Below are 72,089 nucleotides of genomic sequence, written 5' to 3' on the forward strand. Positions count from 1 at the left end.
CAAGAGGCGGCTAGTGTAGCACATATTGAAATTAATACAGATTTGTTTACATCTGATATGTATTTTGTTGATAATGATGATATTCAACAGGAAAGAGAGAAAGTGGTAGAAGATGTTGAAAGTGACGATGTTGATAAAGACACTACTAGTTCTTCTAGTGTGTCTGATTTTGAAGTAGTTGATGCGAAAGAACGTGAAAGGCGAATGAGAGAGGAGGTAGAAAAGGAGAAGTTACTTAGAAAGAGGAAGAGAGAAGAGAAAGAAGATGCACCTTATGAACCTTCTCCGGAGCATGTTTCAGCGTCACAATCTACTCCGAAGGGTAAAAAGAAAGCTGGTGGTCGAAAGAAGGATACTCCAAAGATTAAAGTGTCAAAGCGCCCTCAGAAGATCAAGCAAACGCAATCTACACCTCCACGTCAACCCACACCTCCACGTCAACCAACACCTCCACAATCTCCAATACATCAATCTCCTCTCAGACAACCAACACCACAACAATCATCAAAACAACCTACTCCTCCATCACATTCAACACCACCCAGACAACCTACTCCACAACGACAACCTCTCCTCTGTTCCCATCATCACCACCTCCACATCAAACATATTATTCTTCACAAGATCTTTTTGGCACACCTCCACTCACCCAAGCACAACCTGGTTCTTCAAGTAGAGGCCTTGCGATACCACATGATAATCTGCTAGACGTTGATTTTGATTTTGCAAACAATTCTCAAGTATTGAAGTTGGAAAAGAGAATTGATGAGGTGATAGCAGAAAATAAAAAGTTGGCAGATGAATGCAAAAAGATTGCTGAAAGAGAAAAGTCTCTTGTTGGTAAGGTGCAGAGGTTAGAAGGTGAAAACAAAGTGTTGACACTGAAAATTGAAGTTGATCAGACGGAAATTGATGTTTTGAAAGTTCGAGTGTCTGAATTAGAAGAGGAGAAGAATCGTCGAGAAAGTGAAAACGAGTACTATAAGTTGAAGAATAAAGAGCTTATGGCTGCTAAAGCGTTGCATGAACACAAGTTCTACATGCTGAATAGAGTTGTGGAAAGCATGTTAGAAACAACAGTGGATCAAAAGTATGAAGAGTTGAAGTTAGAGGACCTTCGTGCAGAACGTAAAGCAGAAATAGAAAGGCAGATGAAAGATAATGGTAAAGGGGTTGAAGGAAGTTCTATAATGTCTATTGTGCCTTCAATGGTGATAGATAATCCTGTGCCTATATCTTCAGTTCCTGGTATAGTTGAAGAAGAATCACCAACGCCCAAGTTAATTGGTGGTGAAGATGAAGAGGATGATGAAGATGATGATGAGGAAGAGTTTGTTTATTCTGCGAGCAGTCACAGTTCTAAAGGTGATGATGATGATGACGCTGCAGGAGGTTCAGGTGTTAGAATAACTGAAGCTTCAAAAGAAAAAGTCGTTGAAGATCTGCTAAACGATACAGTCAATGAAGAAAGTGGTGAAGCTGAGAGAAAGGGGGAGTCGAGTAAGACTCAGATTGTAGAACATCATGAACCCTTGTTCCTATGTCTAGATGTGTATAGGGAGATGTTAAAAGATGTAAATCCTGAGATTCCAATTGATCTTGAAGCAGATCTGGAATCTTTTGATATCAATAAACAGAAAGATTACAAGTATAACTATGTTGAGGATGCCGATCAGTATGATAGGGTTGAAGTAGAGGATGGTTCGGATAATGAAGATGTTCCTGAAGACACTTCAAAACTTCCGACGTTAATGGAATTCTTTGCTGCTGAAAACAGAGATGAGTTGCGTCAGAAAGTGACTGAAGCGGTGAATGATAATGTGTTCGAGTGTTTGAGAAAAGAAGCTGAACAGGAAGGCCAATCTAATGTTGAAAAAGAAGGTCAATCGAGTGTTGAAGAGATTGATCGTTCTAAATGGTTCAAAGATTCTCATGAAAGAAAGTTCAAAAGGCCGTTGAAATACTTCCAACGAGATCGAAATGTTTCGCTTGGCGATATTATTAGTTGGGGTTTTCTTCCGCAAGTTAACGCCTATGCAGTTCGAAGAGAATATGGTGTACAATACTTTAAACGTTTATATGACATTATGTCATTACCATGGTGGGATGTCGATGAGTTATCTCAGGTGAGAACGTTGGATTATCAGGTGAGGCAGAATGATAAGGCGATGTGGGGATATATTAAGTACGAGACTCTGAGAGGATATCGGAAATGGAAGCCTCATCGTCCAAGACGTATTCAAAGAGTAGATCCAGTGACTGGTGTGACAGAAACTATTCTGAATGTAAAGCCTCCAAGAACCATGACAACAATTCCTATACCAGAAATAGAGCAAGATTTTTATAAAGGGTTCATTGATTGGGTTTACAGCTGTCTGACAACTGAAGCAATCATAACGTACAGAGCTGGTGGTGAACTGAGATATATTCGTGTTTATGATCCGATGTGGCTGGTGAATTGTTCGGCAAAAGACATCGAATGCTTGTTTATTCACACGATTCGTTATAAAGCAGAAGATAAAGATCAAGCTCAACAGTTCCAACGTGTTGTATCACTGTGCTTTCAAAAAGGAATTAATTCCGAAAGCAAGTGGAAATCGTCATGGTGGGAGTTAGATGAAAAGATGAAGAAGAAAGCAAAACGTGAACGTGAACGTGAAAATCGTAGGATGGAAGCAAACAGAGGAAAGTTTATGAAGAAACAACAGGAAGAAGAGAAGGCAGAGAAGCGAAAGAATTAAAAGATAAGAATTGCTTTGAGCAGGAAGCCTAAAGGGCGTGAAGAACTCTACAAAGCTGCTATCTGAAGACCAACTTTCTAGACAAAGACTACGGCTTCATCCAAGGGGGAGTTTGTTGGTGCACAATGTCTAAAGCCTGCGTCTTTGTAATGCTAGTTTAATGTATATGGTCTAGATAGGTTATTTTGTAAAAGTTCAGGGGGTTTATATGTAATTTTATGAAAGTTAGTATGTTGGACCGCTTTTGTGACATATGTCCACAAAAGCGGACCAGGTTTGTAGTCTGGACCGCTCTTGTGGACATGTCACATGAGCGGGACAAGACATCTATAAATACCCCTGATGTTCACTTCATTTGTAACGTTGTCTTGTACTCTACGTCGAACTGCTGACCGTGTGGCAATCGTTATCAAGTGAAGAAAAAGTGTTTAAAGTGTGAATTCATCTGTTTCTACACCTTTCTGTTACTTTTATCTTTGTATCATGCTGAAAATGTGTTTCCGCCACATTTTCAGTAAGCACTAGCTCTGATTGACTCATTCCTGTGGTCAAAACTGATCCTACAATCCTCTTCATGCACACGAAGTTGATGATACCCAGAACGAAGGTCGATCTTCGAGAAGCATGTAGCACCCTGCAACTGGTCAAAGAGATCATCAATGCGAGGTAGGGGATATCGATTCTTGATGGTAAGCTTATTCAGCTCACGATAATCGATACACATTCTGAAGGATCCATCCTTCTTCTTGACAAAAAGAACGGGAGCACCCCAAGGTGAAAAGCTAGGACGAATGAAACCTTTGTCAGAAAGCTCTTGAAGCTGCTTAGACAACTCCTGCATCTCAGACGGTGCAAGACGATATGGAGCTCTGGCAATAGGATTTGCACCAGGTACAAGATCAATACGGAACTCGACTTGGCGTGCAGGAGGTAGACCAGGTAACTCTTCGGGGAACAACTCCGGATAATCCCGAACAACAGGGATATCTTGAATAGACTTACCTTGGCCCTTATCTGCTATAACATGTGCCAAGAAGGCCACATAGTTCTTTCGCAGATACTTTCGAGCTTGAAAACAGGACATAAGCTTGAGGCTACTAACAGGTTTCTCACCACGAACCTGTAGAATCTCACCAGACGAAAGCGGAACTCGAACAATTTTCTCAAAACAAACTACCTCTGCGCGATGCTTGGCACCAATCCATACCCACAATAATGTCGAAGCTTCCAAGTTGCATAGGCGTGAGGTCAATGGGAAAAAGATGGTTGTTAAGGTTCAACTGGCAGTTGCGAAGAACCGAATCAAGAATAATGGGTTCTCCATTAGCAGCTTCTACTGTCAAAGGCTTACCTAGTTTCGTTCTAGACACGCGAAGCAATGGCTCAAAAGATAACGACACGAAACTCTTATCGACCCCTGAATCAAAAAGAACAGACGCAGGTTGATTATTAACAAAGAACGTACCGTTCACCACCTCATTGTCTGCTTGCGCTTCAATAGCATTCATATTAAAAGCTCGTCCACGAGCCTGAGCCTGAACTGGATTTGCATTAACCAGCCTTGGACACTGGTTTCGATAATGGGTCAGGTCTCCGCAATTAAAGCACGAGCCAGGAGGATAGTGAGGTCGTGCGGCCTGTGCTTGCTGTTGAACAGGTAGCTGAGCTACCTGCTGAGTTGGATTTCGAGCAACCTGATTTCGAGCAGAACGACAAACCTCTGCAAGATGACCTGATTTTCCACAGTTGGTACAGAAACGGCACGGGAGTTGCTGTAGATGGTGACTATTGCACCTATTGCACAAAGGTGCATTCCCTTCATACCGTTTCTTTGCTGGAGGCTGCGCTGGCTGATTAGGAGCTGCCTGGTTCTGTTGGGCAGTGATGGCAAATTCTGGGAAGCCTTTCGCTTCCTAGAGCCCTTTGAGGAACCAGAATCCTTCCCCTTCTTGTTTTTACCTTCCTTGCTATCCCCTTTGTCAGACTCCTGTTTCTTACCCTTCTTGTCACCCATTCTATGCAACTTACCCTTTCGAATCTGTGACTCAGTCAACGTTGCAGCTAACTCGATTGCCTGACGGACAGTGGTAGGATTATTACCAGTAACGATGTCTTGTACGGGGTCAGGTACACCATCGATGTATCTCTCGATAGCCTTGTCGAGTGGGGTGACCATTATTGGGCATAATAAGCTCAGCTCTTCATATCTATCAGTATACGCCCGGTGCTCACCACTAACCTGTTTCAGATCATCAAACTCCCTCTCCAATTTTCGTAGCTCATGACGAGGACAAAACTCCCTCATCATAAGAGTTCTCAGTTCAGCCCATGTTTGTGCTAAAGCAACTTCAGCACCACGATCTCTCATAACCCCGTTCCACCATGTAAGCGCCCTCTTCTGAAATACACTAGAGGCGAACTCGACCTTCCTATTATCTGGACACGGAACGTGACGGAATGTACTCTCAATGCTCTCAAACCATTGAAGGAGCCCAGTTGCCCCCTCAGTACCACTGAACTTGAGTGGTTTAGCCGAATTAAAGCTCTTGAAGTTACAAGGAGCGTTCTGATTGTTGTTGGCTTGGTTTATCTGAGCGATAATGTTTGGGAGTGCGGCAGCCGTGTGCTGTGCCAGAATGTCTGCCATTTTGGCATTAGACAATGGGTTTTCACGTCGAGGAGGCATGCTAAAAAGAGGAAAACATGAGAGGAAACGAGTGAGATGATTAGATGAAAAGAATGAGATGAAACAAAGTCAACAAAGCAGGGATGGTGGTCATTTGTCCGTATCACAAAGCAAACAAACGACACACAGTGACTAATCAAAGTAAATGGGCTCATAAATAATGCTTAGCGAAGACATGCTCGCCTATAAGTGAACACTCACCCAAGGAGTTCCCAGGTAAGAGTGACTGGTCCGATTATGTGGATTTGTACGAACACTCTAGCCTTAGACAGAAAACCCAGGGTACAGGCATTCACCCTTCCAGTTTGCACGTGTTCACACTATTTAGAACCCAAAACTTTGACGAGATTTTGAAAACTTGGAAGGCACAAGGCCCAAAAGGATCATTCAAAAACAAATGATAAAGTTTCAAAATCAAATTGAAAAATCAAAAGGGTTCAAAACCATATAAGAAATCTTTTAAAAACAGAAGATTGTTTTTCAAAAATCGTTTTAGAAAACTGGGTTCTTGTTTTGGTGATCACCTAAGGATAGGTGAAGTGCATGTTTTAAGATCTAAACACAAGACAACTTGTATTGGGGTCCTAAAAAGGTTATAGTCTAGGTCAAAGCATTACTAATAACCTAATTCCCTATAACCATTGGCTCTGATACCAACTCTTCTGTCACACCCCGACCACGTAAAACATCAAGTCGTGGTGGAAAACGTCGGGGAGTGTTGTAACAGAATTATTATTCCACAACCAAGGTAATTAAAATAATATTTTATTCATCACCCAAGGGTGGAATACATGGTTCAAAACAGGAACCAACGTATTACATTGTCTTAAGATAGAAGAAAACAAAAGTATATCACATAAATTAAACTAAGTCTAGCTCCATTTTATATAACTAAGGCCCAAGTCCACCCTAGCGTGTCACGATCGTCCTATGCATTAGCTCCTGAAACACATGTGAAAATAGGTACGTCAGCATAAAAATGCCTGTGAGATACATAGGTTTTGTGAAAATAGGATTCATGACTTATGTTTAAGAAAATGTTTAAGAAAAGTTAGTCATGAACCTTGTAAATTTGTTTTGTTTTGTAAATCGTTTAAAAAGTGATAAATCAGATGATATGTATAAGTAAAAGAATAATGTATGGTTAAATAAATAACCAAGTAAAATAAGTTGTAAAATAAATTGTTTTCTAAAATAATGTCTTGTAAAAAAAATACGTTATTTGTAAAAATGTATAAATCCAAATTGAATGATTTAAATAACGCTGCGACATGTAATACAATACAAGCACTTATATATAGGAAGTACCAGTGGCGTATCCACCATGCTTGTATCACATTACATATGTTTCGTTACTTAAACCACTTACCCAAACAAACCACCAATGTAAATTTGCCCATGTCTAAACCAAATTGTCAAATGTCATTGTGAAAACCATGTCAAAATGTCTATGTCAAATGTCAATCATGTAGTGTGTAAACAAAATGTCATGTATGGCAAGTGAAATATGTATCTACTAAACCATAGGTGAAAATGCACAAAACAAGGTATTGAAGTAAAACTCAGTTTAAATCAACGTTATGTTTTGTGGAAATGCATGCTACACTGAATACAAACATTTATATGGTATTGTAAAAATGCATACATTCAAGCCTTGTGACTGTGGTGATAAACCTTTAAACAAATTAAAGGTCTATCGGTTTTTATGTTTAAATCGAATTCGGTCATTCCTTCCATCCAAACATACCCAGGATGTCAGGAACGGGAGTTGTCAATTCCTATGGTACCATTACCTACTAACAAGCGGCGTGATCAAAGTTAATGAATGTATATGGTCCCACTTAAACAATCCAAATGTCATACCCAATATGTAACCATGTGATGAAAAACAAATGCACCAAGTATGATGAACATACATAGCGTGAAAAGGTAATGTAAACAATGTACTAAGTATGCGCTAAACGAACATACGTAGCATAAAATGTCATGTAAAACGATGTACTAAGTATGCACACAATGGACATACATAGCAAAAACACAATGAAAAGCATGTACTATATGTGTACTATTGAACATAACAAGCATATGATATGAAAACATGGAAAGCATGAAAGTAACAAGTAGGCACATGTGTTTCACCCCAAAATGTTTGAAAAACAGTAAAAGAGGGGTACTATGTACTCACTTGAGATTGCTTAGAAGTCGTAGGATAACCACCAAGCAATGCTAGAAGATCACGGAAATCAAACGGCACCTATATAGGTATCTACATTAATAAACGGACCTATCGGAGGATCGGGTAGTACGAGGGTTCGTAAACCAAATAAGTAGGGGAACTTATGTAATATGGTTTAACAAAGCCTACGTACTAAAGCGAAACCTATCCTAAGTGCTTTTGACCAGTTACGACCCGCTTAGGTAGCTTATGCTACTTTAACGCGTCGTTCGCGTAAAACGCGTTCGGAATGCCTAACTAGTCCTATGACAAGCAAGATATGCCTTAACATGTTTAATATTGTTGTTAAATCAGTTTAGATATCAAAATTTATGTTATATAGGCTTAAAATGAATTTTGGCGCAAAAGGGTATTTTGGTAATTTACCTAAGGCATAAGAACTACTTATCATACAACTACTTAAACGTTGTGACCATAAGGTATAACCTCGGAGGGTTATTCCCTATACACTATGGTCACCTAAAGTGTTTGGTCGGATCCCAATGATCGACCAAATGGGTCGGGTTCGAAAGCATAAGCGATTGATTAGATCGCTTACCTTTACGACCCTAAACAAGCACAAATCTAAAAGTGACGAGCTAAACATGCTAGAATATGTTTAGTAAAGTTAGAAAACAGGATTGGTATTAAAACAAACGGTTTTAATACCCTAGAGTAGTTTGGTTACAAAATACGTGAGAAAATGCATTTTGGCCGAAACTACGACTCGTCACTGAGCCTAGATAACGTGGTAATCAGTAGGTATAGTCACTAGGGACTATAACCATCGTGATTACGCTCACGTTATGAAGTTCAAACGAACTTCGCGTTGACCATAAACTGGTCAATGCAGAAAGTCAAACACAGTTTGACTTTAACGCTAAAATGAACGAAAAACGCGAAAGAATACTTACAGAAGGTCCCCGCAAGATTTAACCCGATTCGCTTTCAGGTAGGAAGTATAAACTTCCACTTAGAAGGCTTTGAATCAGATTAAATGTGAGGAAGATGGGCAAATAGGTTGGGTATTTATAGGAAAGGCACAACCGTTAGGATCGTTTCTCGATAATCGAGCTTTAATCTTGGCCCTCCACTTGTGCCCATTGTTTTGCAATACAAGGGGCAGCTAAAAACCATCAAAATTTGCCCCTAGATTGATCAAAAACATGTCCACGTTCAACGAATACCAGCTGCTGTTTTAGAAATTAGTTTTTCTGTTACTGGGCATCTCAGGCGGCCCGCTTAAGATATGCACAGGGGCTCACGCGGGCCGCATGGCTAAGTATTCAGAAATTGCATTTTAGTCCCTGCACTTCAGAAACATGTATTTTGGCCCATTTTGGCACGTTTAAGCCCCGTTAACCTCATTTCAAGGCTCTAAAATGAAGTTAAAGTGTAGGGAACTCAAAACATGCTCAAAAATATCTCGGATGTCGGTTCGTTTGGTCGTACGATCACGATGTTCGCTTAATTACGACGGAATGCGCATAAGCGCGAAAGACGATCCAAATTGCGCGACGAATGGATTTTTCTCATGCCAAACACTAAAACATAATATTTTAATGATTACATAAATTTTTGGATGTCCGGAAGTATTCAGAACGTAAGTTATGCGCGAAAGTGCAAACTTATGCACTTTTTGACTCTTTTAGTCCCTGAATGACTCAAAAGTTTATTTTAGCACACCGAACCCCTCAAAGCCTTCTAAGCTATGTAAAGGATATTTAGGGTGTGTTTAACTTATGGGCATGTTCTGGAATGTTCGTTACAGTTCAAACCGGCATACTTTCACAGTTTGTCAATTTTAGTCCCTGTAAGCGAATTAACTTGATTTTGCCATACCAAAGCCTTCAAAACTTATTTCTAAGTTATGTAAAGGTTATTTAAGGTATGTTAAGCATAAATTGATGTTCCGGAGTATTTATCGCGTTAAACTTATTGCGTTTGCGCACCAGTTTGCGTATAACTCTCCAGAAAGCGATATAGAGTTTGAAATCGAATAATAGTCAAAACATGAAAATCATCAAACACAAATAAACAAACATTGGGATCAAATAACTTTATTTCATTGATAACTGAATTGTTTACAATGATTACAAGCACAGATGTCACATTTACTTTGATTAGTCACTGCGTGTCGTTTGTTAGTTCGAGGTAACGAACCAATGATCACCTTCCTTGTGTTCTGTCAATGTTTTCAATACCTCTCTTGTTTATCTGAATGTCAATGCGAACGCGAATCCCACCCGTGGACGAGCGTGCAACTTGAATGCAAACAAGGCGAGGGCTGACAACCTCGTTGTCAGTGGTACCTTAGTTGTCAATGGTACGTTTCTTGTTAACAATCGACCTGCATCTGTTCTTTTTGATTCTGGCGCAGATAGAAGTTTTGTTTCATTATCTTTTGAACCTTTGCTTGCGTTACCTAGAACTAAACTGAGGAAACCCTTATCTGTCGAAGTTGCTACTGGTAAACCTCTTGTTCTCGATTCTGTTATTCGCGATTGTCAGTTGAACCTTAATAACCATCTTTTTCCTATTGACCTCACACCGATGCAACTTGGGAGCTTCGACATTATCATTGGAATGGATTGGTTGACCAAACATCATGCTGAGGTGGTTGTTTCGATAAGATTGTTCGTATTCCTTTGTCTTCTGGCGATATTTTGGAAGTTCGTGGTGAGACACCTTCAGGTGGATTGAAGCTTATGTCTTGTATGGAAGCCCAAAGGTATTTACGAAAAGGATATGTTGCTTTTCTGGCACATGTCACCGAGGAGAAAGACAAGAGCAAGAGTATTCAGGATATTCCGATTGTTCGGGATATCAAGAGGTATTTCCTAATGAACTGCCTGGTTTGCCTCCAGTTCGTCAAGTCGAGTTTCATATTGACCTTGTACCCAATGCCAACCTGATTGCGAAAGCACCTTATCGCCTTGCACCGTCGGAGATGCAAGAGTTATAGAAATAGCTTCAAGAGTTATCTGATAAAGGATTCATCCGTCCGAGCTTTTCACCTTGGGGAGCTCTGTCACACCCTGGCTTTGCGGAAGCGTGGTTAGATTGGTGTGACTTCTTAATACCATAGCTTAATCATAACAAAGCTATATGAAAGTAAAACCATGCAAGATCATCCATTGATTTAGTTTCAATATAGAAGTACCACAACATTGTTTTAAAGTACCGACACATGCAACAGAAGTTACAACCTAATACATAAAAACATTGTTCAGAATCACAAACATAAAGCAGACGTAGTTTAAGAGCGGTGGCTCGTCCAGGCAAGAGCCACGACCCCTAAACTTGGATGACCTTATTTCTCATACGCAGCGTGAAAACGTATCATACCATGCCAGATCCTTAATTACCTGAAATACATGTAAGTTGGAAAAATCAACAAAAATTGTTGAGCAAGTTCATGTGTAGTGAGTAAGTAAAAACCTTTGTAAGTATAAAATCCTGGTATGTAGCAAATAAGGAAAAAAAGAGATCACCAATGGTTTGCAAGGCCATTGATATGTGTGAAATGCAAGTAGGAAGGCTCAAACCTAGCAGACTTATGCGCCGGGTACAAAGTCATCCCGAGGTCCGTTATGCTGGGCCTGGGACTGGGCTCGCTACACCCAAATAGATCTATCGCTCCTGCCCCTCGGTCCTACCCTGAGGATTAATGACCTCAAGTTTCCGCCTACCCAGTTCACATGATCTAAATAACAACCCTCCTTACGCTAACCATACCATATAAGAAATATTCGCAAACATAGTAACATGTATTTCACCCCCGCAGTTTAGAAAACTGAAAACAGTTAAGAGAAAAGGGGGACATGAACTCACAGTCAGTGCGTCTCTACCAAGTACTCCGAATGTCAGGCAGCTGTGCAACGACCTACATGTGCTAATTCTATTAGACGGATGGCCGTGCCTTAGCTTTATAGTTTAAGTTTTTGAGAAATAGTTAGACAACTATTTCGGGCTTATATCTTGCATGTACTTGGTAGTTAATCTCCTTCCCAAGGATGGGGGATTTAATACATGTGCGTTCAATATATAACATTAAGTCTCACTTAATATATTTTCATTCCAAATATAAATATTTTTCTCAAAAATATTATATTTTCACTTCACATAATATTTCCAAAAAAATAATACATTGACAAAATACGCGTTCATGAATATTTCCGTATAATGCGTAAGTCACGTTTTAGTAATTAAGTGGTAATAATAATTACCGGTGTAGATTATATGTTTGTTGTGTAAGCGTTTGTATTATTTTGGGTTCGTCAACGTTTGTAAATATTATTTTTACTCTAAAAATAATATTTATATATTTTCACAAAATAATCATAAACAGTGTGGTGAAAAATATATTTATCGAATAAATATTTATCACGTTTAGTTTTTGTGAAAATCCCACCTCCGATTATTTAATAAATAAAGTCATGGCGAAATATATTTTGAAAACATCTCAAAAATAGTCTAACACTTGTAAATAATTCTAAGTGTTAGATTTTAGAAAAATTTCGCCAGAGTTTCCCCTGTAACTGGAGGTGGCCACGCTTTCAAGCGTATCATTTTCTTTTACAAAATCACTTCAACAATTTCTTGATTCAATCAAACAATTTCCGATACATCAAACTAATCTCAACACACCAAACTTGCCGACTAGTATGTAAATCGCATTATTACATGAACTTGTAGTTTTTCCGAAAACTATAGTGTAGATCTCCTTATATTTGGTGGATCTATGTGTAACATAGTTTAATCTTGTATAAACCCCGTTTTTAGAATAAATCATTCTTTACAACTTCCCGACAACTTTTATAAAAATTGTTACTTTGTCGGATCTTTCGTTTCACAAGTGTTTATACACTTGTAGTTTGTAAAAATCATATTTGTTAGTGTGTCATACGACTTTTATAAAACATGATTTTCTCGACACTTGGTCTTACGAAAATACCACTTGTACATTCGCAGATCTGCTAGTTTTAAATACTATTATACAAGTAAAAATACTTTTACACAAGTTCATGTTTCTCGTGTGGTAGAGTTTCACCTTTTAACCCTTGTACCGATAGAAATAAGCTTATGTCAAGATCTATGATCTTAACAAAGTCGGGTTAAACGATGATTCGAGCTACCACAACGTAGATCGGGCCTCAATAATCACCATATTCAAACACTACAACTTTTACACAAGTTATGATCTTTTATCCAACAAAATTCAAGTTTTAGTAAACTTTAAAGATTCAAAAGATGGGTTTCCGTATTTTAACCGTTATAAATCATATTAACCACTTTAGATATGTTCGAGAGTGAGTTTTAAACATTATACTTCTAGCTCGGGGCTAGGGAAGAATCTAGGCGAAAAGGTGGTGGATAAAAAGCGAAGTAATAAGGTCCTTCCACTTCCGTTTGCTCCAAGCCTCCTAATACGTAACCCGTGAAGCTTGTATATACTTGGAATGGATTGATCAAAGCCCGACAATGGATGGATGGGAGTGGGGGTTTCGGCCGAGAGCTCTTGGAGGGTGAGAGAGAGTGTTTTTGTGGTGATGTGTGAAGTGTAAGATCATGTGGTTAAGTGTGGATACTTATAGACAAAAATCTTGTTCTTAACCCATTGGATCATATGTCATCTTGATATTAGACATAACTTAATTTAATAATCAAAGTTGTACTAATCTAGTCACAAGGGAACCAAACCGGCCCAAGGGGGGGGGGTCCTATGGTTCGATTTCAATTGTGTAGTTAGGACTTAGTTACGTTAAGTAGGTTAATTTTAGGGGTTAACTCCGTTAGTTAAGTGTTGCGCTTTAACGCGGGTGTTAGGGTAATCAGGGACCCTAACTGGCTCAGAAAAAGATCAATAATATTATTGGCCATATTTTTATGTTCCGGGTAAAGTCCGGTTGTTCGGTTAGATAGTAATTCGTTAAAGCGCTTAACAAAGCTTTTAAGTGTCGTTAATACCATTTTTAGTGACGCAACTTACTCCCGACACTTTGGAAAGTGCCTAGTAATATTTTTCTCATGATTTGACATTTTATTAGCTAATTAGAAGCTGAATTGATAATTAAAGTGTTGTGTTTTGTGCTTAGAGTACGTTTTAGGCACATCCAATCATTATATCTTATTCCTAGAGACGCAGTTTCACAACCCTTGTACCCCTACACACACTATGGGTGTAGTAAAATATTTCTGGCTCATACAGGCCTTAGAGGCAGTATCTGCCTGATGCTGACTTTTATCAGCATGTTCAGTAGGTTATCCGTTCATAGTGCTACTGTGCTTTTGTGCATCATGTTTGTTACTAGGGTTCAGCCTGATAATAATGTAGTGACAGTATGTAAGGTATGATGCAGATATGTACAGGTATCAACAGTCAAGTAGCAGTCTATCCATAAATTCAAGTAAGCACAGTAATTAAGCAGTAAATTATTATTAATTAAGTAGTACGGAAACCTGGTTTAGTGAGGGTTGTCACATTCTCCCCCCGTTAAAGAAATTTCATCCTCGAAATTTGTACTACCTTAACTCCTTTTGGTCACGTCACGCAAGTATAACATCGAGGTAGATAGTCATCAAACTGCATCAAAGCTTACTCACCCTTGGTGGTTCCAAGAATTTTTTTAACAATCCACACCCTCTATATAAATTCAGTAATTTTCTACTCAAATGAAATGGTAAAGGAATCTGTCAACTCCCAAGTAGCCAAGTGGCAAGGTTCAGTGCGTTTGACCCTTTTGAACTGTGAGGATACACCGAATGAATACAGATGAATCTGGTGTATCCTTGCTTTGATTTGTAGTTGCATCAAGAATATGTAAATGACAAGTCAACAAAAGTTTATGTATTTTGCGTGGAACGGTTAACCATGATTAGCACAAGCTACAAGTTTGTAGTGACACCGCAAGGTATCGTAATGACAAAATTCGAAATAGCGGTGATTGAACAAAATCACCGAGTTTGGAAACAGATGAAGGTGTACTGAAACAACATGAAGATTTGACTTAAACCACGTTATAGAGTTTCCAATTAAATACGGAATATCAAGGATCCATTGATTCCAATCGAAGATGAAATGTAAGTAATAAGTACCGCAAGGCATTTGATTGACAACGAGGGAATCGTTAGGGGGGGGGGTACCCATGATATAAAATGAATTTATGTACCTTTTTGACCCAGCACGCAAGCGTGCGTTACGAGTGATTTAAATGTGATAAAGAAGACGGATTTAGGGCAAGTTGTCAAATAATTAATTAAATCCGCGTACGAAGTGAGTAGTCAGATAAGCGCAAGCTTCAGTTCTGTGAAGGTATCACTGTAATCTATCAACGATTTAGTGGAGTCATAGACCAAATAAGTCTACTACGATCCGAAACAAAAGAATCTGTGCCAAAGTATTAGAATATGATGCTCTCAATGCATCATATTGCGTCTCAAATTAAACATGTGAACTGGATAAGTTCAAGCAGTTGAACCTAGTTTCAACGTAACCAACAATATACGTACATGTCAACAAGGAAATCTTGGCATGATAGCAAACATGTAACTTGAAAGAAGTTAGTTTCAACAAGTGTGTTGACTTGATATCGGAAGAGTCAAGCATGACAAAAATGTAGGTCATTCGAATCACAACTAGTAACTAGATTTGACAACGTAATATTTGAACATTCATGAAGCGTTTATTCGAAATGAAACCACATGCGTAGCAAATGGTGCATGGGTTATGAAGAGATGCGTTCTTACTAAAACGAAGAAGTGACCAAATATATGAAGCAAACATGCACTCGCTCTCAGCGAAGGAAGACAACGCGATGCAACTACTTGGGGGGGGGGCAGAAATGCAAATTTCTACTTCGTTAGAAGTGAAAGTGAAGACTTCAACGGAAGAAAATTTAAGTACTTTCGGGTTCGTTAACTATAATGACAGGTTGGTCAAGTTAATGATGTTTGATTGAGTTGACAGATATGGTTCCTAGATGTAAGGCTTCTAGTCTTTCTGGATTCCACACCTCGTGTGAATCTGGTTTATTCATTGTGTAGGAAGCAGTATTTTGTTTATGTTTAAGCACGATCATTGTCCCACAATTTCATCCTAGTATATTCTCTGACGATGTTCGATTGTCGATCAGTCGTGTAGTAGTTGGGTTCTCATCGTTAGTTGTACCAGGGGTCCGCAAATTTTTAGCAAGAGTCGCTGGTTTTGGTGGGTTAGCTTGTTCGGTTCCTGGTAGCTGATGTTTACTTGAAAATCATCATCCTTCTTTTTGACGAGCAGATATGGGGTTTTCCCCAACAGGGGATTTTTGGTCTGTTATCTTCCTTCTTCATCAACTTCTGTAGCTTCACCGTCAATCCTTGCGCTTCCGAGGGTATAAGTCGTTAAGGGGTATTGACCGCAGGTGTGACGTTGGGAATTTATCTGACGCGAACGAGATTAGCCGTAGGAGAGAACATTCTGGCAAGTCCTCGTGGAGACCTTAGGGCATTTTCTTGTATTAAGAAGATCTTAGTTCTTTGGCTCCTCCTGTCCCCGACATGGGTCAAGAAGCAACCTATTCTTCACGCAACATCCTCCATGCCTTCAGGCACTTTGTAGTTTGTAGAGGCGTGTCTTTCCTCATGAGTCATGATTGTTTCGTCGTTCATCTCCGGGACGCGGGTAACGATTTTCCGCTTGGTTGCTCGATCGCGGGTTCATCCTAGTTACTATGTCGAGGTCGTTTATTAATTAGTCTCATTAAGAGTGGGTCGGCTAACTTACCCTCTACTAACCTAAGTAGATTCCTAAATTCATGAGATGCGAGACAAAGGTCGGCACCGTTATCAAATAACGTGAATGCAAGACTTAGGGTTGACAAAGAACGTACCAGTGACCATATCTGGATCCTGGCAGGCCTTACTAGCTCCGGTGTTGGATGCTTCTTCGTGGTCTTGGTTAGTCTCCCTTGGGCAATCCTTTCCATGGTGCCCCATACCACCGCAGTTACAACCTTCCTTTCCTCTTTTCGTCTCCTGCCAACACGTTTCCCTGTCGTGCCCCCTTTTTCCACAGTTGTCACACTTCCTAATACTGCACTTCCCTTTATGATGGCACTGGCATACTTCGCACTTAGGTAGATTACCCAGGTACATCTTTCCCTTTTTGGCCCTTCTCCTTTCTTTTGCCTGACCACCTCCCTGAGATTTACCAAGCTTTCTTTTGTTCTTCCCAGATGTCTCCATTGTTGTTTCCTTTTTCTCATCCGGGATCGATAGTTTCACCAACCTAAATGCTTCCTTAGTGAGCTCCAGTCCTGTCACATGGGCAATCACGGGTGATGGCGGCGTCGATGCCATCATCAAGCTCAAGGCCTGAGGTGTCAATTCCCAAATAGATTGCTCCATTCTCTTCAACTCGGGTTCCACTAGGTACGGAATGACTCGCGACAAATCGTAAAGCCTTTTCACGTGCTTTACCACATCTGGACCTTCCTTCTGTAGCTCTCTGAACTCTAATTCTAACCCTTGGATATCCTTCTGAGAACAATACTCCTTTCGCATTATCTCTTTCAGCTCGCTCCATGACATCGCATAAGCTACAGCCTCGTCCATCTCTCGAACCTTACGGTCCCACCATAACAGAGCTCCATCTTGTAGCAATCCGGAAATGTATGGGACTTGCTGCTCTGGCGTGCAACCACTCATTCGCACAACGGCATCCACATTCTCAGCCCATTTTACAAATGTTATGGCACCTCCCGTGTCACCGAAATTCGAAGGGTTGCATTCTAGGAAAAACTGGTAGGTACACCCTGTATCCAAGAATTCATCATCACAATAGGTATTAGCAGGGCACTTAAGGGACTTTCCAACGTATTGTAATGTGTCTCACGTGACTTAAACATTACCGTTAGGTAGGTCTCTCCCTGAGGCACCTTCGCCATGTTGGTAACGAAGAACCTCGTGCCGAGCTCTGACTCGAGAGGCGTGCGCTAACCATTATGCCTCAGTCAGTCGGGTGATCTCTTGATGCGACATCTTCTAGGAAGAAGTTCATGTTAGTTAGGTCTCTTCTATTCAGGGAACATGAATAGTTATTTGGAACACATGTATCTCACATGTTTAAGTCATTATATTACACATCACGCAATTCATCAAGCAAGTAATTGGGATCATGCTTACCGAACGTATATCAAACAAACACGTGTTTCTCAGTCATAGCACATTCCCATTATATTGGTATTACATCTTATGATTAGGTTTTCATTATATGGGTAAGCACCTTGCATCAAAATCATAACGTTCGTACGTAATTTGAGGTTTTCGTTGGATAAAAGTATAGCAAGTAAACACGTAGTATCAAAATTTTAGTACGCGCATAAGCGTTTCCGATTGTATTTAGCAATGACATGGTGACTGAGCTTTCGTTGATTATTGGCCATAATGTTTTAGCACATGCTTTATGACAATTGGTTTCCATCGTTTTCCGGCTACAATTTCATTGCCTTACAAAATGTATCACATTATCAGGGCCATCGGGTCTCCCTACCCTTGCCCAACAAGTATATTAGCATATCTAAATTGTGTAGTCAGACGTGGTCCTCACAAATCTCCACAATCTTGGGGTCTCTACCCAATCGTAACGCAATCTGCGTTATCCCGGTATCAACATTTCTAGTAACTAAGGTGGGGGAGGAGAGAGTAGTAAATTGTCGACATGCTTGAATTCCTCCGCGAGCTTGTATATTCCTCGAAGTAATTAACTGATTTGCCGCTTAATGGTAAAAGGAACGATTATCAAAAATCCCGGGGGACGGTGGAATATCAGAGGCTGAGAGCATAAAAGGGATCCTGATGTATGTGGCGGATCAAGGCATGTTGGTGAAGGACGTGGTGTTTTACTTAAAGTTTTCAGACAATATGCTGTCTTGTGATGTAGACACTTAACTCATGTTTTTAGTTATGTAATGTTTTGCATTTGAAGTTGCCCTTCGAGGTGTCAGCTCAACTTCAACGTTCCGCGACTCTTATCCTTAACTTGCAGTTGATGTTACTGGAGCAACTTATCCTGTGTGCGTTTTTCATAATGCGAGAAATGGTAAGGGTTTATAGTTAGCATAGTGCGTTTGTAGGCACCATCCAATTGGCTTATCGAACGTTGTAGTGGTGAATGTAGCAAGCGGTGCGGCCTGGGGAATCTCTTCTAGGTGCGGGTATATCCTGATAGAAGGTGTTAGGCATGATGGCGCAACGGGCATCGATCTTCACAAGGGGAAAAACGAACCTCTTCACAAATGAGGGGGGGCTGTCTGATGTAGGTAGATATAAGGGGTGCAACGTCTGGCAGACCAAAAAGGAACAGGATCGTGACCACGTAAAGGTGTAGGTTCAGCAGGCGCAATATCGAGCTGTCTCGATGGTGTAGTAGCTGTCTCAAGTACAGGCTCCGGTCAGGTAGCGGTGTGGTGAGTATCAGTGGTGAGTGTGGGAAGCAAAGGTGCATTCACTGGAACAGGGGCTGAAACAGGAGTCACAAGGAAGTGTCACAGGAAACTCCAAAGGTGGGTAACTATTGTCATCGTTTATCCACCCACTTCGGGTGTGCGCGTATCGAGAATTAACTTGGGCCGCAAGAAGCGCATGATTGAACTGTACAGGCACAAGGTCAGGAAAAGGGGCAATAATAGGATCAGCAGGAATATCAGCAATGTGAGGGGCATCAACATGGGCATCAACAGCATGCTCATCCTCCAATAGTGTAGCAACAATAGGATGGTCATCGATAGGTACATCATTAATCGAAGGATCCACGGCGGGTACATCTGCACGAATAGGGTCATGCTCGAATACGAGGTCTGAAGCAGCTACTGGCTCGGGGGCTACGGTAGGTTCGGGATCATCAAAGGCCATATCAAAGTCGAACTCAGGATCAATAGGGTCAACTGGATCAGCGGGATCCTCCATGGGCTGGTCCATCGGGATAAACTCAATATCGTGATCCGGGTCGAATCCCGTAGGAAAGATGGGATCAGAATCCTCTATGTCGTCATGCTCAAAAGCAAAGCTCGGGATAGGTGCAGCAGAGGATGCCTGGTCAGGATCCGAGTTGTGTGCAATGTGCTGTGCGCTCACCTCGTGAGAAGGTGCGGATGCCACAGACTCAAAGGAGTCTGGGACCGGTGAATGTGCAGGCGAGTCCTCAGCAGGAGCACCAGCGATCATCAGAAGATCGCCAGCGGGAAGAGGGGCTGCATCCGGAATCTCATCCTCAAAAGGCTCGTCCTCAAACAAATCAACATCGCCGTCAGCCTCGGCGTTGAGAAGTAAGTCATATGCTGGATACGAAGCAAGAGGTATAGGAGCTGGAATCACTACCAGAGGGAGGTACTCAACGAGAGGGCCATCTGCAGGCTCACCAGCACCATCAGGTAGTGCGAAGGGTTGGAAGTCGTCCTCGTTCGTGCTAGAAACGTCTGACATGTGCACCTCGTGCTTTGAAGATGTTAGGTCATCTGATACTACAGGTCTAGGTCCAGTGGTGTCTGAATCGCCGGTGCAGGGCGAGGCTATAAGCACAAATATGCACCAACAGTCAATCATACAATCAAATAATCACATAAGTCACCAAGTAAGAAATCACATAATTCTCCTAGTCCCACTAGCCTCCTAGTCTCCTAGACTGACATTCCAAATTCTCCCCGTCTCTAAGACTGCTCTATCATCTACCTCGACCTCTTAGGTCGAGCCTCGGTCCCCATGACCGAGCCTCAGCCTCCAAGACTGAGCCTATTCTCCCTAGTCCAACTAGCCATCTACCTCGATCTCTCAGATCGAGCCTCGGCCTCCAAGACCGAGCCTCAGCCTTCAAGACTGAGCCTAAAAATAATAAACATCTACCTCGATCTCTAAGATCGAGCCTCGGCCTCCAAGACCGAGCCTCAGCCTCCAAGACTGAGCCTAATAAATAAATAAAATGTGCTCAACATGTGTTTGTGAAAACGTTTTGGATCTGGACTTAAGTGGTATGCAGTAAAAATGTTTTCGTGAGAGCCCTAGTGATCATAGTCTAGACTCGAGAAGGAATCCTAGTTCGCTATGATCAGAGCTCTGATACCAAGCTGTCACACCCTGGCTTTGCGGAAGCGTGGTTAATTTGGTGTGACTTCTTAATACCATAGCTTAATCATAACAAAGCTATATGAAAGTAAAACCATGCAAGATCATCCATTGATTTAGTTTCAATATAGAAGTACCACAACATTGTTTTAAAGTACCGACACATGCAACGGAAGTTACAACCTAATACATAAAAACATTGTTCAGAATCACAAACATAAAGCAGACGTAGTTTAAGAGCGGTGGCTCGTCCAGGCAAGAGCCACGACCCCTAAACTTGGATGACCTTATTTCTCATACCCAGCGTGAAAACGTATCATACCATGCCAGATCCTTAATTACCTGAAATACATGTAAGTTGGAAAAATCAACAAAAATTGTTGAGCAAGTTCATGTGTAGTGAGTAAGTAAAAACCTTTGTAAGTATAAAATCCTGGTATGTAGCAAATAAGGAAAAAAAGAGATCACCAATGGTTTGCAAGGCCATTGATATGTGTGAAATGCAAGTAGGAAGGCTCAAACCTAGCAGACTTATGCGCCGGGTATAAAGTCATCCCGAGGTCCGTTATGCTGGGCCTGGGACTGGGCTCGCTACACCCAAATAGATCTATCGCTCCTGCCCCTCGGTCCTACCCTGAGGATTAATGACCTCAAGTTTCCGCCTACCCAGTTCACATGATCTAAATAACAACCCTCCTTACGCTAACCATACCATATAAGAAATATTCGCAAACATAGTAACATGTATTTCACCCCCGCAGTTTAGAAAACGGAAAACAGTTAAGAGAAAAGGGGGACATGAACTCACAGTCAGTGCGTCTCTACCAAGTACTCCGAATGTCAGGCAGCTGTGCAACGACCTACATGTGCTAATTCTATTAGACGGATGGCCGTGCCTTAGCTTTATAGTTTAAGTTTTTGAGAAATAGTTAGACAACTATTTCGGGCTTATATCTTGCATGTACTTGGTAGTTAATCTCCTTCCCAAGGATGGGGGATTTAATACATGTGCGTTCAATTTATAACATTAAGTCTCACTTAATATATTTTCATTCCAAATATAAATATTTTTCTCAAAAATATTATGTTTTCACTTCACATAATATTTCCAAAAAAATAATACATTGACAAAATACGCGTTCATGAATATTTCCGTATAATGCGTAAGTCACGTTTTAGTAATTAAGTGGTAATAATAATTACCGGTGTAGCTTATATGTTTGTTGTGTAAGCGTTTGTATTATTTTGGGTTCGTCAACGTTTGTAAATATTATTTTTACTCTAAAAATAATATTTATATATTTTCACAAAATAATCATAAACAGTGTGGTGAAAAATATATTTATCGAATAAATATTTATCACGTTTAGTTTTTGTGAAAATCCCACCTCCGATTATTTAATAAATAAAGTCATGGCGAAATATATTTTGAAAACATCTCAAAAATAGTCTAACACTTGTAAATAATTCTAAGTGTTAGATTTTAGAAAAATTTCGCCAGAGTTTCCCCTGTAACTGGAGGTGGCCACGCTTTCAAGCGTATCATTTTCTTTTACAAAATCACTTCAACAATTTCTTGATTCAATCAAACAATTTCCGATACATCAAACTAATCTCAACACACCAAACTTGCCGACTAGTATGTAAATCGCATTATTACATGAACTTGTAGTTTTTCCGAAAACTATAGTGTAGATCTCCTTATATTTGGTGGATCTATGTGTAAAATAGTTTAATCTTGTATAAACGCCGTTTTTAGAATAAATCATTCTTTACAACTTCCCGACAACTTTTATAAAAATTGTTACTTTGTCGGATCTTTCGTTTCACAAGTGTTTATACACTTGTAGTTTGTAAAAATCATATTTGTTAGTGTGTCATACGACTTTTATAAAACATGATTTTCTCGACACTTGGTCTTACGAAAATACCACTTGTACATTCGCAGATCTGCTAGTTTTAAATACTATTTTACAAGTAAAAATACTTTTACACAAGTTCATGTTTCTCGTGTGGTAGAGTTTCACCTTTTAACCCTTGTACCGATAGAAATAAGCTTATGTCAAGATCTATGATCTTAACAAAGTCGGGTTAAACGATGATTCGAGCTACCACAACGTAGATCGGGCCTCGATAATCACCATATTCAAACACTACAACTTTTACACAAGTTATGATCTTTTATCCAACAAAATTCAAGTTTTAGTAAACTTTAAAGATTCAAAAGATGGGTTTCCGTATTTTAACCGTTATAAATCATATTAACCACTTTAGATATGTTCGAGAGTGAGTTTTAAACATTATACCTCTAGCTCGAGGCTAGGGAAGAATCTAGGCGAAAAGGTGGTGGATAAAAGCGAAGTAATAAGGTCCTTCCACTTCCGTTTGCTCCAAGCCTCCTAATACGTAACCCGTGAAGCTTGTATATACTTGGAATGGATTGATCAAAGCCCGACAATGGATGGATGGGAGTGGGGGTTGCGGCCGAGAGCTCTTGGAGGGTGAGAGAGAGTGTTTTTGTGGTGATGTGTGAAGTGTAAGATCATGTGGTTAAGTGTGGATACTTATAGACAAAAATCTTGTTCTTAACCCATTGGATCATATGTCATCTTGATATTAGACATAACTTAATTTAATAATCAAAGTTGTACTAATCTAGTCACAAGGGAACCAAACCGGCCCAAGGGGGGGGGGGGTCCTATGGTTCGATTTCAATTGTGTAGTTAGGACTTAGTTACGTTAAGTAGGTTAATTTTAGGGGTTAACTCCGTTAGTTAAGTGTTGCGCTTTAACGTGGGTGTTAGGGTAATCAGGGACCCTAACTGGCTCAGAAAAAGATCAATAATATTATTGGCCATATTTTTATGTTCCGGGTAAAGTCCGGTTGTTCGGTTAGATAGTAATTCGTTAAAGCGCTTAACAAAGCTTTTAAGTGTCGTTAATTCCATTTTTAGTGACGCAACTTACTCCCGACACTTTGGAAAGTGCCTAGTAATATTTTTCTCATGATTTGACATTTTATTAGCTAATTAGAAGCTGAATTGATAATTAAAGTGTTGTGTTTTGTGCTTAGAGTACGTTTTAGGCACATCCAATCATTATATCTTATTCCTAGAGACGCAGTTTCACAACCCTTGTATCCCTACACACACTATGGGTGTAGTAAAATATTTCTGGCTCATACAGGCCTTAGAGGCAGTATCTGCCTGATGCTGACTTTTATCAGCATGTTCAGTAGGTTATCCGTTCATAGTGCTACTGTGCTTTTGTGCATCATGTTTGTTACTAGGGTTCAGCCTGATAATAATGTAGTGACAGTATGTAAGGTATGATGCAGATATGTACAGGTATCAACAGTCAAGTAGCAGTCTATCCATAAATTCAAGTAAGCACAGTAATTAAGCAGTAAATTATTATTAATTAAGTAGTACGGAAACCTGGTTTAGTGAGGGTTGTCACAAGCTCCTGTCCTCTTTGTGAAAAAGAAAGATGGATCTTTTCGAATGTGTATCGATTATCGTGAGCTTAATAAGCTTACCATCAAGAATCGATATCCCCTACCTTGAATTGATGATCTCTTCGACCAGCTGCAAGGTGCTTCATGCTTTTCCAAGATCGATCTGCGTTCTGGGTATCATCAACTTCGTGTTCTCGAAGAAGATATTCCCAAAACTGCTTTCCGCACAAGATATGGGCATTATGAGTTCACTGTCATGCCTTTTGGTTTGACGAATGCTCCCGCTATCTTTATAGACTTAATGAATAGGGTCTGTAAACCTTATTTAGACAAGTTCATTATTGTGTTCATCGACGATATTTGGGTTTATTCGAAGTCTCGAGCCAAGCATGAGCAACACCTTCGCTTAACATTGGAACTCCTGAAGAAGGAACAACTTTATGCTAAATTCTCCAAGTGTGAATTTTGGCTTAAAGAATTCAATTCTTGGGTCATATAGTCAATGAGCAGGGTATTCATGTGGATCCATCAAGATTGTTGCTATTAGAGACTGGAATATACCAACAACACCTACTGAAGTTCGATCTTTTCTTGGTCTTGCTGGTTATTATCGTCGATTCATCTCAAACTTCTCAAAGATCGCGGTTCCACTCACTGCTTCGACTCAGAAGAATAAGCCTTTTGAGTGGGACCCAAGCAAGAAGAAGCGTTTCAAACGCTGAAACAGAAACTTTGTGATGCTCCTGTTCTATCTCTACCCGAAGGAGTTGATGATTTCGTTGTCTATTGTGATGCGTCGAATCTAGGACTTGGTTGCGTTCTTATGCAACGAGGTAAAGTCATAGCTTGTGCATCTAGGCAGCTGAAAATTAATGAGAAGAACTACACGACTCACGATCTTGAGTTAGGAGCTGTGGTTTCGCGCTTAAAATCTGGAGACACTACCTCTATGGAACGAAGTGTGTGGTTTTCACAGACCACAAGAGTCTCCAGCATATTCTTAATCAGAAAGAGCTGAACAAGAGGCAATGACGTTGGCTTAAACTCTTGAGCAATTACGATTGCGAGATTCGCTACCATCCTGGTAAGGCGAATGTCGTGGCCGATGCGTTTAGTCGAAAAGAGCGAGTCAAGCTTCATTCTATTCAAACGCTATCTGATCCTCAAACTCGTGTTCTTCAAGCTCAGCAATTTTGTGTTTCACAAAATTTGATAGGTGAGGAATTACCACATCAGCTTGAGCTTAAGCTCGAAAGGAAGGACGATGGTTTGCTCTACTTCAAGGATCGTTTGTGGATTCCGAAACAAGACGATCTTCGCACCTTGGTAATGGACGAATCTCATAAGTCTCGATATTCTTTCCATCCTGGTGCTGATAAAATGTACAAGGATCTTCTTACTAAGTTCTGGTGGCCTGGTATGAAGGAGGATGTTGCCTTGTATGTATCAAAATGCCTGACTTGTCTCAAAGTCAAGGCTGAACATCAACGACCTTCTGGTTTGCTTGTACAACCAGAGATACCGGTTTGGAAGTGGGAAAACATTGCGATGGATCTCATCACTAAGTTACCGCGTACATCTAAAGGTCATGATGCTATTTGGGTTGTTATCGATCGATTAACGAAATCAACTCATTTTATTCCAATTCGCGAGGATCTATCGTGATGCTCGATTTTCATCTCATTTCTGGAAGACCATGCAATCTGCTATGGGAACCCAACTGAATCTAAGCACTGCTTATCATCCCCAAACAGATAGTCAATCTGAGCGAACAATTCAAACTTTGGAGGATATGCTTAGAGCTTGCGTGATAGACTTTGTTGGTAATTGGGATTCTCATCTGCCATTGATCGAGTTCTCTTACAACAATAGTCGTCATGCTAGCATTAATATGGCACCATTCGAAGCTCTCTATGGTCGAAAATGTCGTTCACCTGTCTGCTGGAACGAGACTGGTGAAGCTCAGCTTACTGGACCTGAACTCGTTCTGGAAACAACAGACAAAAATCAAGAAAATCCGCGATAATCTTGTGACAGCTCGAAGCCGTCAAAAGAGTTATGCGGATACGCGACGCAAGCCCTTAGAATTTCAAGTCGGAGATCGTGTCCTACTCAAGGTTTCACCTTGGAAAGGAGTCGTGAGATTTGGAAAGAAAGGAAAACTTGCACCTCGATATGTGGGACCATTTAAGATTGTGGAAAGAGTTGGGAAGGTTGCCTATCGATTAGAGCTACCTCTAGAGCTTGGGAATATTCACCCGACTTTTCATGTGTCTAACTTGCGAAAGTGTTTAGCTGACGCTGATCTTCAAATTCCTCTCGACGAGATCCAACTCGATGAAATGATGCACTTTGTCGAGAAACCCGTGGAGATCATGGACCGTGCAGTCAAACAGTTGAAGAACAAACGGATTCGATTAGTCAATCCAAACGTGGCCCAGAGTTTACTTGGGAACATGAGGACCAGATGAAGACGAAATATCCGCATTTGTTTTCACAAGCTTCCTCTAGTTAAAATTTCGGGACGAAATTTCCTGAAGTAGGGGAGACTGTGACAACTGTGTTCTATAATCGATGTTCGATGTAAAACAATGATGTTTATTAATAAAACAATGTGCTTTGGTGTTATTATATGTGTTTTTGTGTTATTATGTGTGTATTTGTGTTTGGTGAGTTTTCAATTCGATTCGATTCCAATTTCAAGCTCTAAATCGCTTTCTGTAAGGTTATACGCGCACCGATGCGTAAATATAACCAATTCAATGCAATGAACACTCTGGAATAGTGAAATAGGCTTAACATACCTTAAATAACCTCCACATAACTTAGAAATAAGTTTTGGATGGTTTGGTGTGTTGAAATCAAGTTTGTTCGATCGCAGGGACTATTTGTGTCAAACTGCGAAACTATACCGATTATTATAGTAACGAACATTCCGGAACTTGATCATAAGTTAAACATACCCTATATAACCTTTACATAGCTTAGAAATACGCTTTGAGGGGTTCCGTGTGCTAAAATAAACTTTATTGATCAATAGGGACTAAAAGCGTCAAAAAGTGCACAAGTTTGCATTTTCGCGCATATTTTACGTTCTGAATATATCCGGACATCCAAAAATTTATGTAATCATTAAAATATTTAATTTTGGTGATTGGCATAATAAAATTCCATTCGTCGCTTAATTTGGATCGTTTTTGCGTTCATTACGATTTCCGTCGTAATTAACCGAACAACGCAACCGTACGACCAAACGAACCGACATCCGAGATGTTTTTGAGCATGTTTTGAGTTCCATATACTTTAACTTTATTTTAGAGCCTTGAAATGGGGTTAACGGGGCTTAAAAGTGCAAAAAAATCAAATTTTACAAGTGCAGGGACCATTTTTGAAATTTCTGACCAGATTCAATGAAACTAGTCCATTTTGAAGTGTTGATGTTTTAACCCATGGTTTTGCAAAACCATGGGCTGGTATTCAATGAACCTAGTCCATTATGACTCATATTAGGGGCTCCCATGGTTTTAGAAAACCATGGGCACACATGTAAGGTCCAGATCAAAGCTCAGTTTTCGATGAACGATCTTAACGGTTCTTGAATTCCTATAAATACCCACCCTCACTTCCTCCCAAAAGCACACTTGATCTGATTTTGGCTCTCTAAGTTGAAGTTTGTTGGTGCACTACATCTGTTGATTTCGTCTTGGATCATGTTATGCATTGTATTGTATAGATTAGGGCGCGTTTTACGAGAAAACTGGAGACTATAGGTGTTTTAGAGACTAGGTCCGCTTATATGGACATAGGAGGTCCACTTATGTGTCAGGTCCGCTTATATGGACATAGGAGGTCCGCTTATTTGTCAGGTCCGCTTATTCGGACATGTCCGTATGTGGGGACCTACTTGCACTATAAATACATCATAAGCGGATCTCATTTGGAACTTGGTCAAATTCCATACCGAAGTGCTGCCGGTGTGAAGATCGAGCTATAATCATTGTCAAATCAATAAAATCAGTAGATTAAGTGAATTGCAAGCTGTCTCTACCTCCGTTTCTTGTTATTCCGCACCTGAAACGAAGTTGAACGCCTCTGAAAGACTCAATCGGGTCGGATCACGATCCTACAAGTGGTATCAGAGCTTGGGAGGAGGTTTTCTACAGAGAATAGCTGGAATTCATCATCATTTCTTACTTCTACACCTTCTATTTTCAGTTCAGAAAGTTGTAACGGTCGGAATTCGCTCAAAATTTCACAGGTTGTTGGTAATTGATCATAGATAAACCCTTGAAAGTTTGAGTCTGAAATTCAAAGTAAAAATGGGTCAAATTAGTCTCCGAATAAGGTCCGCTTTTTCGAACAAGTAGTAGGTCTGCTCCAAATTGTAGTAGGTTCGCCCCAAATTGCAAGTCCGCTCCAAATTGCTTATAAAATCATTGAAGTTCGCATATTTGTCAAAGTCAAGTCCGCTTCATTGGTTCATTTAATGTGATAGGTCTGCTTCAATGGTTCATTTAATTTGATAGGTCCGCTTCAATGGTTCACTTAATTTGATAGGCCCGCTCCAAAGGCTCAATATCAGCAGGTTCGCTTTTAAGGACATCATACCATCACGTGATTAATAGGTTACGGCCCAATCACTATCAAGTTACATATTGAAGGCCCAATAGGAATATTTTGTGTTTTAAAAGTGTCTGACATAAAATTCAATATAACCGGCCTTTGTTAAGTGCGGCCCTATCAACTAAGGTTTTTGTCGGCCACTTTAACCAAAAAAGTGAATATTATTAAACATCAAATCAAAGGCCCTATCATATTATAACATTCAAATCACGATCCTACAAATAACGGTCCAATAAGAATTGACACATTTAAAGGCCCAATTACTAATTAATTGTTTAAAAATTGTCGGCACATGTGATACATTTCCTTGGTCGGTCCAATCACAAAAATCCTGTTGTCTGTTGCCATTGTTATTATCATTAAAAGAAATTATATGTTGTTTTCGGCCCAAGTCACAGTGTCGGCCCATGTGAAAATTGATTTTGTTAAGCCAAGTTGTTTTTAACAGTATTTCAGCATAAGATTTGAAGGCCCAAACAGGTTATTCGCTTCACGCGTACTATTCACGAGGTCGTTTAGTGTGGTCAAGTCGCGTGAAAAAGATCAAATTCATTTGAAAGTCATTATTTCTCTTGGAAGTTAGTTCCAGTTCGTACGGTTTGGAGTTCAAATTGTCAAAAGTCCATCAGGTTGTTCGAAAGTCCATCAGTTCGTACGTAGTGAGTTTGGTCGTTTGATTTTGATCTGGGTCATAGCAGTCCGCACAGAATATTCATAAGTTCGAGTGATTCAGTTCGCACGGAGTATCAGTTTGATTCAGTTGGTTTGGTAAGTGTTTTTTAAACTGATTGTGTTTTGTTTGTTTGTGTACATCAGGTGATACAGGTGTGAAACATGGATACCGAGTTCTACAACGCATTTGCAACACCATCTACTCCAGCTGCGATTGCTCAGGCCATGAATTTAGAGAATGAGACGGGAACCACCCAGAAACCCCCGAAATTGATGAGTATCGAAGAATACTACGGGTGGAAAGATCAATTCGAGAACTGGGTTCAGGCAAACCATCTTAGATCATGGGAATGCATCTTGAAGAAATATGTGTTGCCTCGAACAGATCTACAAGTTCTTAAAGAGTTATCTGAGTTCATGGATCAGGAAAGGGTTATGTACAAAGCGGAGAAAATGATGATCAGTCTGCTCCAACAAGCAATCAAAGAAGACATCTTCATTCTGTTACAACACGATAAAACTGCAAAGTCAATTTGGGATGCACTTCGTGTTAAGTTTGAGGGTAGCGAGAATATGATAAAAAGCAAAAAGGCGCTGTTAAAGAAAGAGTTTGATCTGTTCAGCAGTCTACCGGGTGAAGACACAAAGAAGCTGATTGAGAGATACTGTCACCTTGTACGATCAATGTCGATGTTGAGTATTACAAAAGATCATGAAGAGTGGGTGGACAAGCTTGCCGATGCTCTACCACAGAAAGAGTGGGGAACTTATCTGATGATTCTGAAGAACACGGGTGTTTATGACGGGCTGACAATCTCACAGTTTATCAAAAAGATCGAGAGTCAGGATATGGAACAACAGAAGATTGCTAGGATGAACAGTCCGAGTGGTCAACAAGATGTAAAGATGTACTATAAAGGAAGTGTTCCGGTTCCTGAAGATGAGAGAAGTCCGAAAATCCAGACTGCATTCAGTGCTGGAGATTCATCAGAAAAAGCTGATCAAAGTTCAACCAAACGCAGCAGTGGATTTTCATCATTTCCGAGTGTCAATCCTAAAGAGTCAAATACAAGTTTTCAGTCTCAGGGCACAAAGACAGGAAATGGTTACGTGATTCAGTGCAACATAGCTCTAAACCTTCCAGAAGGCCAAAGCTTTTCAGAAGACACTGCTAAAGACCACATGGCTTTACTTGGTTCTGTATTGTTATCTTATGAGGGTCTAGTAGCTGGTCGGATCGGAAATCCTATGCTCACAAAGGAGGATTACGACCAAATAGACGCTGAAGAGATGGAATTAATGGATATCAAATGGTGTCTTGCAAGTGTTCTTCGACGTGCTGAAAAGTTCAAAACAATCACCGGGAGAAATGACTTTCTTGATGCTCATGTATCTACTTTAGGTTTTGATAAATCTAAAGTTACTTGTTTTCGATGCAGGGAGAAAGGCCATTTCAAACGGGAATGCAAGAATAGAGAAGCTAGCGGTGCTCAGAATCCATTTGGAAAAGACGGCTACTACCAGAAAGCCATTTATCAGCAGGTTGGTCAATCACAAGATTCACAGACGGCTCATGGTAGGAAGATTGAGGATTCAAAGAGAGCATGTTCAATAGATTTCAGCTGGAGCAACTACATATCATCTGACAGCAAAGCTTGTATAGTTGATCAAGATGATGAAAGACTACCTGAGGGGTTCAGCTGGGATGTGTTCATGGATGAGAATGGTAATTACAAAGCTTTCATCGCTAAGATTGTCAGAGAACCAGACATGTTTGCCACCTGGATGAAGTCTATTGGAGAGACAGTGAAAAGTGTGGAGGAGCAGTCTGTTACATCTGAAGAAAGCTCAGAAAGTGCTGATGAAGGTCTACAGAGTTCGGATGAGAGTGCACAGAATGATGTTACTTCGGAAAAGGAAGTTGTATTTTATCAAACACCGTCTGATTCTGGTGTATTAGATGTTGATTCTTAAAAATCTGTACAATTGATCAATCACCAGTTGATAGTAGCAGTGATGATGAGGAAGAAAAACATATAAATGTTGCTAAATCTCATCTATCTCCTGAAAGTTTTCATTTCTATTTTGCAGATCGTATGGAAAAGCTGAAGGCAAAAAGAGCTATAAAGGAGCAAATGGAAATGAAAACTAAAAGTGTGGCTGGGGAGACAGTTACAACTGAACAGGTGGTTGAAGAAGAAAAGTCTGAAGCTAAGAAGGTGAAAGAAGAAGAAAAAGTGATTGAAGTGATAAAAACAATCAAAGTTGAGAAGATTGTTGAAGTCGTCAAGCCTTGCACAAAGTGTTTGGAAGCTTGCAAGGAATGTGCAGCAAAAGATGACATAATAGCTGAGTACGAGAAGAAGAAGGAGCAGTTACTGTTCAATCTCAACTATGTAAAAGAATCATAAGATGTCTTGAACAAAACAGTAACTGGTCTCCAAAAGACAAACTCAGAGAGAGAACAAGCACTAACGATGATGAATGCAGTCATGATGACTAAGCAGAAAGCAATTAACTTTTACATCGAAGAGAGTGCTAAATGGAAGCAAGAGTTGGAGACGGAAAAGATCAAGAATGAGAGAATTAGACGTTTGTTACAAAGTTATTCTAGTTCTGATTATCTCATTGATCGTATTTACCCAACTGTTGCAGGTATGGAAGCTTTTCAAGACGAGAAGCCAAAGAAGAAGAAAGATTGTGGTAAGAAACCGACTGTTAGCTATAACAAGTGTCCGCCTCCAATTTGGGAAGGGTATTCTCCTAGAAAACCAAACGAGGAGCAACTTGAGAAAGCAGTCAATATAAAGCTAAAAACCGACACAACTGACATTTTACCAGATAACATTGATGTCACGTTTACCTCGTCCGATAACGATCATGAGTCTGAGTTAATTAAAAAGGTGGTCGATCAGGTGTTGGATACTGATGAGGAGTCCGAGTCAAAATCTGAGTCTGGAGGGTCAAATTCGTCAGTCAACAGTCAAAATTCGTCGGTTAAACGGTCTTACAGTAAAGAATTTTTATTATCAAAAGCAAATTTGGATGATGAAACATTTGAAGTTGTATACACTTTAAATGATTCGGACAAATTATACTATGACAACAAATTTCCAATAAGAAGTGTTCGCTTTGACATGATCAAAAAGGTTTTCAAAATGACAGAAATCAATATTTCTGAAATAAAAGATTTAAATCTTACTGAAAAACCTAAAAAGTACACTTCAAGAGTTCAACAACGTCTAAACAAGAAAAAGGGTTACAATTCTGGTTCTGGTTGTCAAAAGAAACCTAACCAAAATCGTAGCTACAAAAAGAAAGGATTAGGCTTTGTTCCACCAGAAAACTATAAAAATGATAAAAATTCTAAAACAAAAACAGAATTTGTGTCAGGTGGAAGCTTAGAAGATGAACAGAAGAAACCATTCTGGAGACATTCAAATCAAGAGTTTCTTGCTGAAAGAAAGAAGAATGGAACGGATGTGTTTTATCAAAGAGAGACTCGAACCTGTTGCAAGTGCAATGAAGCTGGTCACATTGCATGGAATTGTTCGACAAATGCAAAAACAAAACAGGGAGTTTCTCATAAATTAAAAGACAAAGTTGTTGATGTTGAACCACCAACCAATAGACTTAAGATTTTTGAAAATTCAAAATATGAGGTTGGTGAGTGTTCGAAGAAGAACTTTTACAAAAAAAAAAGAAAAAGACAACCAAGTGTGGGTTGTTAAAAAGAATGATGAAAATGTCGGCGATGAATCTGGTTCCACAAAGCCAGAAAAGCCACAGGTTGAGGAGAAAATTTCAGTGAATGATGATGATTTTCCATCACTGAAATTTGAAGAAGTTAAACAGAAAATTGGAAAAGTTGATATTTCAAAACAGTTTTACACTGAGAAAAAAGAATTTGATGTCGAGAAAACTTTTAATAGAAGTGTAAAGAAAATTTTTGGAAAAATGTTGAATGGGAAAGCAAAGGGGGTTAAAGATTTTTATGCGACTAAAAAGGCAACATACAACCCCACTGCGCAAGAATTGAAAGCCATCAAGTCTGAAAAGACTTGGATGGAAGTCTGCTTTCCATGATAGTCAAAGGACTATGCCAGAGATCCCAAGTTTATATCGTGGATCAGGAATCGGCATCATTCTAGTGTTTGAAAAGTTTGTTTGAAAGATTTTGAATAGTATTTGAATTTTTACAGGTTGAAGGACTACGCCGAAGCTTCCAGGTTGGTAATTGAGAAGCAGGAATGGGCATCTTTCTGACTAATTTGACAAATGGTAAAGAGGTTTCTGTAGATGTCTCATTCCTACAGGAAAACCTACAAGTGGTATTATTTGGTTTGCTTCCAAGTGGTATTTGTTAGTTATATTTTGAAGAGATTATGTTTACAAGTGATACAGAGGTTTCTGAACTACATATAGTAAATCAGGGACATTAAATTGTACTTGATTTATTATACATATGAGATTGATAAACAAGATGATGAACCATATCCCCATGCTTCATAAGTGGTAAACTTAAAAAGTGGTAAAAACAAACTCATTTTCCGGAAAAATCATTTTGATTAAAACAAACTTAAGTGTTTTGAGATCTAATTGAGAAAATGGTTTGTTGAAAGGGGAAGTTCAGATTGTTTATGTCTAGTGAATTGAGATTTGATGTGATTCGATATCAGTTGTCAAGTTTTTGTACAGTTTGTTTTACTGTTTACTTTTCAAGTGGGTCAAAAGTCTAGTAGTTTTCAAATTTCCTTTGAAATGTGTTTGCATTTTAGGGGGAGTAGGGAAATTTCAGAAAATCCAAAAACATTTGAAAATTTGAAAAAGACAAAAACATGATAAAATTCAAAAATGAGTTTTGTTGAGAAAAGAGGAAATGATAGTACATCAGTAGGCTGTCACAACATGCTAAAGAATTGGAAAGATAAAAAGTGATAAACAATCTCACTGAGGATGTGCCAGTAGGTTTTTACACATTTAGTAAATTGTGACGAGATATAAACTAAATTTCAAACTTGCTTGTTCTGTGGGTTAACACAAACTTGGATATTTAGGTAACCCCTGAAATCTTGTTTGAAAGGTCCCTTATTCTGAGATACTAGGTCTTTATGCTCAGTGATATCTGGGGTATTATCCTGGGACTTCTGCTGTATGGAAGTACTGACCTAGTCCCCGGATAATGCTTTCCACAAAAGCTTGAAACATAGCTTTGCCCTCAGCATGCTGATGAAACAATAACATTGATAGTCACTGCTGTTGAAATAAAAAGATCCTCTAAAGGGGACACACCAAAAGTCGAAGCCATCATCTCTCTGCGTATACGAAAGTATCGACCTGAGCTCTCACGGCCCTCGCATCTAACCCCTATACAGATATCAGCTGTGGTATACTCACCTGTAAGACTGAATATTGGGATCTGGATACGGGAGTATATTCAAGTAGTGAGACACACGAATAAGTTAGTATCTAAGACATTAATATCGTATCTCAGATCAATTGAACTTTGTGTGAAAATTTCAGTGGACCGGTATACTGACAATCTAGGTGAATTGTTTAGAACTGAAAATGAAATCAAGCTTAACGGTGTTAGTGACATGTCTTATAACTGATATGATCCTCTTACACGAACTCACAAAAATATGTTTGTAAATATTTCATTTCTACATTCTCGTATTTTTACAAATAGTGTTAATTACTTTCTTTCAGAAAATCCAAAAAGATTTTGAGTGTGTTTTAGCATAAACTTTTGAAAAAGTCAAAAAGATTTTCGGCAACTGATGTTGGAAAGCTGATCTTCAAAATTCCAAAGTGCTAGACATGATGATCTTGTTGTGAGGGGGAGTGGAGTGTGTCTAAATTGTCAAAATAATTTTGTTTTGATTAATCAACAAGTGGTTCATCTTAGAGAAAGTAATCTGAGGAAAAGTTGTAGTTGGTGCACTTGTATATGAGAGGGAGTTAGTATTGGTGCACACAAAGTGTTAAATTTAGAAATTTTATTTATGGGTTAAGATTGTGCAGGAATAGCCAGGTTTTGATCTTGGATCTGAAGATAGAGTGCCAGGTTTTGATTCCTGAAGACCTCTGATTGAAGAAAGCCAAGTTTCGATCCTGGAAATCAATCTTGAACTTGTGAAGGCCAGACAACGATCCTGAAGATGTTACTGAAGAACAAAGGAATACCAGTAAATCGAGAGGGGGAGTCTGAAGACAGAGAGAGAGAAAAGCCCAGAGACTGATCAAGACTGAAGATGTGAAGACACAGCATAGTCGTGACTCAATGAACGACTCCATCAACATCTGAGGGGGAGTTTGTTGGTGCACTACATCTGTTGATTTCGTCTTGGATCATGTTATGCATTGTATTGTATAGATTAGGGCGCGTTTTACGAGAAAACTGGAGAGTATAGGTGTTTTAGAGACTAGGTCCGCTTATATGGACATAGGAGGTCCACTTATGTGTCAGGTCCGCTTATATGGACATAGGAGGTCCGCTTATTTGTCAGGTCCGCTTATTCGGACATGTCCGAATGTGGGGACCTACTTGCACTATAAATACATCATAAGCGGATCTCATTTGGAACTTAGTCAAATTCCATACCGAAGTGCTGTCGGTGTGAAGATCGAGTTGTAATCATTGTCCAATCAATAAAATCAGTAGATTAAGTGAATTGCAAGCTGTCTCTACCTCCGTTTCTTGTTATTCCGCACCTGAAACGAAGTTGAACGCCTCTGAAAGACTCAATCAGGTTGGATCACGATCCTACAAAGTTTATGCTTCATACGTGAGAGTAAATCGGATCAAGAGCTTGTGGGGACCTTCTGTAAGTATTCTTTCGTTCTTTTCATTCGTTTTTGTCGTTAAAGTCAAACTGCGTTTGACTTTCTGCTTTGACCAGTTTATGGTCAACGCGAAGTTTGTTTGAACTTCATAACGTGAGCGTAATCACGATGGTTATAGTCCCTAGTGACTATACCTACTGATTACCACGTTATCTAGGCTCAGTGACGAGTCGTAGTTTCGGCCAAAATGCGTATTTACGCGTATTTTGTAACCAAACTACTCTAGGGTATCAAAACCGTTTGTTTTGATATCAAAACCTGTTTTCTAACTTAACTAAACATGTTTTGGCATGTTTAGCTCGTCACTCTTTAGATTAGTGCTTGTGTAGAGTCGTAAGTCAAGCGGACTAAACACTCGCTTAGACTTTCGAACACGACCCGTTTGGTTGATCATTAGGATCCGACCAAACATGTTTAGTGACCATAGTAGCATAGGGAATAACCTTCCGAGGTTATACCTTATGGTCACCTAGTTTAGGTAGTTGTATGATAAGTAGTTTATATGCCATAGGTAAATTACCAAAATGCCCTTTTCATACATAATTGGTAACTAAGCATATGTAACCTAAACTTTTGTCACCTAACTAATTATGTAACATATTTAAACATGTTTTGGCATATAATACTTGTCATAGGACTAGTTAGACGTCTCGAACGCGCTTTTGCACGCACGACGCATTAAAGTAGCATAAGCTACCTTAATAGGTTGTGATGGGTCGAAAGCACTTAGGTTAGGTTTCAATTTAGGATGTAGGCTTTGATAAACCATATCACATGAGTTCCAACACTCATTTGGTTTACAAGACCTCATTCTGTCCGATCGTCCGATTTAGGCGTCTATTGTTTGACTAGTGGTTCGATTACTAGGTGCTACTTGATTTCCTTTGGTTTGCTTGAGGTTGTTTGAAGTTCTTTGATTGAGGATACTTTGCACTACATGTGAGTACATAGTTCCCTTATTTTACTGTTTTTAATTGTTTTGGGGTGATCCATATGTACAAAATGATTTTCAAGGTTTAAACGATGGTTTTTCAAAAACAATTAAGATGGTTTATACAAAACTAATAACGATTTCAATAAAGTGAACAAACTTGTTGGTTGTAGTTACATAACAAATGACATTCATTAGCATTGATCAAGCTGACCAGTATTAGGTTATGGTACCATAGGATCTGACAAATCCCGTTATTTTACTGCACCCATGGTTATGTGTGGGGGTTGTGGGTAACGACTAAATCTGATGTTTGTTAACGTACCCTTTTGGTGGTTTGTTAACTCGAGAAGCGAGAAGCTAGGTGGTCGAGTCACGAAGGTTTGAATGTTGTTAGCGAGACAACCATATATAGTTTTCACAATTTAAAACGAGGATGATTTAAACGATTTTAAACGAGTTAACGATTTTGAAAACGATTTTGAACAAGTTAAACAAATTGGATAAACGATTGGTTTTTGGTTAGTGTTTAGATAACGGGACGGGTGTATTGTGATGAAAGCATGGTGGATACGCCGCTGGTACTTCCTATATATAAGTGCTTTCATCATATTGCATACAGTGGCGTTATTTAGTTCACTTGGGTAAACGATTTTGAAACGATGTCACACAACGATGTTTTCTAAAAGATATAAACCATACGAGTTTTATAAACGAATTTTTACAAGATGTTTTACAAGTTGATTTTCTAAAACAAAATGTTTTTAGGGTTAAGAATCATGGCTACGAGATTTTATAAACTATAATCAACTTGATTTGAGTTTGTTAACTATGTTGCAATACACTTTTCAAAACGAGGTTTGTATTTTGACTCTTGTAGTCTAATAAAGTACTGCAACATGTAAACGAAGCCATGATTCCGATACTCTTATAAAACCTATGTACTCGCCAACATTTCTTTGCTGACTTTGTTTTTACATATGTTTCAGGTGTTGTTGCTTGATGTGAACACTAGGATGCATGCGTCACATAGGATCTGGACGAGGCCTTAGTGACATAATAACAATGATAGTCGAGATGTAGTTTGTTTGTTCTTTGTTAAGACAATGTTGATGTTTAATTTTATCAATAAAACGAAACTCTTTTTGTATCAATGGTTGTGAAACAATAATTCTGTTACAACACTCCCCGATGTTTCCGCCACGTTTTGTTGTTTTACGTGGTCGGGGTGTGACATTAACCTCCGAGTCTAGGCAAATGACTTAGGACTAATCATAAATATTTATTCTGTCTTTTATTGTTTTCTTGGTTGTTTCTTTTGTTTTTGTTGACAGGAACACAAAATGCCGCCACGATTCAGAAGAGGAGGACGAGGCAAGGCACCATTCACCAGCCATGATCATGAAGCCGGACCTTCCCACCAGCGAACTCCGTCTGCAACAATGAGCACAAGTCCTCAAGAGGATTGGAGGACATAGTTAGAGCCCGCGAGGCGATCTGTCTCGCTAAGTTCATCACCCTCTTACCATCATTCTTTTGGGCCGCAATCGGAGAACGAGCCCAACGATTCGCACCACTCTTACCTACCACTACAGCGGTCGGGGTCACGCCGCGCGTTTCAAGACCCGACCCCATTTTTCCAGAGCCGGTTTAACCCGGCAAATCAGGTTGAAGAACCAATGGGTCATAACCCATTGGGCCCCGAAGACCATTTCCCTGAAGCTCAAGACATGGAGATGGATGATGACCCGGATCCCGCCGAACCACCATCTAGGACACCGACTCACCCCATCGAGATTTCAGATGGGTCGTCTTTTCATAGATCACCTTATCGTGGTCCAGACAGCTATGAGGCAAGGTTTGCCCAATACGACTGGGTGTTTACTCCCTCTTACAACCCATCGCAGCAGCAGCAGGATCCCTCGGAGGATTCACATTTTGTAGCAGTCACTCCACCGCCACCACCGCCGCCAGAGCAGCAACCGCCTCCGGAGCCACCGAGGCGTAGGAGATCAGGAGCACGGATATCCGTGCAAGGGGGATTCCATTTCAGCACCCCTCAGCATTCAAGTGGCAGTTATTACCCGCCACTATATGAAGACCCACAGATAGGTGGGCCTTCAAACCCCATTTAGCACCCCTCACCAATGGCGTATAACCCTTTTGAGCAGCCAGCCCATACTAACTACAACTATGCCAAAGTTGACCCATATCTTGTAGAGGTGAACTACAATGCTCTTCATCCCGAAGGGCCCTATGGAGCTCCCTGGCAGACTGGATACTCGGCCTATGGGTACCAATACTCGCCACCTCCTCAACCTCCGCAGCATCAGCAGCCGCAACCGCCACAGATCCAGCCACCGCAGCAGCAGGAGATTCTTCAAAGGTTGAGCCAGGTGGAGCGTGAGGTTCAAGAGGAGCGTAGAAGCCACCGGGGATTTCTTAAGGGTTTGGCAAATTTAATCAAGGGGAAGAATAGAAGGGATCATTGAAATCCCTTAACTGTTTGTTTTGTACTTCTTTAATCAAGTCCATGTGTGGACATTTATCTATTTATGTACCTAGTCCCTGCAAGGACTTCTCTTTTCATTTTAGCCCTTGCATGGGCAAGTTATTTCTGTTAAAAGTCCCGTTTAGGGCAATTATGTACTCTTTTAATTTTAGTGGAATGTTTGAATTTAAAATTTCATTTTGTCCTTATAAGCATAAATATAATATATGAAATAAATAAAAATAGCATTCCTTTTGTAAATAATCTGCCATTAAATATTAAGGAAAAATCTTAAAGGCAAAACCTAGTCCATATGTCATTTTAAAGACAGGGCCATGATGGTAACTCCTTATTAAGATTCAAATCTTTGTTAACATCTGAAAACATGTTAACACTCCTCGCAAATGTGATTCGATAAAATCACATAAGTCATCCTTATATTGGATCCTTCCAATTCCTTTCTGTATTATTTAAAACATCCATTAGTGATGTAATGTCTGCGGGCCATATTCATTGTCATATAAGACAAAAGACAGTTGTAGTCTATAACTCCCTGTCAAGGAAGGTAATGAACTATGATTCAATATCTTAAAGCCTCGATCATATAAGATCATGGCTTATAGTTTAAATTGTCCCTGTGACCTGGCCTTATGTGCCATTATGATATGTTAATAAATTATGACTGAGGATAATTATAATCCTGAATGAATATGCTTAATTAAATTAACCAATATGGCTTATGGTTACCATGGTTAATGAATTGCCATAAAAGACAATTCCATAATGGACTTTTAAATAAATCTTGTCAATATTTTATGTAGCAATCAAGCTACATGGCTGGGTCTGACGAAGTCAACCGTCACCCAAGGGAGAATCATGACACTACCAGAGTTAATGTAGCGGGTGCGGAATTGCAGGCATTAATAGATAATGTCATTACATGAGCTCTTGACAGACAGTTCAATGAATCTAGTGGTACCTGTGTCAGAACTCAGTCTGTACCACACTAAAACCACCCTCAAAGACTCATACTCGCAAGAGTGAATCTCATCATTCATCGAACCAAAGGAGTATCCCATCTAATAAGATTGAACTCAAACAAGAACCACGTGTTAAGGGCTATTCTTATAAGTATTTCGTCTCCTACAAGCCTAGAGACTTCACAGGGGAGAAAGGAGCCATCGATTGTATGACTTGGCTTGATGAAATGGACACTGTGGTTGATATTAGTGGTTGTGCAGAGCAAGATATTGTGAAGTTTGTGTCACAATCATTTAAAGGAGAAGCTTTAGCATGGTGGAGATCATTGATTCAGGCTACTGGGAAGATCCCGTTGTATAATCTGTCTTGGGATCAGTTTGTTGCGTCGATCAAAGAGAACTTCTGTCCTCAACATGAAGTCGAGAAGATCGAGACCGACTTTCTAACACTGGTTATGAAGAACTTAGACTGTCAGGCTTATCTCACGAGTTTCGATACCATGTCTCGATTGGTTCCGTACTTAGTGACACCGGAACCAAAACGTATAGCCCGTTTCATTGGGGGTTTAGTCCCAGAGATTAAAGCTAGTGTGAAAGCATCAAGACCTACAACATTTAGGTTAGTAGCTGATTTGTCATTATCTCTCACCCTTGATGCAATCAAGCAGAGATCGCTTAGGAATTCTGATGCTGGGAAGAGAAAGTGTGAGGATGATAACTCACACTGTTCAGACAAGAAGCACAAGGGGAACTCTGATCACAAGAAGAGTTCAGGGTTCAAGAAAGAGGACCAACAGTCGGGTGAGGAGCCCAAGTGCAAGACCTGCAAGAAGCGTCATCTGGGCAAGTGCAGGTATGAATCGAAATCCCAATCACAGCCTAGGGCTTGTGGGATCTATAAGTCTTCTGAGCATAAGACATTGGATTGTAAGAAGATTAAGGATGCAACTTGTTACAACTGTAACGAGAAAGGGCATATCAAGTCTAACTGCCCAAAGTATGCCAAGAAAGTTGAGGAAGGTAAGAAGACCAATGCTAGGGTCTTTCAGATGAATGCACAAGAAGCGATTCAGAATGACAACGTGATAACAGGTACCTTTCTTATCAATGATGTTTATGCAAGGGTATTATTTGATTCGGGTGCAGATAAGTCATTTGTTGATGATAAGTTTTGTAAGTTATTAAATCTACCTGTTAGAACCCTAAGCATAAAATACGAAGTAGAATTGGCCGATGGTACCATAGAAACCGCTTCAACTGTGTTAGATGGATGTTTCATATCCATTAGGAACCACTCTTTTCCTTTGTCTTTGCTTCCTTTGAAACTAGCTGGATTCAACATAGTAATAGGCATGGATTGGTTATATCATAACCAAGCTCAGATCGTTTGTGACAAGAAACAAGTGGTTATCAAGACTCCGTATGGTGAGCCGCTTACCATACAAGGAGATACTCAGTACGGTTTCCCTAAGCAAGTGTCTATGCTTAAGGCATCAAGGTGTATGAAGAAGGGTTGTGTCATTTACATGGCACAAGTGACTATTGATGAACCAAAGACAAGGTTGAAGACATCCCTGTTATATCTGAATATCCAGAAGTATGCCCCGAAGAACTACCTGGTTTACCCCCAGATAGGCAGGTGGAGTTCAGAATTGACATCATTCCTGGAGCAGCACCTATTGCAAGAGCACCTTACAGGCAAGCACCAACTGAGATGAAAGAGTTAAGGACTCAGTTAGATGATTTGTTGGCAAAAGGATTTATTAGGCCTAGCTCATCTCCTTGGGGAGCACCGATCCTGTTTGTGAAGAAAAAGGATGGATCAATGCATTTATGCATTGATTATCGAGAGCTGAACAAGGTTATAATCAAGAATAGATATCCATTGCCCAGGATCGACGATCTATTCGATTAGCTTCAAGGAGCCAGTTACTTTTCTAAGATTTACTTAAGGTCAGGTTACCATCAGCTAAAGGTTAGAAATGAAGATATGCATAAGACTGCATTCAGAACTCGTTATGGTCACTACGAGTTCTTGGTGATGCCTTTTGGGCTCACTAATGCGCCAGCAGCGTTCATGGATCTCATGAATCGTGTTTGCAAACAATACTTGGATAAGTTTGTATTGTCTTCATTGATGACATCCTCATTTATTCGAAGAACCAGACTGATCATGAAAAGCACCTTCGTTGTATTATTAAACTTCTTTAGCAAGAGAAGCTCTACGCCGAGTTTTCAAAATGCGAGTTTTGGCTTCGCGAAGTCCAATTTCTTGGACATGTGGTTAGCAAACGTGGTATCCAGGTGGATCCCGCTAAGATTGAAGCCATCATGAATTGGTAAGAGCCGAAGACGCCCACAGAGATTCGTAGCTTCTTGGGTCTAGCAGGATACTATAGGCGTTTCATTGAAAAATTTCTCAAGGATTGCTGCACCCCTAACTTCATTAACTCGTAAGAATATAAAGTTCGATTGGGGTCCTAAGCAACAAGAATCCTTTGACATCCTTAAACAAAAGTTAAGCAATGCACCAGTATTGACATTGCCAGAAGGTATTGAAGAATTTGTGGTTTATTGCGACGCATCGCACACAGGCATGGGATGTGTGCTTATGCAGAAGGGCAAAGTTATTGCTTATGCTTCCCGTCAGTTAAAGGTGCACGAGAAGAATTACACCACCCACGATTTGGAGTTGGGTGCCGTTGTATTTGCACTAAAGCTTTGGAGGCATTACCTGTATGGGACTAAGTGTGTGATCTATTCTGATCACAAGAGCCTTCAGCATCTGTTCAACCAGAAGGATCTGAACATGAGACAGCGTCGATTTATGGAGACACTGAATGACTATGATTGTGAAATCCGATACCATCCAGGTAAGGCGAATGTGGTCGCCGATGCCTTGAGCAGAAAAGAAAGAATTAAGCCCATTAGGATCAATGCCAAGAGCATTGAATTGAGAAACAACTTGAATGAAAGGTTACTAGCCGCTCAGAAGGAAGCTGTGTTAGAAGCTAACTTCCCAAATGAAAAATTGGGTGTGACTGCCGATCAATTGTCTTGTGACAAGGATGGAATTCTAAGATTGAATGGACGAATATGGGTTCCAATTTATGGTGGACTACAAGATGTGATTCTTCAAGAAGCCCATAGCTCCAAGTACTCAGTTTATCCTGGAAGTGACAAGATGTACCAGGATTTAAAGGCAAATTATTGGTGGATAGGTTTGAAGAAATCTATGGCCACTTATGTGGCCAAATGTCTGACATGTGCTCAAGTTAAAGCAGAACACCAGAAGCCGTCAGGTTTGCTACAACAGCCTGAACTTCCCACCTGGAAGTGGGAAATGGTAACTATGGATTTCATCACAAAGTTACCAAAGACAAAGCAAGGAAGTGATACTATTTGGGTTATAGTAGACAGATTGACCAAGTCAGCCCACTTCCTACCTATTAAGGAAACACACAGCCCAGATAAGTTAGCTCAGCTGTACGTGGATGAGATACTATCTCTCCACGGAGTGCCAGTGTCTATCAGCTCTGATAGGGATACGAGATATACATCACACTTTTGGAATAGCTTTCAGCAATCGTTGGGTACTCGATTAAACTTCAGCACTGCATATCATCCTCGGACGGATGGTCAGAGTGAGCGTACAATTCAAACGCTAGAGGATATGTTAGGGCTTGTGTTATTGATCTAGGTGGAAGTTGGGATGATCATCTTCCATTGATTGAATTTTCATATAATAATAGTTATCATCCAAGTATTCAAGTTGCACCTTTTGAAGCTTTGTATGGAAGAAAGTGCAGGACGCCCATTTGTTGGGCAGAAGTTGGAGACGTCCAATTAACAGGACCTGATATAGTCCCGGAGACGACAGATAAGATTGTGCAGATTTGTGATCGTCTCAAAGCTGCCAGGGATAGGTAGAAAAGTTACGCAGATAAAAGGCATAAACCTCTGAAATTCGAGGTAGGTGACAAAGTGTTACTTAAGGTATCACCCTAGAAAGGGGTAATGCGTTTTGGCAAGAAAGGCAAGTTAAGCCCAAGATACATAGGACCATTCGAGATCATCGAATGTGTCGGAACAGTGGCTTATAAGTTAAACCTGCCTGAAGAGCTCAGTGGAATTCATAATGTGTTCCACATCTGCAATCTGAAGAAGTGTCTAGCTGATGAATCACTAGTCATGCCACATACGGATGTGCATATAGATTAGAGCTTGAAATTTGTTGAAAACCTTTGTCAATCGAGGATCGACAGGTTAAGAAACTTCGAAAGAAGCACGTACCGATTGTAAAGGTTAAATGGGATGCCCGTAGAGGTCCCGAGTACACGTGGGAGGTAGAATCCGCAATGAAACAGAAGTACCCTTATTTATTCTAGTAAATCTCGAGGTCGAGATTTCTTTTAAGGGGGTGAGGATGTAACACCTCGTAAATCGCGACCAAAATAATGAAGACACGTGTCATAGACTTTAAACGTATAAAGAATTATTTCTGATGGACTGAAGTTGTCAAACAATGTAAATATGTGATTAAAGGGATCCAAAGCGTCAACATGCCATTCTTGTGCCTCTGATTGACCTTACATGACGTTCGTATTCTTTCAAGAATAACTTATCGAACTTGAAAGTCGTTTGTGCTTAAAATAAGGATCTTATGAAACATAGGGTTTAAAAGTGTCAACATGTCGAAAGTAAACTCTAAGTGACCTTTTAACGAACCCAAAAACATTGTAACAATTATATATTTTGATATCAAGGATAATGGATACTAATCTTGTGGAATTTCGATGTATACAAGATTCCAAGGCAACACAAATGCATGGAATACATTCTGAATGATGCAGACCTGAAATTGAGGGCCCTTACTACTGATAATGACCAGAGACTCAAGGTATTATAGGTTGCATGGTTAAATGTCAAAAGTTCTCAAAATTTTTGTCTTCTGACCAAATCTTACGGACCGCAAAGAAACCACCTTACGGACCGCAAGGTGGCTGATCTGGGAGATAAAGATTTAAAAGCGATACTGTTGGTGCAGTCATCTGTCGTCTTCGTCTTATGTCGAGTCTCGGGTTCGATGCGGATTTGATCGTGCATATGTCATCATCTTTGATGATGACATCATCATTACCTAGGCATATAAGACAAAATTGGAATGGTCCAATTAGATTTATATGTTGACTTTAGTTTGAAACATATGTAACCGTTTGAAGTGTAGGTCGTTTGAAATGTCATGGCCGTTTGAAGGCCCTTTCGTTTGAAAGTGGTGGCCGTTTGAAGGGTGGTGTGTCACCTTCAAACGGTCAGGTCTTCCCTATAAATAGGGTTCAAACGGATTCAGTTGTAACTTTCTGATTTTCCGACGGTGAAGCTCCGTCAAAGTGTCTTGGTACTGTAACTCTGTTAAAGATCAATAAAAGAGACAGTTAATAGTGAATCCAAGCTAAACGAAGACCAAATCAATGTATTCTGCCTCTGATTCGGTCTGAGCACTCTTCTGATCGACTCGTCAGGTCGTATCACGATCCTACAAGTGGTATCAGAGCTCAGGAGGAAGAGTTCTTACCGTTTAGCTCGTTTTCGCTAGCAAATTCTGATTTTCTACACCTTCTTTCACAAAACTGATACTTTTCACAGTTAAAATCGGCTATAACTTTCGCAGAACGTGTAAAAATGCATTTTAACGAACCCTTGAAAATATCAGTTTAAAACTCGACGTAAAACGGGTAAAAATGACTTGAAAATTGGGTTCCGTTTGAACGAAGTCTAGCATTCCGTTTGAAATATGCTTCCTATCGTTTGAAAACTGCTCTTTCGTTTGAAAAACAGGATTCTATCGTTTGAAACAGTCATTCCGTTTGAAGTCATCGTTTGAAATATGACTTCCGTTTGAAAGTTGATATACCGTTTGAACAAGATCGTTTGAAATTCACACATCGTTTGAAAATCGACACACCGTTTGAAATATGCTTTGAAGTGTGTGAACCGTTTTGAAAAGTTGCATGTGATAAAGCTGACAGATTTTGTTTGAAAGTTATCGGCCCAAGTTTAGATAAAGATTGAATTAACAATCGGCCCAATCACAAAATTATATTTTCAAAGTTGTCAGTTTAGTGATTGTTGGGGTCCATAATTCATGTCAATATGTAATAAAATGGTCCAATCATTGAGTGTTGATCAGTCAATTGTCGGCAACCATTCAGTACATGTGAATTGTGTCAGCAAAATTAATCTGGTACAAGTATATAAAGGTCCAATCATATGATCTTCATACTTTGAAAGGTGTCGGCTTAGTGGGTTTTACGGCCCAATCACAAAAAGGAATCAAGAAATATTGTTAGGCTTTTGCATGTGATCTCGTTTTGTCCAAAGATTGGTCGGTTAATTAATTTCGGTCCAATCAAAGCTTAGTTTATAATCTGTCCAATCAGTGAATTAGGTGTTCAGATCCATTTATCAGTACATGTGATTTTGTATTGAAAGTCTAAGTCTATTGGGTTTACAAATAGTGTGGCCCAAGATATTAATTGTTGGTTGCATGTAATAATCATCAACGGCCCATGTGAAAAATTTTAATCGGCCCATGTGTTAGTGTTAAAGGTGATCAAGTCATTTGTGTCGTATATTGCTTACAATCAAGAAGTTCAGGTGTTTCACTTGGTGAACCAGTTTGTTTGAAAAGTATATTTTGTGAACATTTGATATCGAAACATGGATTTTGAAGAATTATTGGCGTATATGAATTATGAATCTCAGCAGTATATTCCGATAAAGCAAGAAGGAGAAACAGTCTCAGCAAAAGAAGTTGTTGAAAAAGTTCCAGTTTTTGATCATTCGTCTGATGAAGAGAGTGACAAGTATGAAGAAGAAATCCAAAGACTTGAAAATCTTAAACAACAACTTCCATTTAATCAACATAGTGGAAAGTTATTTTATGCCGATAAAATTGAAAAATTGAAAGAAAAGATCAGAGCTGAGAAAGAAGTAAAAGAAGCAACAACAGAAAAGCAAATCAAACCTAGTGTGAAAAGGAAGGTTGAACAAGTTCCATCTGTCAAGACTGAGAATGAAGAATCTGTGAAGAATGAATCTTCAAGTTCGGAATCAGTGTGCTCCAAATGTGAAAACTTTAAGATTAACAATGACAAACTCTTGAAGGATGCAGAAAGTTTGACATTGGAAGTCAAGAAGTTGAGCAATGAGAAGCAAGCTGATATTAAACAGATTCTGGATTTACAGGGAAATTGTGAGAAGTTGAAATCTGAGAATGTTAAACTGTTAAATGACTTAAACAGTTTAATATCAGAAAACAAGGTTTTGATAGAAAAAGAAAAAGACTTTGAAAGCAAAAAGAAATCTTCAGAAAATGAAGATTTCTGGATAAAGCTTGAGAACAAAAATTTGAAAGCTAATGACACAAAATTTCAAGAACAGATAAAAGTTTTGGAAAATGAAAAGTCTGTTCTTGAAAACATGAAAAATGAAAATGAAAAATCATTCAAGTCTCATCTTGTAAGAATATCTCAGCTTGAAAATGAAGCTGAGAATTCAAGAAACAAGATTGATGAACTTGAGAAGAAATTGAAAGGTTTTGTGACTTCCTCAGACAGTTTGAATTTTCTCTGTCCAAAACCAATCAATTCAGTTCCAATAAGTAACAATGTCACAAACTTTGACAATGTCAAAGTTGAAGATTGTGATGAGAAATCTGATGATGAAAATGAAAAAATTGAAAAACAAAAATTGTTTTTGAAATTAAAGGAAAAGTTTCAGAAAACTGTTCTGCAATCAACTAAAAAAGGTGAATGCTCTAAGCAAAAACCTTTGAAGAAAAAAGTGGAACAGAAACAAAAAATTAAAAATGAGAAAAATGTTCAAAAAGATAATAAAAGTTCATCAGATCGATCATCCAATCGCAATGAAAAATTACAAAAAGTAAAAAATGAAAACTCAAAAACTGTTGGTAATAAGTGGTGCAGGTCGGACCACAGTGCTCAAAAGTCAAATCCAGCAAACATGAGGAAGGAATATCACCAAGCCAGACAATGCTATGATCTGAGCGTTTGGTGTGAAGGTGGTACATGGTACGATAACAGAGTGTGTTACCGATGCGGTTATCAAGGACACATTGCTGTTAACTGCCAGAGAAGGAATTTTGAGATGAGGAGATGCTTTAACTGTCAGTTCAAAGGACACATTGCCAGAAATTTCCCAAGGAAATCAAGTGAAAGATTGAGGGTTAATTCTCAGAAATTGGCAAAGATTCCAGACACTGTCAAGCCAAAAGAACTGAAAGTTCAAGAACCAAAAATCCAAAATCCAAAAACCAAAAGTTCAAGAACCTAAAGTTCAAGAAACGAAAGTGAAGCTTTCTCAAGGGCAAAAAGACAGACTGCGAAAGAAGAGGAAGAAGGCGAGAGAATATCTAGAGAAGATTTTGTCCTCAGGTTCACCGGATAGATCGAATAAGAGTTCTGATGAATCAACTCCTTCGACTGCAAAGTCAAGCAAGACTAATTCATCAGATACAAATCTGAGGACGAAAGAAGAAAAGAAGAAGGTGAAAGTTGGCGGTGATGAATCTGACGTGTCAAAGTCAGACAAGCCACCTTCTGGCGATGAATCTGACAGATCAAAGTCAGACGAGCCATGTGCAGGCAATGATTCTGGTTTGTCAAAACCAGAGGAGCCACTGGTTGGGGTACAAAAGGAGAATTCAGGTTTAACAATGGATGATGCAAATTTTCCACCATTGTTGAACAAGAATTCGAAATCACCCAAGGATCGTCAGGCTTAGGTGAATCTGTTTAAATAGAAAAACCTGACTTGCCGGAGCTCCCAGGTTGGTAAGCGTGGAGCATGAATCGGCATCTTTCTTAAAATTTTATTCGGTAACGTCATTCATTCAAAAGGTAAAAGGTTTGTTTGTGATTGATTCAAGTGGTTCAGATTTTGAATCAGATCAATCTTCCAAGTGGTTAATCAAGGTCATTAAATTGAACTTGAGTTAACTACATGATTTGATCCCCGGAATCTACAAATGATTGGTAAACAAACTAAGTTTTCTGAAACCATTTTGATTAAAACAAACTTAAGTGTTTTGAAATCACAATGGGAAAATAGTTTGTTGTGAGGGGGAGTTCTGATTGTTTAAGCCAAACGGATGGAGAATTGTAGCGATTCTCATCAAGTTGTCAAGTTTGTACAGTTTGTTTCAAATTTTCCCAGAAAATCAAAATTGAAACATATTTTGATTTTAGGGGGAGTAAAATTTTAAAAAAAAATTGAAAATTTGAAAATGTCAAAAACATTGAAAAATTCAAAATGAGTTTTGCTGAAACAAGAGGAAATGATAGTATATCGGTTGGACTATCACAGCATGCTAAAGAATTGGAGAGATAAAATGTGATAAGCGATCTCACTAAAGATGTGACGATAGGCTCAGCTAGACTAGTAGATTTGCGATAACGATACAAACTTAAATGAAAAAGCCTAGTTCTAGTGGGAAACATGATTGAAAGCATAGTACTTAGTTTTGTCCTTCTTGATTGTGTGCCTACTCAATAATCGCTGATTGTCAAAAGACATAAAACTGGATAAGTTTGTGAACTTTCACAACTTTGCTAAAAAGTCGCTGTGATTGTGCATTTCATTTTGCAAAGATTTAAACTTGTCTTATTTCTTTATTTTGTTTAAGCATCGGACATCCTCTGCGTATACGTGAGTATCGACCTGGATGTTGTTGCCTAAACGTTCTGCTTTATTTTCTTTGGTGTTTCGTTTAAGCTTTGGATCACCTCTGCGTATACGGGAGTATCGACCTGGTGGTTAAAGCCTAAACAACTTCAACTTGTTTTTATTTTCTTATTTTGTTTAAACATTGGACTTTCTCTGCGTATACGGAAGTATCGACCTGATTGTTAATGTTTAAACATTCTGCTTTGTTTTCGCACAATTCACAGTTGATAAAAGTTTAAAGGCATTACTTGAGTTAGTGTATTACATGATGAGGGGATATGCTGAGATCGTGGGGTCCATAAGAATTTAGTGCAAAATTAATATACCTTAACATATCGGTAAGCATTTCGAAAGTTTTTAGATTGAGTTTAAGTGGACAACAATATCGTCAATCTACGTGAATCGTTTAGAGCTTAAAACGATTAAAAGCTTAACGGTGCGTGTAATGTGTCTAAAAACTGATATGATCCTCTTTCGCAAACTCACAAAAATATGTTTGTACATATTTCATTTCTGCATTTAATTTTTGCATTTATGTTTCATATTTTGAAAATCCAAAAAGATTTTCGACAACTGATGTTGGAGAGCTGATATTCAAAATCTCAAAGGCTAAACATGATGAATAGATGGTTTGGTTAATTGGTTTGAAATGTTGAATCAGAGTTTGAAATGTTTCAAATTTTAATAAATTTTAAATGTGAAAAATTCTCAAATGTTTAGTTGATTCATTAAGTTGAATCACAATTTTGTTGGTTTGTAATAGAGTGTTTGAGATGTGTAGGTTTCTGATCCTGCTGCTATGGAAAGCCAGGAGATACATCAGGACCTGAGATGAGCTTAAACAGAGATAAAGCTAGGATTTGATCTCAAGGTGATAGCAAATTCCAGATAGCGATCCCATCATGATGAAAGGGGGAGTCCGACGAGGCTAGAGCCAAAGAGAAGAAGATTCTGGTATATGCTAAGAAAGAAAAGAGACTGATAAAGACTGAAGATGCGAAGACTCGACATTTAAGACTCGTCAACATCTAAGGGGGAGTCTGTTGGTGCAGTCATCTGTCGTCTTCGTCTTATGTCGAGTCTCGGGTTCGATGCGGATTTGATCGTGCATATGTCATCATCTTTGATGATGACATCATCATTACCTAGGCATATAAAACAAAATTGGAATGGTCCAATTAGATTTATATGTTGACTTTAGTTTGAAACATATGTAACCGTTTGAAGTGTAGGTCGTTTGAAATGTCATGGCCGTTTGAAGGCCCTTTCGTTTGAAAGTGGTGGCCGTTTGAAGGGTGGTGTGTCACCTTCAAACGGTCAAGTCTTCCCTATAAATAGGGTTCAAACGGATTCAGTTGTAACTTTCTGATTTTCCGACGGTGAAGCTCCGTCAAAGTGTCTTGGTACTGTAACTCTGTTAAAGATCAATAAAAGAGACAGTTAATAGTGAATCCAAGCTAAACGAAGACCAAATCAATGTATTCCGCCTCTGATTCGGTCTGAGCACTCTTCTGATCGACTCGTCAGGTCGTATCACGATCCTACAGATACGGACCGTAAGGCCCTTAACTTACAGTCCGTAAGACCTGTAACTGGGCAGAAAAATGGACAGCTGCCTGTTCAACCTGTTCCACCGCCTTAGATGTATTGTTTTCGAATTCAGGGGCTGCAAACCAGTGGTATTTCATGCATATGGGACACCTGGGATGATCAGGAAACATGTATAGACCTTGTTGGATTGATCTTGTTGCATCTAAATCTCTATATAAGGACCTTATGTTGCAACCATGGACTTGCTCATTCATAAAATCATTCTAAACTTATTCTCTAGAGCTCTCTGGACTTCAAGCAAGATTTCTTAAACTTCTAATTCGTGCTAAGAGCCTTTGTAAGCATTCTTAGCTTCTCTACTTCATGTTTTATTAGTCTAATGACCAAAAGTCAAAGCCGTTGTAATTAAGGTTTGACTTAGTGATTAACCACTAATGGTCCAGTCATTTCTCGAATTGAAAATGGCTATAAGTTGGTAATTATATGGGTAAAAAACCCTTAAAAGGGCACCCTCTGATTCCCATTCTAACTAGGTCAATTGTCAAGTCAAACTTAATATTAAAAAGTCAACAGAAAGCTTTTTGGCAAATAAACTCATAATTAACAATGTAGAAGCCATGAAACCTGTTTTAATACTTATATAACTTGGTAATTAATGAAAGAACGTGTCTAAGCATGTTCAACCTGTGACAACTCGAATTTCCAAGATTCCTATTTCGCATTTATTGCACGTTCATTTATTGTTTAGTTGTTTATTTGCACAATTAGTTTGCTGTGAAACTGTAACGTTTTGATTTAGTTAAGTATATTGTATATTGAGCATGGTTATGTGTTAATTATGAATGATTTGTCAAATGTATGAATTTGGTGGTGAAAACTGTGAACTATTTTGAGATGGTGTACTATTGTAAATTATGATACTTAGGGATGCATAGAGTAATTAGTGAAACTCTAATCATTCTTAACCCTAATCTCTTCACTAATCACTACACAAAAACCAAAACACGTACTTTCACTTCTCTGATTCTCTCTGGCAATCATCACCTTCATCATTGGCACAAGTTTTTTCATCACTCTTGAATCCACACTTTCTCTAGAATCAATCCAAGGTAATTGTTTATTGATTGCTTGATTATTATCAACTCTTGATTCTTGTAATACTTGTAAACCCTAGCTTTTCATATGAAGGTTCTGTGTTTTGATTGATGCTGATTATTGTGATATGATGATGATTAGTCGTATAATCGATTGTCTGATGATTGAGATGCATGATGTAATAGAACGCTTGATTTGTTGATTTGATTTCTGCTATGCAAGTGTATGAATTAGGGTTCCTGTTTCGTAAGAACGTAACTGTTACGCTGCGTATTTTATGTTTATGTGCGTAACTAGGGTTTTGGTGTCAACATGCATCATGTCCGACCTTTTAATGACATTAGGGATCCGAATTTTATATATATGAATAATAGGAGTCCGAACTTTATTTATGGGGATGTTGTCCGAATTTGTTTAAGTAACATGATACTTTTATAATAAAACAAAGGTCCGAGTTTTAAAGGAAGTAAATGGTCCGAGCTTTGTATCATGCTTGTTATGTCCGAGCTTTGGGCTTGAAGCCCTAGTCCGACTTTTGTTGGGACTTTAGGGGGGTCCGAGTTTTAGAAGGGGCAGCCCCCTCCCCTCTTGTCCGATTTTTGTGAAGTTGGTACCTTGTCCGACTTTTGTAAGGGCAAGGGAGTCCGACCTTTTCTTGAGCAAGAGTGTCCGACCTTTATATGATGTAAAGGGGGAAGGTCCGACTTTTAAAAGAGGATGATGAGTCGGAGTTTCAAACTAGATGCCCTTGTCCAACCTTATGCACAATAACCTTGTCCGAATTTTAGTAATGTCAACCTAGTCCGAGTTTCTTTTCAAGAGGGCATAGGGTCCGAATTCGTTAGATGTATGGGTTGTCCGATTTTTAAGGGATGTTTGCCTTGTCTGAGCTGTATGCTTGATGAATGAACCGACGTTTGTTGATGAACTGTCTGAATTGTTGATTGAATATATGGTTTGAATTATAGAGATGTTACATGCTCTGAGTTCTGATAATACTTGAAACAACACGCTACTATACCCTGCCTGTATGTGAGTATATGGTACTGTACATTACTGAATGATACCGTATGCACGAACAACCTTTATCATATCATTTTATACACAACTATCACACGGATCACAACTGCTTGATATCAAAGACTTGTAAACCCTAATTGTACGTAAAACACTCACATCAAGCTTATGTGCGATGTATCCTAGGTCGTGTGTAACGGACTTAGACAGTTAATTAATCCTAGAAGCAATAACATACCGAGCAAACCAAGGTGAGTTCACACTCTTTACCAAGGCATGGGATTCCCGGGGATAGGGAATGGGTTGAATGATGGAATTGAACAATTACGCGTACATACACGGTTACTAGACTATCTACCATGGTCCTCGGGTTAAGCAGGACACTTACGTAAAACCTACGTAAACAGGAAATATGCTACTGTCTTCCGGAGTCAGGAAGGACACTTACGTAAAACCTACGTAAACAATAACATGCTACTGTCTTCCGGAGTCAGGAAGGACACTTACGTAAAACCTACGTAAACCCCACGCGTACCACTGTCCTCGGGTACAGAAGGACACTTACATAAAACCTACGTAAAGCTTGTACGTACTACTGTTCTCGGTTGTGAAGAACACTTATGGTTACGAATAGTCTAGTGGATATACAACATGGGAAGCCCCCACCAATAGAACGTACTATCGGCCTAGTAGAGCCACATGTTACAAACGAACTTACTATTACGCATTTACTTTCTGTGAACTCGCTCAACTAGTTGTTGATCCTCTGTTACATGCCTTGCAGGTCGTTAGATACATGAAGCTTGCATAGGGAGGAGCTGGTCGTTGTGGGCTTGAATCGTGATTGTCTTGTTAAACACTTATGACATTTGATACTTTATTATGATGGGTTTTATTTATACGCTTCCGCTAAACTGTGATAACATACTTATGTTTTGGAACACCTTTCATATGGATTTGGTTTGGTTTAATGGCAATTACTTTTACTATATATATTGTTCTATATGATTGGTGGCTTGATCCTGGTCAGTCACGCTCCCAAGCGGTGATACTCCGCATGTGGATTTTGGGGGTGTGACACAACCCGACAATTTTAAGTTTAGGCTCGGTTCGAAACCGAAAGTCGCAAAAGTAGACTTTTGCTTTGACTTTCAATTCTGACCCAATTTAGCTTAGTTTAGACGTGCCTTAGAGTTCCATTAGGACCAGGTTATAGATTGGTATAACCCTTGGAGGTTATACAACTTGGTTCCTTAATTATCCGATTCATTTGCATGTTTCCGTTAATTGCTTAAATGTTGACCATTATGCCCTTTTGACCTTAAAATGAGATTTTTGAAAACATGAGAGGACAAAAACCTTTATTACTGATTGTGACATCAGTTTGAGGTCTAGATTAGGAGTTATGATCAATAGCGTAAATTGAAAGCTTTTTATTAGTTAAACGGCATATTTGGCATAAAGCCTATTTAAACCCAAATTTTGACACCAAACCTTTTTCCCACTAATGTAATATAATATTTTGGGATTTTTAAGATTTTTATCTATTTTTAAACTGAACATAACATAGGGTTCTTGCTTTAATTCGGTAATTGTCGGTTATACCCTTTTTGCTAATAAAATGAGTTTTACATAACATTTTGATACCAAACTTTTTGCTACTGATTTTATATGATAAATAAAATATTTTGAACTTTATAAACTGATCAAAAACTCATATTTCCTATTATAACCCGAAAAACGCTTAAAACCGATTTTTACACGTTTTAAACGCGTAGTATGGATTAAAACTATTTCTAACATATAAGACTTAATACCTACTGATGTTTTAAGTAAATTTTTATACTTTAATAGTAAGCAAAAGTTTTGAACTCAGATTTCCAAATTTGACCTTTAAAGCTTATGTGAAATTACCAAAATGCCCCTTCGGTGCATAGTTTGGTTATAAATGATGAATTTCGCATATATGCAATACCCTACTGATATAACTTGTTAAATTAAATATTTTTACTGGTCATTTCAGACCTGGACCTCAGATTTATATTTAATCTCTTTTATAACCTTTAAAATGACCAAAATACCCTTACGGGGCTTAATTTGAGTTTAAATTCGTTCTGGGCATAATGGAAGGTATCCTCCTGATATCACAACGTATTTAAGGCATATTAACTTAGGAAACCTGTTCATGAGTCATTTATTTACCCGTAATGCATTTTTCGCGTTCGGTGCGGTTTATGTAACTAGTTTGCATAAATTAACCGAAACGGATCAAACCTTATCATTTTTATCTCAAAATCCAGAATGTGTTTAGTTTACCCATATTATACAAGTCTTCAAACTTGTCTGGTCTAAATCACATTCTATTCCGGTCTTCGCTTAATCTTGCGTTTTGAACCGTATACTTTTCTTTAAAACTAATCGGTCTAAGTTTAAACTTAAGTAAGACCCGTTAGGAATCTAATAGGTTAATTAAAACCTTCGTTCCAGATTTAGGAGACCAGTAAAAGATACTTGCACTTGCTGATTTGTACGGCTGGGATAAATTTGTATAATTTGCTCAGGTAAATACTTTTAACTTATTTTCCCTTATACGGGCTTAGGGTACGGTATATAAACTACCGCTTGGTCGGGTATTGAATTTTTAATCGTATGAAGGTTAAATCATTGAGATAACTTGTTTAATTTGTTTTGTTTATTTTAAGCCTTTGGGGGGTTAATGACCATGTCATGGATATCCTCGGCTCATTCATTGAAATGGCCACGACTAAAGCACGATACACTTGCTAGTGCGTATGTAAAATGATATACCTGCTTGTTCGAGAATAACTCGCCATAGGTTATATTATGTGGTGTGTCTATTAATCTTTAACCCGGTATTCAGCCCGGGCTACTGAACGTATAATAAATGTGTAATTCTTTTACAAGATTATTTTTAAATAATTATCCCAAGTTATAAAAGATTATTTGTGCCTTGTGCAATTAAATCAATTTTCTTAAACACTTTTCAAAAGAGTCGGTTAATTGTATTTACCAATGTAAACTGACGTATTTTCCAAAAAGGCTAAAGTGTAGGTACTAGGCGGAATAGGCTGGCTACTCCTAGCATCAATAAAGAGTCTTGCAAGGTTAGATGTTTATAAATCTGTTGAACAATGTTCCTTTTTATCTTGATCCGCTTGTGGATCCCTTACAACTGTTTTTGTAATAATTGATATTACTTTCATTCGGTTTGTAATATTGTTATCTTTAGCTTCCGCTGTGCATTGAACTGTGATTGTTTGACCATGACGATATCAACTACGTCACGATACTCCCCACCGGGCCCACCGGTAATACGTGGAAATATCGGGGTGTGACAAGTGACTGGGCTGATTATGTGGATTTGTACGAACACTCTAGCCTTAGACAGAAAACTCAGGGTACAGGCATTCACCCTTCCAATTTGCACGTGTTCACACTATTTAGACCTAAACTTTGACGAGATTTTAAAAACTTAAGGGGTTCAAAACCTTATAACAAATCATTTACGAAGAAATGATTAGTTTTCAAAGCGGAATTGAAATTTATGTTCTCATTGTGGTTATCACCTAAGGATAGGTGACGGTTTTGTTTTAAAATCTAAACGCTAGAAAACTTGCGTTGGGGTCCTAGAAGTTATAGTCTAGGTCAAAGCATTACTAATAACCTAATTCCCTATAACCATTGGCTCTGATACCAACTCTTCTGTTACACCCCGACCACGTAAAACAACAAATCGTGGCGGAAACGTCGGGGAGTGTTATAACAGAATTATTGTTTCACAACCATGGATGCAAAAAGTTTCGTTTTATTGATTCATTAAGTAATTTACATTGTCTTAAAACATAACAAACATGTTACACATCGACTATTATTATTATTATGTCACTAAGGCCTCGTCCAGATCCTATGTGAACATGCATCCTAGCAATCAACATCAAGCAACATCACCTGAAACATATGTAAAAACAAAGTCAGCAAAGAAATGCTGGCAAGCACATAGGTTTTATGAGAGTATCGGATTCATGGCTCGTTTACATATTGCAATACCTTATTAAAAAACTTGTTTTGAAAAGTGTATAATATTGCAACATAATTAACCAACTCAAATCAAGTGGGTTATAGTTTACAAAATCTCGCAGCCATGATTCTTAACCCCAAAACATTTGTTTTAGTAAACAAATTTGTAAAACATCTCGTAAAAACTCGTTAATAAAACTCGTATGGTTTACATCATTTAGAAAACATCGTTGTGTGACATCGTTTCAAAATCGTTTGCCCAAGTGAACTAGATAATGATACGGAATGTAATATGATAAAAACACTTATATATAAGAAGTACCAGCGGCGTATCTACCATGCTTTATCATATCACACCCGTCCCATTATCTAATCACAACCCAAAAACCAGTCGTTTATCCAAATCGTTTATCTTGGTAAAATCATTTCAATCGTTTAATTGTTCCAAAATCGTTTAATTGTTCCAAAATCGCTCTTGTTTTAATTGTGAAACTACTTTTGGTCGTCTCGCTAATAACATCCAAACCTTCGCAACTCGACTATCTCGCTTCTCGCATTAACAAACCACCAAAGGGTAAGTTAACTATCACAGATTCAGTCGTTACCCACATAACCCCCACACATAACCATGGGTGCAGTCTGATAACGGGATTTGTCAGATCCTATGGTACCATAACCTAATACTGGTCGGCTTGATCAATGCTAAGGAATGTCATTCGTTATGTAAATACGTCCAACAAGTTCGTTCACATTATCGAAATCATTATTAGTTTAATATAAACCATTTTAATCTCTTTTGAAACCATCGTTTAAACCTCGAAAATCGTTTAACACATATGAATCACCCCAAAACAATTGAAAACAGTAAAATAGGGGAACTATGTACTCACGTTGAATTGCAAATATCCTCAATCCAAAGAACTCAACAAACTCAAGCAAACCAGGGAAATTCAAATAGCACCTAGTAATCGAATCACTAGTCAAATAATCGACACCTAAATCGAAAGATCAGACAGAATGAGGTTTCGTAAACCAAATGAGTATTGGAACTCATATGATATGGTTTAACAAAGCCTACATTCTAAATCGGAAACTATCCTAAGTGCTTTCGACCCGTTACGACCCATTAAGGTAGCTTACGCTACTTTAACGCGTCGTTTGCGCAAAAGCGCGTTCGAGACGTCTAACTAGTCCTATGACAAGTATTATATGCCTAAACATGTTTAATATGTTGCATAATCAGTTTAGGTGACAAAAGTTAGGTTACATATGCTTAAAATCCAATTATGCATGAAAAGGGCATTTTGATCATTTACCTAAGGCATATATAATACCTATCATACAACTAATTAAACCTAAGTGACCATAAGGTATAACCTCGGAAGGTTATTCCCTATGTAACTATGGTCACCAACATGCTTGGTCGGGTCCTAATGATCGACCAAACGGGTCTAGTTCGAAAGTCTAAGCGGTTGATAAGACCGCTTGACTTACGACTCTAAACAAGCACAGAACTAAAAGTGACGAGCTAAACATGTTAAAACATGTTTAGTTACGTTAGAAAACAGGTTTTGATATCAAAACAAAGTGTTTTGTTAGTGCATATGTCTGTCGACTTCGTCTTGTATCGAGTCTTGTAATCAGATGGGTTAAACCAGTGCTCGATAGGTTAAAAGATTAGGTTTGTATGTTTGAGAGCTATTTCGCACGAAATGGCCAAAGCCCATTTCGCACAAAATAGAGAAATCTATTTCGTACGAAATGACTTTGAGAGCTATTTCACACGAAATGGCCAAAGCCCATTTCGCACAAAATAGAGAAATCTATTTCGTACGAAATGAACTTAAGTCATTTCGTACGAAATGCCCATGCCTATATATAGTTGAGCATTGGTTGTCATTTGTAACATTCGCAAGAAAGTGCTATTTCATTTGACTGTTCCGCACGAAATCATCATTTCGTTTGAAAATTGCCATTTCGTTTGAAAGGGTCATTCCGCACCAAAGAGTCATTTCGCATCAAAATCATTTCGCACCAACTGTGTACCAGTTCAATTCAGTTAATTGTTAAGTGTGTGAACTAATCTTCTTTGTTTTGTCTCCAGGTAATTCAAGAAGTCCACATTATGGCAGAAGAATTTTACAACACGTTTTACAAGGCATTTACATCCGAGTCTTCCGAAACTTCAGTTGTTACACCAAAAACAATAACAAAAGCGATCAATGAAAACATTAAACATGAAAACTTCTACGGAACACATTCAAAACCACCAACTCTTGAAAGTATTGAAGATTACACTTGGTGGAAAGAACGTTTCATCAATTGGGCAAAAGCTTATGCTCATGAAAGTTGGTTCTGTTTGGAGTTTGGTTATAGTAGGCCAGTCAATGACAAAGGGGAATATATCCCTCTCAAAAGCTTATCCAAAGAAGACAAATATGAATTTGCAGCTGAACAGAGAATGATTGCTTTAATCCAATCGTCAATCAGAAATGACATGTTTGCTTTACTACAACATGACGGATCATCAAAATCTGTTTGGGAAGCTTTACGGGTTAAAGCTGAGGGGGGTAAACAAATCAAGAAAAATAAAATTGCTTTATTTAAGAAAGAATTTGATTTGTTTGACAACTTGAAAGGTGAATCAGTTCGACAAATGATAGAAAGATTTGGTCATTTGAATATTGAACTTGATCATTTTGGAATTGTTAAAACTCAAGAAGAAATAATCGATAAAATTATAGAAGCGTTACCACGAGCTGATCAGTGGCAAACGTTTGTGTTCATATTGAAAAATGATGTGTTATATGATACAATTTCTCTTGATGTGTTGATAGAAAAAATTGAAAGTCATGATCTTGAACTGCAGAAACAAAGCAAGATGAGCGGTTCTTCACATCAACAAAATGTGGGTCTTTATTACAAAAGCAACATACCTTCAGTGAAAGTTAGTGAATCACCAAAGACTGGATTCATCGCTGAAAAATCAAAAGAACCACAAACAAGCTCATCAAGCTACAATCCAGGATATCATTCATTTTCTTCAAAAGCAAATTCTGGAGAATCAGAAGAAGTTCTCTACAACATTGCTCTCAAATTGAAAAATTCTCCTACTATGAGCATTAACTCTGCCAAGCAGCAAATGAGCTTCCTTGCATCTGTTCTGGAATCATATGAAGGTCTAGTAGCTGGCAAAATTGGTAATTCTGAATTGACCAAAGAAGACTACGACCAGATTGATCCGAATGAAATGGAACTCATAGACATTCGCTGGTGTTTGGCAAGTTGCATCCGCAGAGCCCAGAGATACATGGAGATTACTGGGAAACAATCAATCGGTGGTCCATCAACTAAGCTGGGATTTGATAAATCCAAAGTGACTTGTTTCAGATGCAAGCAAAAAGGTCATTTTAAAAGAGAATGTAATAAATCTGCAGCTAATGAAAATGAAAATCCTTTCAATGATGATTATTACCGAAAGGCGATTTATCATCGTAGCAAAGAAGAGCCGAAAATGACTGAAAACAATCCCAAGAAGAAAGCTTATCTTGTAAACCAAGATAATGAAAAAGTGGCAGAGGGTTTTAGCTGGGACAAATACGTTCCACCTGATTCAGCATTGGCTGCTAAAATCAAGGAAAAAGGTCAAGAAGATATTCTAAGTGAAACTTTGCCAAAAGAAGATCGTGTTGATACAACTCATGGCAGAAAAATATCAAAAAGCAAACACTATGCTTTTATTGCTGAAATCAAAGAGAAAACCAGAGAAGAGATTCTAAATGAGAAAACATATAGAGAAAGAAGCATTGCTGGAAACAGAATTGATGAAATGCAAGAAGAGTATGAAGATGCTGTTAGCTATAAAAGATGGGACAAGAAGTGAGAGTGTTGTGTTAACAGAGAAGGTGAACCTATTGTTCCTAAGAAGGACATAGTTTATGATGATGTTCTTTTAGTAGTTCCTCGATCCGGCGAATATTATTCAAATGCTGCAAAAGATAAAACATATGCGAAAAAGCTGGAAAAAATCATAAGAGATGTCATGATATCAAGTTTGAGGAAGAGGGATGAAGAAATAATGAAGAAGAATGTTGAGGGTATAGTAGATTAGTTGAAGAAGATCGCTGAGGAAGTTAAAGTCGAAGCTGTGAAAGATGAGGATGTGAAGATTGGTGAGGAAGAGATAGTAAAAGAAAACGTTGTTGAAAAAGAAGTTGTTACTAAAAAACAGTAGGTTGAAGAAGCTGAGAATAAGTTGGAAAGTTCGGTTGAAGTGAAGGATGAAAGTTCAGTTGATGTTGTTGGTGATGCTGGTACTGGTGAAGAAAAGAAGAGTGAAGCTAATCAAAAGCAGACAGAAGCAAACACCAAGGTGCCAATCACTGAGGTAAATTCTGATTCTGAGATCTTAATCAAAATCGTTGAACAGTGCAAGAAATGCATGGAAACGTGCAGTGCTTGTACTGAAAAAGATGAAAAATTCAAAACAAGAAATCTAGAGTTCAAGAAAATCGAAGAAGTTTTTAAAAATAAATACAAAGAAATGTTAGAAAACGAAAAAGTTTTGAAAGATAATGATGAAAAACTTTCAGAAAATTTTAAAAAAACTAGAATAATAAAATGAAGTTTTGAAAGAAAATGTTTTGAAAAAGACAGAAGAATGTGATAAAAAAGAAAATCCATGTCAAGAAATGAAAAAGGAATATGATTCAATAAAATTGGCTTATCACATTACTAAAAAGACATATGAAGATGTGAAGAGTCAAATGAAACTTGTTCAATCGAGATTGAGATACTGTTCTGAAACAACTGATATGTTTAAGCGACAGTATGAAATAAAGCAACAAGTTGTAAATTCTTACATTGAGGATGTTGCTAAGCTAAAACGTCAGATTGCTGATTTAGAACAGGATAACAACAAATTGAAAAGTTATCATGCGTCATCATATGTGCTTGAAAGAATTTTCAACATAAAACCGGATGGTAAAGATTCTGAGCAAAACAAAAAGGGCATTGGCTCAGAGTTTCATCAAGTTCCACCACCGGAAAAGTTTGCATTTTATGATGATGAAAAGGTTGAAAAAGTTTTCAACATGGTAGATCAATTGCCAGATAACATTGACGTAACCTATTCCAAATCTGATGATTCTAGTGATTTAAAGGTGGTAGGTAAGGTCGTTGAAAGTGTGTTGAAAGAAGAGTCGGTTGATACAGGTAAATCTGAATCACAGGATGAAAATGAAGGTAGTTTTCATGAAGAATATATGAAAAACTCAAAATCTGAGAAAAATTTGAATGATGATTCAAAAGGATTGGTTTATACCATGATTGGATCAGACAAATTATTCTTAGATATTGTATTCCCGATTCAGAGTGTGATTTCAAAAAAGATTGATAAAGTTTTCAAAATGGTTGAAATTGAAAAGTCTGAAATTCCAAAGTTTGTTGGAAAAGGTTACAAAACTTTTTATAACAAACCTGGTTATAAGAAGAAAAACATGAAGGCTGGGTTGGGTTATAAGAAGAAACAAAGTTGGAATAAAAATGAAAATCCAAATTATCAGACAAAAATGAATTTTGTTCACGGAACAAGTTCCGAAGAAAAGAAAGAACTCCAATTTAGGCGTCAATCTAATGAAGAGTTCTATGCTCAAAAGAAAAAGCAACAATCACAGGTCAAAGATGTGTCCAAGAGAACATGTTTCAAATGTGATCAAACTGGACATCTTGCACGCAAGTGTCCAAATCTGAAACCTGTTGATGTTGAGTCGAAAAAGAAATCTGAAAATGTTGAGAAACAGAAATCTGAGAATGTGAAACAAAGGTCAACCAGATTTGATTCAAAACAAACTTGGAGATACAACACAAACAAGTTTATTTCCAATCAAACTTGGAAATCAAACCCGAATAGGTTCGATTCTAGACCTCACACACCCAGATTGAGAACAACACAAAGTTGGAGAACAAATGTCGATGCAACAAAACCTCAACAGTTTTGGAAACCAAATGTTGTTCAAAATCAAAATGTTCAAAAAGAGTCACATTTTTACAAACGAGGTACTCCTAAAGGTCAAACATGGTCTGTTAAGAAACAAATGACTTCGGTAAATGATGAAAAAGTTGAAGTCAAAGTTGAAAAAGTCTTTGTTCAAAATGACAAAGATTTTCCAAAATTGAATGAAGCATATTGTATTGAAATGCCTAAGGTCAAACAGACCGGGGCTAATTTGTTCAAGTAATTGAGTAAGTGTAAATGTGCAGGTGCTTCTGAAGATAATAGAATGTCAACAAGAGGAGCGTCGGAGCAGCCTGGCACGAGAAGAAGAGGCTGCTGAACCCTGTGTTGGTTGAAACGGGGAGTTTGTTTGATTTCTGTACATAAATAAACAATATTTCAAAAACCCTAAAAATGAAAATTTTAAAAAATCAAAAATATGTTTGTTTTTAAATTTGTCAAAAAAATCAAAAATACAAAAATATGTTACTTGAATATGCCGAAACCCTCAAGGCGGAACAAACATAATTAATTTCACAAGATTGAAAAACGGTTTTCAAACTGTAAAAAATCAATGTGTTGTAAATCATGGGGGTACATTTGCAGAAAATATAATGCGTTGCAAAACAGAGCATGTGAAGCAGAAAATTGATGGCGAGACAAAGCTATCAGTGTCGGTTTATCAAATTTTCTTTTAATGGTTTTGCATTTTAGGGGGAGTAAGAAATTGTCAGAAAATACAAAAACATTAGAAAATTTGAAAAAGCCAAAAACATGATAAAATTCAAAAATTGAGTTTTTGTGTAAAAAGAGGAAATGATAGTACATCAGTAGACAATCACAGTACGCTAAAGAATTGGAATGTTTTAATGTGATAAACGGTCTCACTGATGATATGCCAGTAGGTTTTTACAAGTTTAGTAGATTGTTTTCGAGATATAAACCTAAACATCAATACTTTACTTATCTCGTGGGGAACATCTCTCGGATATATGGGTAACCCCCGAAATCTTGTTTGAGAGATTGCCTGATTCTGAGATACTAGGTCTTTATACTGTTTGATATCTGGGGTATTATACCTGGTCTTCTGATTTTGCGGAAGCAATGGCCTAGACCTCGTATAATACTTTATGCGCTTTTAAAGCTTACCCTCTGCACAAAAATTGAAAAATATCGAAAGATATGAATCAATTGCAGTTGAAGAAAAGATTCTCTAAAGGGAACACACCTAAAGTCGAGCCTTCATCTCTTTGACTGAACGGAAGTTCATACCTGAGCTCTCAAGGTCTCGCACTAACCCAGAGAACAGATATCAGATTGGTATACTCACCTGTAAGACTGAATCTAGGGAATTTTGACATGGGAGTATATTCTGAGGTGGGACACGCGAATAAGTTTAAGTTCTTAAAACATTAATCTCGTATCTCGAATCAATTGAAGTTTGTGTGAAAATTTAAGTGGATCAGTATACTGACAATCTAAGTGAATCGTTTAGAACTTAAAGTGTTTAAAGCTCAATGGTGCAAGTGATTTGTCATAAACTGATATGATCCTCTGACGCGAACTCAAACAAAAATATTGTCTGTAAATATGTTTGTAAATATTTCTTTACTACTTTATGTTTCAGAAAAATAAAAAAAGATTTTGATTTCTACTTTATTTTCGATAACCGATGTCTAAGTGCTAAGTTCCAAAATCTAAGTATGCTGATTGTGTTTCTGAAAATAAAACAAGTTCATTAATTTGAAATTTGAGTTTTTAAATCAAAAATCAAAACAGATTGTGAAGTCTCCAAGGTCATTAATTTGGACTTGGATGATTAACCGTGAAGGATTTGGATGCTTATTTTGTTAAAATCTATTGAATAGAGTCAGTTACCGATCTTGTTCGCTAAAACTGCCAAATCAATAAAAATGATAATAGGGAGAGTATTTTTAGAAAGTTGAAAAGAGTCAGGATTCAAAATGTTGTTATTTATAAATGTTTGAGTGTTGCAGATGTGATTCCAGATTACGATCCTGATAGCTGAGTCTTAGGGGGAGTCTGAAGACGAGCTCGATGAAAGGGGGAGCTTGTAACCGGAAAACAAGGTGTCGATCCCAAAAGCACGGAAGCTTAACGAAAGGGGGAGCCTGAAGAAAGAGATTTTGATAGAAAGAAGAAGATTAAGATTGATGGATGCTTACAGTGTTAGACAATTTGGTAAGATTGTGAAGACTGATCAAGACTGAAGATGTGTCAAAGACTCGACACTGAAGACTTCGTCAACATCCAAGGGGGAGTCTGTTAATGCATATGTCTGTGGACTTCGTCTTGTATCGAGTCTTGTAATCAAATGGGTTAAACCAGTGCTCGATTGTTTAAAAGATTAGGTTTGTATGTTTGAGAGCTATTTCGCACGAAATGGCCAAAGCCCATTTTGCACGAAATAGAGAAATCTATTTCGTACGAAATGAACTTAAGTCATTTCGTACGAAATGCCCATGCCTATATATAGTTGAGCATTGGTTGTCATTTGTAACTTTTGGAAATCGGTAGCGAAGCTCTGACGAATTGTCTCCAGGTGCTGTAACACTATTATATCAATATAAGAGACATTATAAGTGAATCAAGTTGTAAACAAGTCCGTATCTCTGAATTCCGCCTTTGATTCGGATCCAAACTCTTCTGAATGACTCATTCAGGTCGCACAACGATCCTACATGTTTTGATACCCAAGAGTAGTTTGGTTACAAAATACGCATGAATACACATTTTGGCCGAAACTACGACTCGTCATTATGCCTAGTCAACGTGGTAATCAATAGGTATAGTCAGACGGGACTATAACCATTGTGATTACGCTCACGTTGCAAAGTTCAAACGGACTTTGTGTTGACCATAACCTGGTCAAAGCAGAAAGTCAAACACTGTTTGACTTTCATGCTTAAAACGCATAAAAGAACGAAAGAATGCTTACAAAGGGTCCACGCTAGGAAGTTTGATCCAAGTTTGCTCAGGTATGAAGTGTTTAAACATCAACTTAGAGCAAAATGAATCAAGTGTGAGCTGAAGTGAATGAAAGCATGGGTTTATATAGATTTCGGTAAACCATTAGGATCGTTCCTCGCATTTCGTGCTTCGATCTTGGCCCTCCACTTGGGCACATGGTTTTCAAAACCATGGGAATACCAAAAACCATCAAATAACAGCCCAAAGTATCCCAAATCAGCCATTAAAAACCATCAAAACCTCAAAAATGGACCAAGTTCGATGTTTCTGATCTGGCAATTTTTCACGGGCCGCAAAGACATAAGCCTAGGCTTACGCGCCCCGCAGAGTAAGTTTGACAGAATTGCAATTTTGGTCCCTACACTTGAGAAACTTGCATTTTGATGCATATTTGACACGTTTAACCTCATTTCAAGGCTCTAAAATGATATTAAAGTATAGGGAACTTAAAATATGCTCAAACATATCTCGAATGTCAGTTCGTTTGGTCGTGCGGTTGCGTTATTCGGTTAATTACGACGGAAGTCGTAACGAACGCAAAAACGATCCAAATTAAGCGACGAATGGAATTTTATCATGCCAATCACTAAAATAAAATATTTTAATTATTACATAAATTTTTGGGTGTCCGGATATATTCAGAATGTAAGATATGCGCGAAAATGCAAAATTATGCACTTTTTGACGCTTTTAGTCCCTATTGATCAAATAAGTTTATTTTAGCATACCGAACCCCTCAAAGCCTATTTCTAAGCTATATAAAGGATATTTAGGGTATGTTTAACTTATGATCATGTTTCGGAATGTTCGTTACCATACAAATCGGTATAGTTTCGTAGTTTGACACAATTAGTCCCTGCGATCGAACAAACTTGTTTTCAACACACCAAACCATCCAAAACTTATTTCTAAGTTATGTGAAGGTTATTTAAGGTATGTTAAGCCTATGTAACTATTCCGGAGTGTTTGTTGTGTTAAATTGACTGCGTTTACGCACCAGTTTGCGTATAACCTTCTAGAAAGCGATTTAAAGCTTGAAATCGGAATTGAATCTAATCGTAAAATCATCAAACATAAATACACATATAATAATACCAAAAAACATATAATAACACCAAAACACATTGTTTTATTGATAATTAACATTGTTTTACATTGTACAACGATTACAGAACACAGTTGTCACAATTTCGCCGTGAAAGTAGATAGGGGGAACAGTAGATTGATATAATGCTTTTGTTGACGAATAATTGTGTTACAAGATGTTAATGTTGAATGATAATAAAAACTAATGACGAGAATCCTGATGTAGCTTGTGTAGTTAAAAACACCCATCTGTTGTAGGTTGTTATGTGATATTCACACGAGATGTGAACATGTATAGAACTGGGTATTTGATATATGGTGACCTTGTGATTTAAATGCAAACTGTGTACAAATACGTGATGTACTGTGTACAAATACGTGACTTATTTGGTTATGTAACTAATGTTGATTGGTAACCACGGTAGGGTTTGGGTTGACCAACTTGGACGGGTAATTTAACATACCAAGCAAATCAAAGGTGAGTTCTTTCCTCTTAAGCATGCGTCCCGGTGGGTGGGACAGTCATTGGGTATCCCTGAGAGGGATAGGTTTTGGGTAAATCAAGTGGGTATTCCTGAGAGGAATACGTCTTGTGGGTAAAATCTGGAATGTTGGATAATACACTCATCCTATCACCATTAAGTCCCATCTTGTTTGTTATCTGAGAGGTAACGGAGTATTAGTTGGTAGCGCTATCTAGGTTTGGCACCCTCACCCCGTACCTGAGAGGACGGGTGTGAACTAATGACTCAGTCATGCCCAATGCTTTGATAGGAGCATTGGGGCAAGGGCAAAATAAATCTAGAGCCGTCTTGTATTCGAGTTATTATCAACATTGAAATCAATGAACTGAACTAAACATTTGGTAAATAATGTTTTCGTAAAACTATGAACTCACCAGCGTTGTCTGATACACTTGTTGCATGCTCGCAGGTCGTTAGATGCTTTGGATGAGTGATGTACACAAAATGAAACATATAAATTACATCAATTGTGGCATAAAACTAACCCTTTTTTAGTACTAATGTTGGAAAAAGTGTTCTTTTGTCTTCCTTTTGTATTTTCAGGATTAAATGAGCTCAAAGTAACAAAAGAAGCAAAAAGACAGCTAAATCTAACATAAATACAAGAAAAGGAACAAAAGTGGCATGCCCGACCTCCCGACAGCATCTCCCCAAGAAAAACAAAGAAGACAGAAGGCTGAACACACCCCGTGCTCAGTGAGCACGGGGCCGTGCCCAAAGGACAGCAGAAAAGACAAAGCCATAGAAGCTTCTGTTGCCCACCACGGGGCCGTGCCCAGCGGACACGGGGGCGTGGTCAACTTCCTGCAGACGCATTTATTGCAATTGTGAATTGTAATTAATGAAGAGAGAGACGCGGATGGACACGGGACCGTGCCCAGCGGACACGGGGCCGTGCCCGAGGTTCTGTTCAGCCTATAAATAGGAGTGTTTGGAGCTCTTGCAACTCATCCCTTGGCACACCACCTCTCTCACACTTCACCCACCACCCACCACCACCATAACACCATCATCCACCACCATCATCCATTGTCCATCGTAGAGTGTGTGAGTCGTCTCAGGATCCAAGATTGATCGTAAAAGTTCTTGACAATCAAAGGCCATGTTTGCCTAAGTCTCCTACATCACTTGGTGAAGACAAGTGTCTAGTGTAATACTTTTTAATTTTAATCTTTTGCACTTTTTAATTGGTTTTGTATTAATGACTCTAATTACTAGTTTCTTATGTTGAAGGTGATTCTTCCTTATCGTTTGTCCATGGTGTCTTGGCGTTATTTTACTGTCTATATAAAATAAAAGATTTTCACCATTCATATCTCCACGGTCTATATGGAGGTATGTTGGCTACCTGGTCGGGGGTTAAGGGAACGGTTTGGTAAGAGTCTTGCCATTGTTCAGTGTATAGATCCTGCAAAGGACCTGGATTAAATTTAGTAGGACCTCCTTCAATACCCAAAGGTATTGGATGGCGGGGGTCCAAACTTTTTGATCCCCTCATAAGTTAAACTACTATTAAAACTTTAACCCAGCTACTTAGGACTGTATCCCTGCAGACTCAGACTACTTAGCTGAGGGTAACGTCGCCTTCAAAAGAGGGGCCTACCACATTATGCATTAATAACTTAATTAATTATCTTTCAATAATCCGACCCTTTAGGATTGTATCATTGCTGACTCAAACTACTGGGTTGAGGGTAACGTCGCCTTCAAAAGAGGGGCCTACTACAATAACTAAGATAATCTCTTAAATAAGTGCAAAAGTGCGAAAATAATCAAAGGTTACACTACACACGAGTCAGATCCAAGTATTGTCTATCTGTTTTTATTTTTATTTTATTTTTCAGCATTTTAGTTAGTTTTATTTTCATAGCTTAAAAACCTTTTTCTAACTTTTTGATTTGATTAGACGTTGAGGATAAACCGGTACTAAAAGCTCTTGTGTCCTTGGACGACCTCGGTATCTTACCAACACTATACTACGTCCACGATGGGTGCACTTGCCCAAATGTGTGTTTAGTGTTAGTAAATATCGTGTTTTATAAATTTTAAACTTGGCTAAAAAGTGTAAAAAAGGCTTAAAATATACATCTAAAAATATAACACACTTCACGCACATCAAGTTTTTGGCGTCGTTGCCGGGGACACAAGGATTTTAAGAAAGTTAGGAATCAACTGCCTAATCATTTTTTTTATTTTTATTTTATTTTTTAGGATTTTCTTAAATTTTCAGCTTCTGCAGAACTCAGCACGGGTCGTGCCCGCTGAACACGCCCCGTGCCCAATCATTGGAACTGGCAATCATGTTTTAAGTCAGACAGTAAGCTGAACATGGGGCTGTGCTCGCTCAACACGCCCCCATGCCCAAGATTCAGTTACTGAAAACAGAACCGTAAGATCCCGACGGTTGGTAATTTCTGACCCAAAAATGAGTGATATTGATCTTTTTTACTTTCAGCACTCTTATGCTACGTGGTGTCAATTATGTGGAGGCAATCATAAAGAATTAGAATACTAGTTCCTAAATTATAAGCCCCACTATATAGACCCATCGTCTGCTTGTAGCCTTAAGAGGGGCGAAAGTAAAAATAATCCTTATCTCTCCCTCGAAGGCGCCCAACCAGATATTTTAGGAGAAATGCTTCTTGATGAACTATTTCAACTAGAAGATCTGATTCTTAATTGGTTAGAAGAACTTAAGATGGATTTCTTTAATTCATCTCAAGACGATGACCAAGAAGAAGTGTTGGGGTGGCATTCAAACAACCTCGTTGCTCCCGATAATACCTTCAACTCTAGCAAAGACTTGGACGATAGTCGTCCCTGTGCCGATTGTGCCGTGAAGGACTCCCCATCGACTTCGTTTGATGCATACATAGACCCGAGCGATTCGGCATACACCTTCTTTAACAAGAGCCCGGAAAAGGGTTGGACTTGTCCACCTACATTTAGCATAGGAATCACCCTCACCGATAACCTCTTGCGTTCTCGTCTTAATATAGATCAATTAAGGTATCTTGGGCACTTTGGGGTTGTTCCATCCAGTAAGGAACCGCCCGATCCGGATAAGTTCCTTGAAAATAAGCAAAACTCCATAAGACAGCTTCCAGACACGAGGCCGTGCCCAGGTCAACATGCCCCCGTGTCCACCCAAAGATTCTCTTCTGATTTTATCAGAATACGGACAAAAATATGTCAGGATTCTGTCTGCACACGGGGCCGTGTCCAGCGTGCTGTCGTTTTCTATAAATGCAGCATGATTCCTGCTCATTTGGACCACTTCAAAAGACAGATATTCCTGAGAT

Source organism: Helianthus annuus, chromosome 8, assembly GCF_002127325.2.
Source record: "Helianthus annuus cultivar XRQ/B chromosome 8, HanXRQr2.0-SUNRISE, whole genome shotgun sequence".
NCBI lineage: Eukaryota > Viridiplantae > Streptophyta > Magnoliopsida > Asterales > Asteraceae > Helianthus > Helianthus annuus.